Here is a 72,089-nt window from a genome sequence, read left to right on the forward strand (position 1 = left end):
ATGTTAGATAATGCATAATAAAATCTGCTCCAGTAGTTTTCTTGAATCTGTGTTTATCACCCTGCCCCAAATGTATTTCTTGTAAACAACATATAGTAGGATTCTTGTTTTTAGTCCATTCTGCTATCTGCCAGGTGAGTTCATACCATTCACATTCAATATTATTATTACTGTGTATTGTCCTCAATCCTATTATCTCCCTTACATTCTTCTGTATTTCCTTTTTCTTTGTTCTTCCTCACCATTATTTTGCTTTTTGTTACCCCTCCACACTTTCCCCTCCCTCCAATTACCTCCTTCTTCCCTTGTCTTATTTTCCTTCTACTTCTCTTTAGGGTAATATAGAATTCTGTACCTCACTGAATATACTTGTTTTATCCTCTCTAACAGGAGAGGTGGGGTGGGGGTGTGTGGCTTGCTCTTTCCTTGCTCTTTCTTCCTTGCTATAGCATCTTGCTAGCTCTGCTCTCCTCTTACCTCAGTGTCCCTGATGTTCTCTGCCTACCTTTTGGGTTTTCCTTTTCTTGATTGTTGTTTAAATCTGTCTCCTTTTTGGATCTTTTACTCCTGAATTTGTTTTGTGACGATATTTTAATCTTAGAGAAGATTCTTCTGGTAACTCAGCTTCTCTGGTTTATTCCTCTATCTTCTCTCTTCTGTAATAGAGGGTATTTTTCAGTTGGTAAATAAATAGAGATGGAGAACAGAGTTCTCTCCCCTTCAAGGCAAGGCAAATGAAGTATTTCTGTTGTTAAAGGTGACCCAGAAGGAGGATGGTGAGTCTGTTTGGTTTCCCCTTCAACCTTCCTTAAATATGGCCCCTCACCTAGCCTGCCAGATTATTACCCTCTATCACTTTGTTGCTGTTCAGCAAGCCCCTCTCTTAAGTGAAGAAAGGTCACTTCACTCCCAATGCAGTTTGAGATATCCCTCACTCAGACTTCAGGGCAGTTAATAATAAAATCATAAGTTTATTCTACTGAGGTGATAAACAAGGTAAAGTGAGGGAAAACGGGTGAATTGAGGTAAAGGAAAGAGAAAAAGAGGGGCCCCTAACTGTTTAAGCCACTTTATACCAAAGTTGAGATGACTTGAGCTCAAAAGCCTCTAGCCCCTGAGGGGTTCAAGGTGATGAACCCTAACTTCTTGTTCTGCCCAGCAGAAGCCTCAGTTCAGGAGAGGAGACTGTGATTCCTTCTTGTAGACTTTCCTTCTTTCTCAATCTCTGTCTATTTCTTGGAGTTTTGGAGTGATAGATATCAAAAGTGAGTGTAAAGAGATGTTCCTTGGAGTCTGGGCCCAGTCAAAGACTGTACCTTATCCTTAGCTGTTTCAAAGCCAAAGAGTCAGGTTCCCACTGTCTCTCTGAATTCCTTTCTCTCAGAATTCCAAGATCATTTTGCCCACTGTTGCAGCTGTGGTCTTTTCATCCATTCCAGGTTTTTTGCATGACCAAAAAAAGTCTCTGCATTTCCTCCTCTTCCACACTTCCAACTCTTAAGTTCTGTCATGTTCCAACTCTGTTACTATGAATAATTTTTATTATATCCTAAAAAAGGAAAGGGAAGCACAAAAATGTGTAAAGTGTGGTCTCAGCCCCTGTCTCCATGAAATTGGGAAGATTCTTCACTGCCACTTCTCTTCCTTCCCAATAGAGTAGAAAATAGTCTTTGTTACATTTCCCTGGGCCAAGAAAGGTTTGTTTTGTGGTCCCTATTATGTGGTCCTATATGTGGTCTCTTAAATGTTTGATGAGGGATGAGGATCTGTAAATAATACACTTCAACTTTAGTGAAGCCCTGCTGTCAAAAAGGGCACATGTACATTTATCTGCTATTGTTTGCAGGAGGGACACTTTTCTGTCACTCTCACAAGCTTTGCATATTTAACTTTGGTTAGGAGTAAGAGGAAGAAAAGACAACTTGCTTATTGTAATAGTATTATAGTTTTGTATGATTAATTGGGACTCAGATGTGCTCTCAATGATTAAAGATGGAAATCAAGGATACAAGGGAGGAACTATCCAGTCATTGATATTAATTATTCTGAGGCTCCTTCATGCAACAATAGTATCAACAGTTCTTCTAACCTAGCAAGGACAGTAGGTTTTAGATAAACTTGGATATGAGACTGTCTGGGAACAATCTTGGTCCTATCCATGCCTTATCAATATAGAAAACTTTTTTAGAACTGATTATGTGCAAAAAGCTCTGTGTTAATAGTTGAAGATAAAAAGAAGAAAATGACTTGACCCCGTTCTCAAGGAACCTAGTGGTGTTTTGGATTAAGTGAGATTCTATCAAATATATAAGCAGGTAAAACAAGTGAGGAGTGAGGGGTGCAAATAAAGACGATTTTTAAGGAATGTATGTTGATGGACAAAAAATATAAGCTTGAATGGAGACCCATTGGATATGGTAACTAGGCTGAATTGTCTAGTTTCTTCTTGTCTTAGAGACTAGAGATGGGTCCTTTGCATTTGATCTGTTAATGAAGGCGTAAGTATTGTTGAGAGATGATTAGATGAATTTTTTCAAAGTCCTATTCATAGAATTATTAATTTAATATTTTATAGGACTTCAGAGGCCACCAAGTTTAAACCTCTATTTTAGGCATAGCTATGTTCAAAGATTTATAGTCATTCAACTAAGTAAATATGTGAGACAGGACCTAATTCTGAGTTTTATAGTATTCATAGCCCACTGTTAGGAATTAGTAATTAATTCTGCTCAAATACTCTTTTGATCTATTTCTGAGCTCTTGTCATGGAGCTCTGTCCTGAATCCTTTTAAAAGGGAAAAGGGAAAGAAAAGAAAAAACAAAGCCACATTGTTACTATTATTTCCCAAAAAACCTCTCTCTGTCCATCTGTCTCTGTCTCTCACTCTCTCTCTCTCTCTCACTTTCTGAAACTCTCTTTCTCTGTCTCTTTGTCTCATCTCTCTATTTCTGTCTTTCTCTCTCTCTTTCACACACACACACACACACACACACACACACACACACACACACACACGCACACACGCACACACACAGAGCTTATGTGACTCCTTACTGTTTAAGAGGTTTTATCTGAACCCAGAGCTCATTGACTGTAAGGCAATAGTTTGATCTGGGAATAGCAGCTATATCCCTTAGTGGCCTATAACAATAACCGATATAACATTTGTTTGTCTGTACAAATTTTTTTTTTTGCCCACAGAGACAGAATGAAAGAGTCATCATCTATGCCTTGTCCTTCTAAGGCAAGTAGAGACTTTGCACTCCTTATTATGGTGCTAAAGCTCGAGCATCTCTATTAGTGAACATCAGTTCCTAGCTAAGCAAAAGAAGCTCTCCCTAACTTACTTCACCTTAATCCTTCTGCTGTAAATTTAGAATTTCTTGAGGTGTACCCAGAGTTGCTCTTTGTTCATTACAACTTGCTCACTGAAAATGAGCTTAGTAACTATGACATTGACTATAATGGAATGAATTCTCACACAGGAAGAAAATGGATAGTAAAAAGGACCTGACAATATAAGGTTTACAAGTAACACGTGGAAAATTAGAGACACACATAGTGTGAAGATGGGAGACTGGAGCAGAATATACTATACCTCAGCTGATCCAGAAAAGACAAAAGGGATTTGTCATGGTTTCTGACAGAGTTTTGACTTCCATGTATGTAATTGGAAGGGATGAACAAGGTACTCTGAATAATGAACCATTGTCAACTTTGGGCCAGTATGTACCAAGTTGTTAGAGGAAAAACTAAATAAGTTTCAGATGGAAATAGATAACAAGATAATAACAGCAAGGGACATTAATTTTCTTCCCTCAGAACTAGATAAATTTAACCCAAAAATAAATAAGAAAGATGTTAAGGAGATAAATAGAATATGAAATAAATTAAATGTGATAGCTATCCAGAGAGCTCCCACACATCTACATGAGGCTAGCAGTAGAACTAAGACTGATCATACACATAACCAAAACATTTCTGGTGAGACAATAATGTCTTAGAGAGCACATATATTCTTTAAAAGCCTTATTTTAGCACCCCCAAACCTATGGAGGTAGCTCTACACTTCTGAGGGATTGTGGCATTGGAACAAAAGTTCCATCTGGTAAGATGAAGCTGGAAACACTATGTTTTAGAAAGCATATGGTCCTCTCAACAGATTATGTCTGTTGCTTATGGACCAATCAAGTTAAATACAGTCCTGGTAATGTATATTAATTGAGAACCAGACTGGCTAAATTAATAAAATTAAATACTGACAGTAACATGGAGAAAGAGGTCAAATATTACATTACTAGAGTAGCTGTGAATTGTTTTTGAGAAAGTAAGACTGAAGAATATATTAAGATCAGTAAAGGTTGTTATGGTTCATTAACATAGGGATCCTATTAATAGAAATGGGCTCTAAGGCATTTATTAACAGGGTATAAAGCTTTGTATATATGAAGATGTTCATGAAATCTTTTTTTGTAATGACAAAATAATTTGAAATAAAAGAAATGCAATGTTTGAGAGAAATGAGATTATGATATTTGAATGTAATGGATTTCATCATGCAATTAAAATATTGGAAATATAAAGTAAAAAAGAGAAATATGAAGAAATTAAAAGAGAATAAGAATAGCACATATGATAAAAAATAATAGCCTCAAATTAAGAGAATAATGTATCCATGTAAAACACATCCAAAAGAAGAGGATTTTAATATAAGCATGCATATGCATATAAATATAAATTTACATAGTTTAGACAAATTGAAAACAATGTGGAGTTTTGATATTGACTTTTTTGCATTTATTGAAATATTTTATTGTTTTGTTGGTGGTTACTAAATATATAATAAAAAATAAAAAAAAATGACCAGTATGGAAATTTGTTTAGCAAGATTATACACATATAATCTGATCAAATTGCTTAACATCTCAGGGACGGAGAAGAGAGGAAAGAGGAAGACAATTTAGTTATAATTTTGTAAAACTTATTTAAGACTTTTATTACATGTAAAAATAAAATAGAATAATAAATAAATAAATATTATATTGGAAAAACAAACAGAGAATAGAGTAAAAGGAGAAAAATAGGAAATTCCTAACTCAGTGCTATGCAAAAGTACACACTTAATAAATGCTTAAAAAATGATTGCATTTTGATGCACCAACAGGGGCCTTAATTATTCCATATCCTTCCTGTTGGCCTTGCTTTTGCTCCTTTTCCCCAAGTATTAGCTGAGCATTGATCATTTTATTTACTAGTCAAAGGATTAGATGCAGTAACTTCTCCTTTCAAAACCTTTAATGGTGGATTTCAGGGAGCCCTAAGACCATGTCTGAAGGATAGGGCTCTCGGTAGCCATGTATCTTGGTGACCATTATGTTGTGTATCCTACTTTACTAAAGGTTCTGTTGCATAATTTCTAACTCTAGAAACACAAATAAGAGAAAAAAAGTCTCCATGATGGCCAATCTCACAATTAAGCTGGTCTCTGATCAAGACCAAAGACCTTGAGCCTTGTGAGATGGCCTCCTTTATATGGAAAAGATTAGCACAATGTATATAGTATTTAAAAAATAATCAGGATAAAAACAACTCAGGACACTAGTCATTAGATTTTGATAGGTTGGGAACATATCAAGTGATTGCCTAAAAACTCCTCCTTGTAAAGGTTAAATTTAATGGTTGCACTTAAATTATATGAAATAACATCTCAAGTGAGAAGTTTATTTACCAAAATAGAGGGGAAAAATAAAGTAGAGAAAAGTGAAAGAGGTTAGAGAAAATACCTATACTAATCCTCAGGCAGGAGGGCCAGGAGTGAGCAACCATGTGGCCTCCTCCAAGATGGAAGCTAGTCTCTTAGGAAACTAGGAAGATAGTCAGCCTTTTACTCACCCAACAAAGTAGTCCAGGAGTCAATCTAAGTTAAAGCCAACCTTTAAGCTGCAATCTCCAGTAAAGCTCCCTGGAAGACTCCCCAGTTAGAAGATTATCTCCAGAAGACAATCTCTTCAGACTATCTTCCCAGACAATCTTATCTGAGAGAATTCAGGCTTGCTTTTATGGTCACTTCTTGTCTCCTCCCCTCTTCACAGGGGCCAATCATAATTTCCAAATTGTCTAGTCCTGCCCAGGGGGAAGTGTCTTTGGTATCAATTTCTAACCTTCTGTAGGTCAATTTCTCATCAAAAAGGTTCACAATTTCCTGATTGAATAATTTCTGAGGGTGTGAACTCTAAAAAGAATTCACAAGTTTATGACTGATTGAGTTAAAAAAAGGATGGAGCTCTCCAAGTATCTTGCTGACTTCTCACCTAGCACTAAGTAGGGTGTTTAATCTTTTGTTGATTCAATTTAAAAGGTAAACAAAGGAGAGTTAATCCTGTCTTCAGTCTAGTGAGGTACTAAGTAGGGGTATTTAAGTTAATGTGGACCAAAGCATCAACTTCAACTAGGCAAAGAGAAAAAATGATTACCTTTTCACAAGTTTAAACTCAGAATAGACAAAGAGAACAAAGAGTTCCCTTTCACATCCTCCATATCACAGCAGAGGAGATGATTTGTATAGGGTAGTATAGGGGTGCTAAATCCTAGCATTGGAAAAGACCATCATAAGTCTAAGATATTGTATAGCAGGATGGAGGGGAGGTACTGAGCCTCAGTCCAAGTGAAAAGACAATCATGTGAGTAAGGCTGAATAATTCTCAGAAGGTTAGGTTACAAGTTCAAGACCATATTTACTAAATGCTGAGTAACAGTAATTAGCTAAAAACTGAGGCCTATGCTAACAATGATTCATTATATTAAAGATGTTATTTACTTAGTTCAAACCTTAAAACTTATGCTAAAATAATCATAAAACACTACTAAACTCATAAAGAATATTATAATATTAATTCACTGATGGTGATAGTATTTAATTATCCCCAAATCACAATTATGATTACTGCTAACATTAACATTAAAATCTAATCCTTATAAAAGGGGGTTAGGGGATTTCACACTCACAGTTTCTCAGATTGAATTGTCCCATGGGGAGAGAGACTTTATTGGAATGAAAGAGGACACTTCTCCTCTATGGACTAGAAGCTTCCTCTAGAATGTAGCAGAGAGGTAAAATTTAAAAATTTTTAATTAAAACACTATTGCATGTGAATATATAACAAATGCAAAAAATACTCCTAAATAGTCTGTTACTCACCAACTCACCAACTTAAACTTATTTCCATATTTCTGGGTCTTTCCTTTTCAAAACATCCTCTAAAGAATTGCCAAAGAAACATTCCTAATATACAGTTAAAACTCCTAGTCAAACTCCTTTTTTTTTTCTTTGCTAAAACTCCTTCCAAAGTTCTGCACTACAGAATGAATCAAATACAAATTCCTTTTCTTAACATTAAAGGTTTTCTATCATTGTGCTGTCATCTATGATTTTAATTTACTTCACTCCTCATCATTTCTATTGTTTCCCAACATTGGATTAAAATCTCTTTCCCCAAACTGGTTATCATCTTCCACTCCCATGCACTTAGAGAAGCTAGTTTCTACATTAAGAACAATCTCCATCGCAAGTATCATCTTCAACTCTTCTAATCTTTTTCTTTCTTTAGATCTTAGCTGAGGGCACCCAATGTAAGAAGTCTTCCTATTTTTCTGGACAAGCACTAAAATTGTCTCCCTCTTCAATTTTCCTTTTCCCCTCTTTTATTACATAAAGAACTGGCTGGTAAGTCCAGAATTGAAGTCTTTCTCTTGAGATAAACTTGCTTTATAATCCTAGGATAGTTTAGGAAACTCTCTAAGTCTAATTGCCTTTGTAGAAAAAAATTCTAACTAACAACTCTCAACACAGAAAGAAATCATAGGAATAATCCATGAACCATACCTAAATATACACTCATGCAATATCTATCTATCTATCTATCTATCCAATCATATATGTTTATATTGATTTATTTTCCCCTGTATTCAAAGATGATCAACATGACATCAATGGTGATATATTTTGACTCACACATAAAAATATTTAAATGAGACAAAGTTGCACCAAATTATCAGCTTCACTTTCTCTTCTAGATTCATTGAAGTCTAGTGGAAAGAGAAGAATCAAAATACTGATGATGCTCAGGATGCAGGGATTGATGACCTTGCCTTCCTTGATGTCTAACCAAGCTATATGTGCTTCATAATACCCATTTCTGCAATCTTCCTGGCTGTTGAAATAACTTTTTCTCATTTTTTCCTTCTCCTGGAAGTAATTTTCACATAATTGGGGTAAACATATAACTAACTCACTGGCATGTATGAGGCCTTTTGGTTATTCTCAACCTAGTTTAACCTGTTTGCTGAAATGAATTACCATGGCAGGACCTTTGCCCATGTTACAGCTTTTTGGAACTACAGGGGAGAACTGGGTGTCAAGTGGACACTAAAGAGGAAATTTTTATTTTAAAGTGAATTTATCTTCTTTTAAAGTGATAAGATTTCATTTATTTTTCTTTCTAGTAGAAAAAAAAGATGAAAAAGGAGACAGGGATTTGACCAGGAGACCAGAAATTCTTGTTCTTCCACCTTGAAGGAGGCAATGCAACAAACTGCAAGCTCTGAGGGACTCTGGGGGCCCTGAGATCTTCCTCCCCAATCCTGCCTCATTTCCCTGGGGACAACAAAGCAAATACTGCTTGGGGAAGAGTGGAGGGTTGCCCAGTGTCCCCAAGAATGCAATGGGGAATCTTCTAGGACCACATCCCTCTGGAGTAGACATTTGTTGACACAAAAGATAGAAAAATGATGAAAAGTGACATATTAATGAAAAGGGCTCTACCAAGCCTTATGCTTGTTATTCTTCTCTGAACACTCTATTCACCCCATGTTTCTATAGACATGTTTCTATAAACATAAGAAATATATGGATGCATATGCATGTCAGTATGTATCTATTTAGAGTTCATTTCACATAGAATTTAAGTTACTTCAATGTAGGAATAATTAATGTTTACTTTTATATTCTCAACAACTAAAAGACTGACTAGAACAACTGAGGCACTTAATAGGTATTTGTTGAATTAAATGGAACACAAATAAATGGGAATCTATGTGAAGTACCAATAGGGCCAGATGAATTCCAGAATCCAAAAAATGACTCCAATATCAATAATAATAATAGAAACTATATCCAAACTCCAAAGGGAAAATGAGATCTGAATGGGACTAAAAATAAAAATGAAAAATTTTTTATTATCTATCTATAGAATTATTGCCTTTCATAGATGAATATTTTATTGACAAATGAGATTGAAAAGGAATCTGCCTGTGATAAAAGCAACTTAGGTCTGACAACCTGAGAGAAAGAAGTCCTTCAGATAAATGTTCTGACCTATATGAAAGAGCTCAGAGATTCTGGTTAAAAGTGGGGATGGCTACAGGTAATGGTGTACATCATCTCATTTACACCTGGCCATTTTGAGAGTTTCTGTGGTTCATAATATCTGTGATAAAATAACTCAAATAATAGAGTGGGGACCCTGGGGAAATTGTCCATCTCTTATGTTGCAACTAATAGAGTTCTATATTGCAGTTATTTAACCTTACTTAGGTTTTAGATAGATTTAACCATAGTTAAGAACTTTGGCTTGGGAGTTTTGTAGGGATAGGAATTCAAATGGAGTGATGGGACATGGGGAAGAGGGTCTGGATGATATCCGACAGGGGAGACCAAGACATGGAGACTTTGAATCGATGCCCAATAATGGACTGTGTACCTGTGCCTGGGGATCAGTGTGGCTTTGGACAAGGAAGTTAACTGCTGAAGCACTAGCTCAGAAAAGTTGTGTTGTTTGGTCTGGAGCTGCTCTTAAAGATCATCATCCTCTGTGTGGAGGACCTATAACCGTGATGGCAAACCTATGGCACAGCACATGTGCCAAAAAGGGAACACAGAGTCCTCCCTGTGGGCTCTCCTGCAGTATCCTGAGAAAGTTCATTACTAGAAAGCCAGAGGGACTCAGGGTAGAGCTATTCCCCTCCCTGTGTGCATGTGCCTAAGGACATTCCTCATTTCACTGCTCCTCTGCCCAGCAGCCAATGGGAGTGCTTCCTCCCTCCTCTGTCAGTGTTTTGAGGGAGTATGGGTGCAGGGCATTTGGTCTCTGGGGGGGTGGGCTTTGGCACTTGGTCTGTGGGGTAGGGTGAAGTGGGGACAGGACCTGGCACTCCATCTCTAAAAGGTTTGCCATCTCTGACCTATAATCTCTCAGTAGAGGAAATATTCCCCATTGTAAAATTCAAAAATAGTTGAAGTGCTGAGTAAAACTGAAAGAGGACCAAAACGGAATTGTCATTAGGATAGGGAATTTTCAGGTGAGGAAACTCCCTCCACTGATGCAGATCTGAACTTTATCTGTAACTTAAAATCTTAAAAATTTTGCTAGAATGCAAAAAAGATGCATCTTATCCAGGTTCCCACAGCTGTACACATCAGAGGTGGGAGCTTAAATGATGTCTTCTTGGTTTCAGTATGACCTCTGTATCCAATACAAAACCCTTACTCTCCTATATGCAAAGGAATATGAATTCTAGATTATAGTTTAAGAAAGAGATACATCACTTCTTCAAATGAATAAAGGCTCACAAATCATTTCTGACTTAGAAAGCATTATATTCCACATGGGGCTTCCTTTATTTAAAAAAAAAATTCCATGCATTTCAACTTCTTCCATCTTCCATCCTCTTACCCTTCTCCTAAATAAGTCCAATATTGTGTGGGTTTTTCACGAATCTTTGAGAAATTCTTTTCTAATACATCCTTTAGGTATATACAAGAAGTTTTTATTGCTTGAAAACAGGTTCCTAGACTGGAATGGGGAGGTGTACAGGGTATATATGAACATAAGCCCCTGTTATTTGCACATTGGGTCGAGTCTTTTAGCATAGCATAACCTATGGAAAGAAAAGAAGGCCATTTCAGAATTTTTATTTATAACCACATTGAAAAAGTAATGTTCTGTTGTAGTCTGAGTCATAGATAAGACTGTCTAGTCCTACACATGATACTCATTTTGATTTAAAAAAAATTACACTTTCAGTTGTGTATTTAGAATTTTCTCCCCAGAACTCTCTTTCCCTGCTTCCCATTTTCCTTCTTACATTACAGACTAATGCAGGGAGGATATGTTTTAGTGTAGCCCCACCTCTCTCTCTTCTTCCCAGAATGTGGTTGTGGAGGTTGTATTAGAGCAAGGCAAGTGAATTTTACTCACATGGTTTTAGTCAGGTTTTATACTTTTTGTTCTTTATTTCTTCATTTCAAGTGATCACTAATAAATCTTATAAAATATAATACTTGGAGTTATTAATATTAATTTAAATCTTACATAATACATGTGGTAATATGGTATAATCAAAATAACCTACATCTGGGTAAATGGAGAATTCGATTCTAATCCTGGCATGCCAATTAATTAGCACTGTAACCTTGTGAAAATTATGTTCCCTCTTTGAGTCTGTTTAATTATCTATAAAATGGTAATCATCATATTCATAGTAACCTACCTTAGAAAATTATCAGGAGAATGAAATAGGAAGAGAGACTATATCTGAGCTTTCTTTGGAATAGCACATATCTCATTATGTCTCATTGGCACTTAGTACACTTCTGTGTCTCTTAGTACCTCTAGTTAGGGATGCCAGGGTTCAAATCCATTCTCAGAATTTACTTGCTATATGATCCTGGATAAATCCCTTAAATATGATTTTCCTCAGTTTCCTCTATAAAATGGAGTTAGTAAAGTAGTAAAACACATTGATAAACCTAAAGTACTATATAAATGATAGCTATGAAAGCTAGATATGAAGACAGACCCAGCTAGATTCCTGCTCGACAGAACTCAAGAGAATGAGATTCTTCACCTCTGGAATAGATTTTACAGAGGACATAAAAGAGGATTTCTATTAAAAAGGGACCTTATCATTTACTGAAATTAATTGCTTTTATTTTATATACAAGGAAACTGAGGATCAGAAAGAGAAGGTTGTTTTCTGCAGTCACTTAGGTAATAAATACTATATTCAGAATCTGAACCCAAGTCTTGTGACTCAAAACACAGTTTTAAAAACTAAAATATGGCACATCTTGGTGTCCATCCATAAGCAACCAGCTTTTAAAATTTTTAGGGTAAAAATGACCATTGGGGATCACATAATCCTGGGCACTGGGAAGATTCCCAATTTGGGAGACAGAGGCATAGGAAATGGAAGAAATATATTCTTCATACCTCTAGTTAAGAATAGGAAGCATAAAGTAACTCTTAGAAGTAGAATTTTGTAGATGATGGAGTGAAGGAAGCAAGAGATATTAGAAATTGTTCAATAACTTTTTCTTAAATATCTTCTATGTGTCAGGTATTGTGCAGGTTTCCAGGATTCCAAACACAAAAATGATACTGTCTATCATGGTACATTAGAAAAAAAGCTGAATTTACCACTCCACTTGAATTAATGTGGTATGAGATTCAATCTCCGTTCATTCACTCTGACAACCATTGTGGCCTTATACAAGTCAATGACCTCAGTTTTCTTATCTATAAATTGGTTTGGAATTGACTAGAGCATCTCTGAGCCTCTTTCCAGTTAAGGCTTTACAGATCTAGGTCTGATGCTGAAAAGACATTGAAGATACTGAATTGCAAACCAACCTGCCTTCTCAAACTGTTGAAGAATTCTTTTAAATACACAAACATTTCTCAGTGTTACACAGTCCCTTCTCCTCCCAAATCTTCCTCCTGAACATAAATAACTCATTTATCTAACTAAATGAACCCTATTGTCCTAATGAGATCTTTAGCCTAAGAAGCTCCAACTTTTCCCTTAATCTTCATTAGAGGTAGGAATTTCCAGACTTAGTGCTAGGGTCAGTTAGTTCAGACAACTGATGAAAGGCCAGACTGAAGGCATCCTCAGTATCCATTATCTGACCTCTCCATTGGTTAGATTAACCTTACCTGTGTTAGTGTAGTAGAAGATCACGAAGAACAGCAGAAAAGCCAGGTAGAATATCCTCATGGTGACTGGTTGTGTGGAATCTGGGAATTAGAGGAATCTGAGGGAGGCCAGCTGTGGAGATGCTAGAAGTAGACAAGAGAAGGGAGACTAGACCTGGCCAGGCCAGTTTTTGCTGTGCTTGATAGACTTCACATCAACATTTACACATTGAAGCTCACAGAGGGAACCTTCTCAGGAGCCTAGAGTGCCTGTGTATTTATATGGGAAGGAGATTACTGAATAGGAGGTATTGAGATTTCAAAAGGAAATATTGCTGTCCACCCTGAAATTCTAAACAAACAATTCCACTTATTATGTAATCAAAAAAGAGTCCAAGTCATGTGCATTATCTTCCCTTCCTTTGGCTACAAGTGGATCAAGTTGAATATTTTGATTCATGTTGCTTCTGTCACAGACAGCTTCTTCCTCAGGCCCATAATGTCCTCCCCAGGCAGTACTGGGGAATTGTGAACCTGTTTTTTTTAGAGATCTTGGGGACAATTGCAATTATCCTTTAGAAGGGAAGTTTAATATTTTGATGTTTGATGGAAATGAAAATCTTGTATTGATCCTAAGGTAATATTGGGAGGCACAGGTTGGACTGACTCCTCTTACAATGGATTGTTCTTAGTTTAAAAACAACTTTCACCAGGATATCCAGTTTTACCTCTGTGAAAATTACAGAACCAATAATCAGCATTCTGTGGTGACTTTAGGATAGATAAGTAATATCATTTATTAAATACTGTAGGAAACAATTTTAACCCTGGCACTATTTTATAGGGGATATAATTAACTTTTGAAAGTAACTATTCTTTAGTTAGTATTTAGTTAAGGCAGTTTATTCAATTAACCAAATGAATTAGCTAAGTTAAAAAGATGATCAGGCATTTTATGTTATAAATAACAGGTTTAAAACTATACTGAGAACCATAAGTATACTTGCTTAACCACAGAAATTTCCTTACTAGAACATTGATGAATGAGGGTCAGCACAAGGAAGGGGACTCCTGGACCTCCAGATATCTATTCTTTTACATTTTTTCCATTTATCAACTTGGGGAGAAAAGCATTCCATTGCTTACCTTCTAATCCTTTAGGTAATGATGAACTTACTTTCTGCTGATCCTGTAGGAGGAGATGATTCTTATTTGTTTCTCACATAACTATGCATGGAAAGTCCTTCAGTTATTTTAGGAGCCCCTTGGCTCTTTCTCCTTTTCCTTGTTTGCCCAACATTTGGTGGGATTCTGCCAGCTTGATGGTGTAACTTTGGAGGTGGGATCCTGGCCTCCAAACTGCCCAATTTTGGTTGGAATTTGGATTTGTCCACCTGTTGTCTAGTCTTGGGTTGAGATCTGATGCCCACTAAATTGAATCCACCAATATGAATATGTAAACACCAAGGAGAATTTTCTATTTTCTTCTATACTATTTATGAAGTTTGAGTTGTAAAAATCTGTGCTCTGGAAGGAAGGAAATCTAAGGTAATGAGAGAGATGTGGATCCTATTTAATAAGATGGGCCATGTCCCTTTAATAAATAGTGTCTGTTTTAGAGCTCAATCTAAGTTGTTTATCTGCAGATTAGGTTGATTTTATTTTTGGTGACATTATGGTTGCCAACATGGAGCAATGAGACATTGACCCACGCATTCTTTACCACCCTCTGCTGTAAGGAAACTAATCGAGAAGCATGTGCCCAGAAAAACTTTTTGCTGTTAGCACTCCTACAGTCACTGTCCTTGGGAAGCTAAACTTCCCCCTCCACTTTGTACCCAGATTCTCTAAGCCTGAAGCAAGTCTCTCCAAGCTGAATATTGGTGAGTCTGCCTGAATTCACACTTGATTCACCATCCCCACATTTGAAGAGCAAGTCCCCAATTGGACTGAAGGGGTAAGTCGAGGTTTATGAGTAACATTTTGTGGATTATATAGCTCTAGAGAACTTTATGCATTTTACTAAAATTATACACTCATTCTAAACTTAGATTGATTTTTTCACTCCAATTTTTTTTTACTTTCATTTTTGTCAAAGCCAGCAGTATTATTGGTACTTCTCATTTCAGCCAGTCACCCAAGGAAAATTTGCAATATTTAAAAACAGGTTTTTTTCTTTCATTCTGGTCATACTAAAGGAGATGATACAAAGTCTTTATTTCAAATTACTCTATCCCTTCAGAGAGGACTTTGGGACACCATTTGATTAATCCTAGGCTCCCAAAGATTTAATTAAGAAGTTAGGATTTGGTGGATTTACTAAAGCAGTTCCCTGACTCAGAAGAGTGTGAGCCCAAGATCAAATAAGGTGATACTTGCATAAACTTGAATCTCATCAGTCCTCTTATTAAGAGATATGACTGTCTTAAAGGTGGAACTTCTCAGAAAAGATACTATCTCTCCTTTCTGGAGAACTCAGTACTGACTCCATTGTAGACAGTAGATATGAAAAACAGATTCAAATTAATTAGAGACTAAATTTATTAGTAAAGGAAATCCCTACTAATGGTTTTCTCAGTATTGTAGTGAATTTGTGGGTTACCAACCTTTTAGAGATTTTCTATACATGAATATAAGTTTTAAAATTTTGATGAAAGACCATGAAAATTTTAAACTATCTTCAATTTTGCAAGAAATAAAAATAATTAAAATTAGAACCTATCATTGCTTCTGTTCTTTACTGCTTTGTGAATACACAGAGTAAAGATCTTGGGACTATCAGGCTCAAAATTAACCCAGAAAGGGAAAAAAAACTAATTCTGAAATGAGACAACAAAAAAGTAAATAAAATTTGACATTTTCTTGTGAAGGCTATAGTATATTAGGTCAAGAATACAAAGGAAATGAACTTAGTTCTAGAGTGATTTGAAATGCTAATAATCAAATCCTTCAGAAGATTTTCATCAGATATTGTGTTTTGAGTGATGTGAACCTAATTAGCATTAATCAACATTCATGTTGAAGATTTTAATAAGGGCGGGTACCATAATCAGACTACCAGTCAGAGGATATTCCTATTAATGATCATTTATCATTGATCCAAGCTATTAATGATCATTTGATATGAGGCAAATTTTTTATTGATCAAAAAGTACAGTAAATTTTTTTATAATTAATGAGTTAGGGAAAATGTTATTAGTTCAACAGGGAAGGCTACATCAACATAGACGTATAGTTAAAAGATGCTATTGTTTAATTTCATTTTTATTGAACCAATGTGTTATTCAAAATTATATCCAGAAGTTATATTTTCACCATCATTTTTTGATTTGATAACAGTGAGCCCTGAATTTGAGATTTTAAATTGACAATAGTAGTAATTCTAAATCCATATTTGATTTAATTGAATGTAAAAAAATTTGTAAGAATTTTTCATTTCAAATCATTATAAAATTAATTCCTCTTCCAGTTATAGGCAAACACAAATTTTTAAGTAGATATAATAATTCAACAACCTCCAGGATTGGGAAATATTAAAAATTTTATAAAACAAAAATGCAGTTAAGTATTTTTTTTGCAGTGAAGGGAAAAGTGCTAACAAGTTTCTTTACACTTTTAAATATCATCCCTACAAAAAAGTCCCATCATGTAATAAATTATAAACTGAGAAATCATTATTTGATTCTGGCTAATCCCACTAATTAGTGTCAAGTGAACTCCTCTTGTAAATGGTTCTCTGTAAATGGTTCTCTCATAAAAAGAGCTTAATTTAGAATGAGATAAATGATTTCTCCAAAAGGATCCTACTTACTGAAATGAAGAATTAGGTGGGACCTTGAATTATGCAGTTATGCTGCATTATTTCATTTTATTTGAATAAAACACATGCATTTGTTAGCTCTCCAGAATCTAAAAATGACAGTATTGCAATTAATTGGTTTTGTATAATAAAACGCTACAAATAATGAAAAAAGTCCAATCAAGTAAAGATTGTGGTAGTCAGTCTTAAAGGCTAGAAAAGGTAAGCAAGTAGAAGATAAGAGAAGCACTGGGTAAGAAAATAAGAAAGGTCCAAGACCACTTGGGAGGAATATAAAGGAAAAGAAGAAAGAGTTTAAGCAAGTAGGGATGGAAGATGAATAGAGAGAAGTAAATGGAAGGTTGGGGTCTCATTATAGTAGTACAATATGAATATAGGGTTTTAAAGTAAATAATTTTGAAGTTTTGAAAAGTAGATTTGAGAAAAAGTCTGATCTCTCTGAAATTAAAAAAAAAATTGAGGGATTTTGAGATAATTTCTTCTTTCACAAGTACTACATATTTCTCTTTACAAACTAATATGAGATTACAAAATGAAATTTGTTAGACTTTAAGGAAATACTGCTTTACTTATCAATCATTTAGTCTATTAGAATTCTTTGCCTGGTTGATTGATGGAGAGGGCAGTGTTTCTTTAAATAACTATCCTAATGCCTTTGCAAAAATTTGTAGCCTTTCTTTCCTGAGTTACACAAAAAGTTTTAGGATAAGAAGAGATGTTCCCTGCATTCATCCTCTTGAAGTAATGGTAAGTTAAGAAATATAAAGGAAAGTGATTGATTTTTGGGTGATTTTAGGAAATGAAGAATCATTCAGAGAGATGTAAGACAGCCACCACGTATTTTTTCAAAATGAACTACTTAAAAGTTGTTGACCCTAATGAAAATTGATATTTAAATATTATGATTAGTAAATTTAAATAAAAAATCAATTTGGTTGATTTTTTTGTTGTAATGTGGTGCCACTTATATTAGAATGAAATATTTATGCCTATGTCACAGGGTTATTTGGGGAAGCCCATAATGATGAAATGGTTTAGTGCCTGACTTGGATGAACAATGTAACTGGCAGACAGCATAAGAATTCAAAAGGACAAAATGTTCTGCTAATTGAGAAGATATTATTTAAAATTAATGTCAAAAGTTAACAAATTTGCTGATATAATTCAGAGATTCACATTACAATAGAAGAGTTCAACACTGTACATTTTATAGTACTGCAAAAAGCCCAAATCTGTAACCTTTACCAATGGAGGCCAGGCATGTGGTAAGCACTATGTAAAAATGCCAAAGGAAATTTAGAAATGCACTCTCTCTATTGATTATTGTCATCAAGCTAGCCATAATTTTCATGCTTCCAAAAGCTTAAGAAGGGTCGTTAAAATGAGTTAATTTCTCCTTTAATCTGAATCTGATTGGATTTTAAGTATATTTTATATAGAATTATTATGTATGAAATATTATTATTATTTGAAAAGATAGATTTTTCTAAATAAGAAGTTAATAATAATAATTCACTGTTGGGAGAGGAAAACAGCCACATCTTATTCAGAGATCTTTCTCTGTGAGAGATAGGATCTTACTAATGCTTCCGACAATGTGTTGTGAAACAAACTGTTTAGTGCAGTAGACTGAGAAATTGGCATGCCTCCCAACAAGTAGGAAAATTGAGTAGTTAACTTTGAATAAAGGATGAGTCTCACTTAAGGTCATTTGGAAATATCATGGAATTGTATCTCAAAGGGATACATTTTTAAGACAAAAGAAAAATAATAATAATCTAGCCCTATGCTATAAATAGTGAAATTTTGCTATATCGAAAAAGACAAAGATTTGAAAAATATATAAAGATTATGTTTCCTAAATAAGGTGCATGTAGTTTAGAAATTATTTCATTTGATCTCCAAGATAATAACCTGTAGGTTACACATATTGCTTTCTCAATTTTATAGATGAGTAAACTGACATTTTATTTGATTAGTTAACTTTCCAAAATCAGATAAAGAAGTTAGTGTGGGTGAGTCACATGCAAATATTGGTTTCCTCTTTCTAAGTCAAATTTTCTTTTCCATGTTTTTCACATTTGCAGTAAAGTGATCTTTTAACATCAAAACCCCAAGCATATCTCCATCAAACCCTGTGACCCATCATATGATTTTCTTCTTCATTTTGGTTTCCACAGTTCTTTATATGGATGTGGATAGCATTCTTTCTCAGACATTCCTCTGGATTGTCCTAGGTCATTGCATTGCTGCTGTTAGAAAAGTCTATTATGTTCAATCGTGTATTAATCTATCAATCTCTGTGTACAATGTTCTCCTGGTTCATCTCCTTTTTGCTCTGCATCAATTCCTGGAGGTCTTTCCAGTTTAAATAGAATTCCTCCCGTTCATCATTCCTTTCAACACAATTGTATTCCATCACCAACATATACCACAATTTGTTCAGTGATTCCCAATTGATAGACATCCCCTATTTTCCAAATTTTTTTTGCCATCACAAAGAACACAGCTATGAATATTTTTGTTTAAGTATGTTTCCTTATTATCTTTTTGTGGTACAAAGACAGCAGTGGTATGGCTGGATCAAAGGGCAAGAAATCTTTTAAAGCCCTTTGGGAATAATTCCAAATTGTCCTACAGAAAGATCAATTCACAATTCCACCAGCAGGGTGTTAGTGTCCTAATTTTGCCACCTCCCCTCCAACATTTATCACTTTCCTTTGTTGTCATATTGACCAGTCAGTTAGGTGTAAGGTGGTACCTCAGAGTTGTTTTGAATTGCATTCATCTAATCATGAGGGATTTAGAACACTTTTTCATGTACTTATTGATAGTTTTGATTTTTTCATCTGAGAACTGCCTGTTCATATCCCTTGACCATATGTAGATTGGGAAATGAGATGATTTTTTTGTAAATATGACTTATATTAATGTAAATGTAAATATGACTTACATATTTGGGGAATTAAACTTCCGTCAAAGAATTTCATTATAAAGATCTTTTCCCAGTTTGTTGCTTTCCTTTTAATTTTGGTTACATTGGGGCTTTATGTATGAAAACTTTTTAATTTTATATAATCAAAAGCATTCACTTTATATTTTTTAATGTTCTCTATCTCTTGCTTTGTATTATATTTCTTCCTTTCCCACAGATCTGACAGGTATACTATTCTGTGTTCTTCATAATTTCACTCTTTATATTTTGAATTTATCTTGGTATAGGGTATAAGATGTTAATCTAAATCTAATTTTTCCCATAACATTTTCCAATTTTCCTAGCAGTTTTTGTCAAAGAGCTAGTTCTTGTCCCTAAAGCTGAGATCTTTGGGTTCACTGAAGACTAACTTGCTGAGATCTTTTACCCTAAATCTATTCCACTGATCCACTCTTCTGTCTCTCAGTCAGTACTGTATTGTTTTGATGATCTCTGCTTGATAGCATAGTTTAAGATCTGGTACTGCTGGGCCCCTTCCTTCACATTTTACCATTATTTCCTTTGATATTCTTGATCTTTTGTTCTTCCAGGTGAACTTTGTTATAATTTTTTCTAATTCTATGAAAAAAGTTTTTTGGTAGTTTAATGGATATGACACTGAATAAGTTAATTAATTTGGGTAGCATTGTAATTTTTATTAAATTAGTTCATCTTACCAATGAGCAATTAATGTTTTTCCAATTAGATAGATCCAATTTTAATTGTGTGAAAAGCTTTTTGTTGTTGTGTGCATATATTTCCTGTGTTTCTCTTGGTAGATAGATTACTAAATATTTTATGCTGCATAGGGCAATTTTAAATGGAGTTTCTCTAAATTCTACTGCTGATTTTTGTTGGAAATATTTAAAAATGCTGTAGATTTATGTGGGTTTATCTTATACCCTGCAAATTTCTAAAGTTGTTAATTATTTTCACTGACCTTTTAGTTGACTTTCTGCTTTTCTAAAGTATATTATCATATCATCTACAGGGTTAATTTAGTTTCCTCTTTGCCTATTTTAAACCCTTTAATTTCTTTTTCTTCTCTAATTGCTACTGCTAGCATTTTCTTATATTATTTATATATTATTATATATTATATTAATATATTATATGTTTTTATATTAAATAATAGAGGTGATAATGGGCATCTTTGTTTCACTCCTGAACTTACTGGGAAGGTTTCTAACTTGTCCCCATTGCAAATGATTCTTGTTAATGGTTTTAAATATATGCTGTTCATTATTTTGAAGAATGACCCTTCTATTCTTATTCTTTCTAGTGTTCAATAGGAATGACTATTGTATTTTGTCAAAAGATTTTTCTGCATCTATTGAGATAATCATTATCTCTGTTGGTCTGATTATTGATATGATCAATTATGTGGATGGTTTTTCTAATATTAAATCATCCTTGCATTCCTGGAATAAATCCCATCTGGCCATAGTGCATAATGCCTATAAATTGCTATAGTCCTTTTGCTAGTATTTTATTTAATATTTTTGCCTCTATGTTCATTAAGGACATTGGTTCATAGTTTTCTTTCTGGTTTTGGTTTTCTTGGCTTTGGAATCAATACTATATTTGTGTTATAAAAAGAATTTGGTAAGACTTCTCCTTTGCTTATTTTTTCAAATGATATGTATAGTGTTGGAATTAGTTGTTCTTTAAATACTTTTTTTTAAAAATATATTTTATTTGATTATTTCCAAGCATTATTCGTTAAAGACATAGATAATTTTCTTTTCCTCCCCCCCCCACCCCCCATAGCCAACGCGTAAGTCCACTGGGCATTAGATGTTTTCTTGATTTGAACCCATTGCTTTGTTGATAGTATTTGCATTAGAGTGTTCATTTAGAGTCCATCCTCTGTCATGTCCCCTCAACCTCTGTATTCAGGCAGTTGCTTTTTCTCGGCGTTTCCACTCCCATAGTTTATCCTTTCCTTATGAATGGTGTTTTTTTCTCCTGGATCCCTGCAAGTTGTTCAGGGACATTACACCGCCACTAATGGAGAAGTCCATTACGTTCGATTATACCACAGTGTATTAGTCTCTGTGTACAATGTTCTCCTGGTTCTGCTCCTCTCGCTCTGCATCACTTCCTGGAGGTTGTTCCAGTCTCCATGGAACTTCTCCACTTTATTATTCCTTTTAGCACAATAGTATTCCATCACCAACATATACCACAGTTTGTTCAGCCATTCCCCAATTGATGGGCATCCCCTCGTTTTCCAGTTTTGGGCCACCACAAAGAGCGCAGCTATGAATATTTTTGTACAAGTCTTTGTGTCCATTATCTCTTTGGGGTACAGACCCAGCAGTGCTATGGCTGGGTCAAAGGGTAGATATTCTTTTGTTGCTCTTTGGGCATAGTTCCAAATTGCCCTCCAGAATGGTTGGATCATTTCACAGCTCCACCAGCAATGAATTAATGTCCCTATTTTGCCACATCCCCTCCAGCATTCATTACTTTCCTTTGCTGTTATGTTAGCCAATCTGCTAGGTGTGAGGTGATACCTCAGAGTTGTTTTGATTTGCATCTCTCTGATTATAAGAGATGTAGAACACTTCTTCATGTGCTTGTTAATAGTTTTGATTTCTTTATCTGAGAACTGCCTATCCATTTCCCTTGCCCATTTATCAATTGGAGAATGGCTTGATTTTTTGTACAATTGATTTAGCTCATTATAAATATGAGTAATTAAACCTTTGTCAGAGGTTTCTATGAAGATTTTTTCCCAATTTGTTGTTTCCCTTCTGATTTTAGTTATATTGGTTTTGTTTGTACAAAAGCTTTTTAGTTTGATGTAGTCAAAATTGTTTATTTTACATTTTGTGACTCTTTTTATGTCTTGCTTGGTTTTAAAGCCTTTCCCCTCCCAAAGGTCTGACATGTATACTATTCTATGTTTACCCAATTTACTTATGGTTTCCTTCTTTATGTTTAAGTCACTCACCCATTTTGAATTTATCTTGGTGTAGGGTGTGAGGTGTTGATCTATTCCTAGTCTCTCCCACACTGTCTTCCAATTTTCCCAGCAGTTTTTATCGAATAGTGGATTTTTGTCCCAAAAGCTGGGATCTTTGGGTTTATCGTATACTGTCTTGCTGAGGTCGCTTTCCCCCAGTCTATTCCACTGATCTTCCTTTCTGTTTCTTAGCCAGTACCAAATTGTTTTGATGACTGCTGCTTTGTAATATAGTTTTAGGTCAGGGACTGCAAGGCCCCCATCATGTGTGTTTTTTTTCATTATTTCCCTGGATATCCTTGATCTTTTGTTCTTCCAAATGAACTTTGTTATAGTTTTTTCTAAATCAGTGAAGAAGTATTTTGGTAGTTCAATGGGTATGGCACTAAATAGATAAATAAGTTTGGGTAGGATGGTCATTTTTGTTCTTTAAATACTTGACAGGATTCACTTGTGAATCCATCTGGCCCTGGGGATTTTTTCTTAGGAAGTCCTCTGATGTCTTGTTCAATTTCTATTTCTGAGATATGTGAAATTGAGATTAATTCCATCCTTCTTATTCTTTAGAATTTTAGCCACCAGGAATGTAGACATCCCCACTTAAAGATTAAGTGGGGAGAGGAAGGACTATGACCCATGTGTGCTAGCAAGTGACAAATCAGAAAAAAACAGACTGCTTCCTGGGCAGGTCAAAGTGAAGTTTAAGCCACCATTGGAAGACATAAGACACAGGAACTGCCGCAAAGAACTGCCTTTAAATTTCGTGGTCACTTCCTGTGAGGGGTTCTTCACCTTGGAACTTGACAGTGGAGGAGCTTGGCCTTGAGATCTCAGACTGCTTCCCTTTGGATTGCCACATGATGAGTGTAAAGGCTGACTCCCTTTCCTTGACTTTAGCCTCTCCCCCACCCATGCTTCTTGCCCTTCCCCCTCTGCCCTAGCCCCTCCCCATAGCCATGTTTCCTGGCCCACCCCCTCTACCCTAACCCCTTCCCCTGCCAATGCCTCCTGCCCTGCCCCTCTGCACAAATTTCTCCTTCTGCACATGCCTTCTGCCATTCCTCCTCTTTGCTAGCTCCCCATCTATTCAACCCACCCCTCCCCTTGACCATGCTGCCTCTTTCCCCCAGTCCCCTCACCTTCTTCCTTTGCCACGGTCCTTTCCCACCCTGCCCAATTGATTTACCATGCTGCTCTTACCTCTTATCCTTCTGACACCCTGCCCACAACCCCTCCCCCTCAACTTGCCCACCCCTAGCCCTCCCTTTACCTACCTCATTGAAAACAGAGCAAGGAACCTAGAGATGGGAACACAAGATAATTCAGATAAAAGCTTATTCCTTTTAAGAGAAGTACCCACCTTCAATAAACATGGAGACTTGGTGTCTATAAGATATCATACACGGTTCAATCCCAAAGATTTAAATAAATTCAAAGAAGATATCCCTTCTTTTGAGGAAGAACCAATGTTAATTATAAAAAATTGGAGAACATATCCAAAACTTTTGACCCAACTTGGATAGATGCTGAAAATTTATTGGAAAAATTTCTGACAAACAGAGAGAAAAATAAAATCATCCCTCTTGCTAATCAGAAGCAAGGTAGGGGAACAAATTATTGACCAATTGAAAATCCACATTGAAACCCCAATGTTGAACCAGATTACACAAAACTAAACCAGGTCAGAGAAGCAGTATTGACAGCCATGAGAGCTTGCTCTGATAGGCCTGATTCATGGTCAAAATTTGAAAGCACCCAACAAAAAATCAATGAAACCCCCTCCCAATTTATGGATAGAATTATTGATGTGGGAAACACATATATGGTCTTTGATTTTTCCAGGGAATGGGATATTTGACAAAAACGTAGACAATTCATTAAAAATTGTTGTTCAGTGGTAAAAGACTACTTTAAAACTAACTGCCCAAATTGCGACTCTATGGACCTCGAGGAATTGAGAAGAGTAGCAGTTTACATTTATAAGGGCCATGCAAAAAGACATTAGGAAAACAGTAAATCAATGGATGATTTAAAAAAAGAAATTGAAATGTAAAAGGAAAACTGAAAAATCAGGGAGAGACCATAGCCCCTTTGTAGGAGTCCACAAATAAATCAGTAACATGTCATTTATGTGGAGAGGTCATGTAATGATGGTCTATAGGAACTGACTACAGAAAAAAGAAATAATAACAGCTTTAGAAATAATAATTAAGGAATTTTAATGTCAATCAGAATGACAGTGCTCAAAATGAGACAAATGATAATACACAACAAAATGCCCAATGACAATACATAAAAAGGGGAGCTTGTCCATGCTCCGAGGGTGAAAATTCCCATCAGTGTGGGGGACCCCAGAAAATTTCCCAAGCATCTTTATGAAGGTGCAATGGCGGGGGGGGGGGGTAAGGGCCTTGGAATCAAAGAGTTAAGCCTTTGATTTTCTTTCCAGACCCTGATATTTTAATGCCAATTATTACTATACATTACCCTGCACATAGTAAGGACCCTCATATCACCTTAAAGGTGGGAAATTTATACTATGATTGCCTTTTGGACACTGGATCATATAGGTTAGTCTTGATGAGCAAATCAGATGCAAAATGTAACTCTGTTGGTTCTCTAAATGTAGTAGGTGTATCAGGAAAAATTCTAAATGTCCCCAAACTTTCTCCTTGCATGGTATGTGTGGGACCCCTAACTGTAGAACATTCTTTTCTGTTATTGCCTGGATACCCCACAAATTTGTGGGGAAGGGATCTACTATATAAACTACAGGCCATAATAATTTGCGCTCCATATGACTCGACGTCATTGGAGGTACCTGAGGAATCTTTAAATGTACTCCCTGTACTTCTCTAAGAGAGTCAGGAGGTGAAAGATCCTCCAACTTTTGCAATACCTGCTGATATACTAGAGTCTCTTTGGGCTACATCTTCTTTCCATGTTTGCCTACTTAAATCAGTTGTTCCTGTACAGATTAAAACTAAATCTTGCCCACCTCCTTCCATTCCTCAGTACCCTCTCTCAAAGAAGGCAATATAGGCCTTTACCCTGGTAATAAACTCATTAATCAATCAGGGCATTATAATTCCCTATAAATCTGAACACAATACTCCCATCCTGCCCATTAAAAAAGCAAAATTTGGGCCCAATGGCAAGCATCTCTATTGATTTGTACATGATTTGAGAGCTGTGAAAATCACATTATAAAGACACCCATTGGTTTGCAACATAAATACTATTAATCCTTCTATTCCTAGTACAGTGACATACTTTATAGTTTTTGATTTATGCTCAGCTTCCTTTTCTATACCTATACATGAGGATTCCAGGCATATCTTTGCTTTCACATGGAAGAGCTCCCAGTGGATATGGGTTCATTTGCTACAGGGGTATATGGAAAGTCATAGTCTGTTTGTACAAATCTTGAGTCAAGACACAGATAATATAAAATATATAAAAAATATAAAATTAATTAAATATGTAGATGATTTGCTTTTGGCATCACCAAATGCCATAGCATGTCAAAAAGAAACATATTCTTTTGGAATTGCATAAAAGAGGGCATAAGATATCAAAGTAAAAGGTTTAGTGGTGTCTCCCTAAAGTAGAATATTTGGGGTTCATTTTGATTGATGGTGCCTGATCTATTTCTCCCAAGTAAATTGAAAATGTTCAAAAATTGAGTGCTCCTACCACTGAGAAATAGTAAAAATAATTTTAGGAGCAACAGGGTTTTGTAGACAATTGATCCCATACTATGGGGAAATTACTAAGTTCCTTATAGCACTAACAAGAGATTCAGTCCCTGAACCATTTAAATTAGAGCCAGAATAGTTCTGTCAAATCTAAAACAGGCTATCCTCTCTGCCTCTGCTCTAGGCATCCTAGATTACAACAAGTTATTTACCATGTTGTACATGAATGGAGAGGAGTAGCTTCAGGTGTTTTAACTCAAACTTTTGGGCCTTCTCAGCACCCATTTGCTTATTATTCAGTGAAGTTGGACCCAGTAACTTTAGGATCACCACCATGTCTTAGAGGCATAGCTGCCACAGCTTTACTGTTGACAAACACTGTAGATCTAGTATTAGGATGCCCATTAACAATTATGTATCAGGTAGAAGCATTCTTGCTAAAATATAGAACACAGGCATTTTCTGATTAGAGAATTATAAGATATGAAATAACCTTGTTAAACAATAAAAATATGACTTTAAAATGTTGTAGAACTCTTAACCCTGCGTCTTTGCTTCCAGATTTACCAATTTCAGGAGAACCATTACATAGCTTTGAAATACTAGTGTCCATGGCTGAAAAGCTTCAAGATTATCTCTTGGACTCTCCCTTAGACAACCCAGATCTAATCTTATTTACTAATGGTAATTCTTTTTTGAGGGATGGCACACGCTGCAGATAGATTTCATAACAATGCCAAAAGTTGGACATTATAAATTTTGTCTAGTCATAGTAGATCAACTGGTTAGATGGCTGGAAGCATTTCCTACAACCTGAGCCACAGCGGCTTTTGTTGCCAAGGTGTTTTTAAAAGAGCTCATTCCTCATTTTAGCCTGCCAGCATGTATTGATTCAGGCAGGGAAAGTCATTTTACTGATTCTGTATTATCTCAGATATATTCTTGTTTGGGGATAACTCCCAAATATCATGTGCCGTATCATCCCCAGAGCTCAGGCCTAGTTGAAAGAATGAACAGAGAACTTAAAACAATGATTGGCAAATTATGCACTGAGACACACTTAAAATGAAATGAAATTCTCCCGCTGGCCCTATTTTATCTTAGAAACAGGCCCAGTGGAGACCTACACATCTTACCATTTGAGATGCTTTTTGGACATCCCTCTACACAGGTTAAGCCTTTCCCCCCTGCATATACATTACTATTAGGGTGAGATATTTCTATTGCTTTCTATATACAGGAATTGAATAACAAACTGCATGAACTCCATGGATTTGGAGCTGCAGTACAAGCAGGACCTATATACTTTTCACTTCATGACCTGAACCCAGGAGAAAGGTGTATATAAAAACTTATAGCTCACTGGAGCAATTCAGCTTTCCTGGGAAGGGCCATTTCAAACATTGCTAATCACTCCAACATCTATAAAAATTGGTGAGAAGGACTCTTGGATTCATTGCTCACATGAAAAGAGATCATCTTCTATTAAAACTGATGGACTGTATCCTATCACATGAGAAGATTGGATTTGGTTCTCCCCTGATTGTAACAATGATGTTACTTATCTCTTCCTTGATTATGAAGATTAAATTGTAATCCCTTGTTTATTTTTTAGATTTTAATCCCCCCAAATACAGAGCATTTAAAGTTGAGTGGGAAGATGTGCCCATTGTTATCTAAATCTAATCATCAAAGGTGTAAATATCCCACTTAATCATGAAGTGCTAGGTCTGTGACCCATCTGTCCGAGAGTGGGTAACAAATTATAATTGACTAACTGCCTTCTGGGCAGTTCTAGAGCAGAGCGTCAACTATGATTGTTAGAGGTGTAATTAGGGGAATTGACATAAGAAAATAGGTCTTTAAAAGAAAGAGACAAGGACCTGAATGAAGTGCTCTGGGAGTTTGAAAGAGACACTTGTAGTGGAGTCTCTTGTAAGAAGCAGTTCTACTGGAGTTGAGGCTGATAAAGAATCTACTGATTGAACTGATATGTAGTGAGTGTAAAGGCTGACTTCCTTTCCTTGGCCTTTCTGGAGGTGTCAGTCTCTGGAAAAGCCCATCATCTTGAGACTCCTTTCTCCTGGCTGGAGCCTTAAAATTCCTACTTGGTTCAAAGAAAGTTGGAGCTCTGTCTCTCTCTTTTTTGTCTCTTTCTCTATTCCTTAATGTTTTCCCTCTATTGTAAAATAAACTACCATGAATTCCATTCTGACTTTAGTAATTCATTTTTGGGATTTAGTAATTAAATCCCTAGTGGCCAATTAAATATATTCAGTTCAACCATAAATTTAACACTCATGCATTGGAGATAATAGTCCATAGACAAGTGGATACTATTTTTGGGAACTCATTAAATTCCTGAATTTTTATTTTATTATTGCCATTCTTTTATTTTAATTAGGATATATTATTTTCCCCATTTTCTCATTTTTTGTACTTAAAGTACATACAATCAGTATTAATTTTTTATTGTGCTGCAATATAAGTTAATATATATGTATATATACATATACATATATATTTGCTATAATATTAATGCATACCCAAAAGCTTTAGACTATGGAAACCTGCCATTTATTGATAAATGTTATGGAACTGTGATTAATGATTGTGTCTGATTCCAAGAGAAGGGAACAAAAGAACCAATATACAGTGCCAAGATGCATAAGGTCAAAGAGACCAGCCAATTCCAATGGGGTGGACAGAAATCTGCATAGTGCCAAGGAGCACAAGATCAAAAAGGACCAAACCAATCCAGGTAAGATTGATGGACTTCTAAGCCAATATGAAAGGACTCGTACCTAGTGTGAGACTTGAGGTTGTGACACTTGACATATGTTAAGATGCAGGATGCCTTGTATCCACACTCTTTTTTTAATTACTCACAGACAAGTACCAAAGTTTGGCTATCATCCTGGCTCTCCCTATCCATGAGAGTGACGGTAAAACTCAGAACAGGGAATGATACTTCCCTACCAGACAAAATCTAGTCCTTTTTTCTCTCTTATAGTATGGCAACTTCCTGTAGTCTTGGCTGCAAATGGGTACATGAAATATTACTGCACTTTTTTCTACAGACTTGTGGGATAGAAATTACTTTAGTGAGGGAGAGGTGAAGGTGGCAGTAATGGCGATGACAGAGGAGGTGGCAGTGGGAGCAGCCATGATGTTGACTAAGAACTTCCGAGTAAGCTACTGCGACTGGATCTCCCCTGACAAGAAATGTGGAAATGTAAAATTTGCAAGAAGAACCAGTTGTAACCGGTGTGGTCGAGAAAAAACAACTGAAGCTAAGATGATGAAAGCTGGTGGGACTGAAATAGGAAAGACGCTCGCTGAGAAGAGCTGAGGTCTATTTAGTGCTAATGATTGGCAGTGTAAAACTAATGTGAATTGGGCCAGGAGATCTGAATATAATGTGCAATACTCCCAAGTATGCTAAAACTAGAGGAAAGGACTGGATACCGTGGAGGTTTTAATGAAAGAGAAAATGTGGAGTATATTGAATGAGAGGAGTCTGACAGAGAATATGATGAGTTTGGTCAGAAAAAGAAAAAGTATAGAGGGAAAGCAGTAGTACCTGCCTCTATCTTAAAGGAAATTGAGGATAAAGAGTCCAAGGGAGAAGAAGAGGATGAGGATGAAGATCTATCCAAATACAAATTGAATGAGGATGAGGATGAAGATGATACAGACCTATCAAAATATAATCTTGATGCCAGTGAAGAGGAAGATGGCAATAAAAAGAAATCCCACTGAAGAAGTCACTCCAAGTCTCAATCTTCCCACTCCTGATCTTCATCTCGCTCATCTTCCCACTCAAGCTCAAGATCTAGGTCCAGGTCCCACTCAGGAAGCTCCTCCAGCTCCTGGTAAAGGTCTCGGTCCAGTTCCAGAGAACTCTTGAGATCTCGTGGGTCGAAATCCAGATCCAGCTCCAGGTCCCACAGAGGGTCTTCCTCCCCATGAAAAAGATCTTATTCAAGTTCCTTATCATCTCCCAAGAGAGGCAGCAAACGAAGCCATTCTAGATCTTCTTCACTTGGTGATCACAAAAAAAAAGACATACCAGATCACGGTCACCCAAAAGGCGCCGCAGGTCATCATCCAGATCGTCTCATATGGGTTCCTGTTCAAGCTCTAAAAATAAATAATGTATTCAAATTTACACCTAAAAAAGTCCAGTAGAATGCGTGAAGCCTATTTGTAAGAAGTTTGGTGTCTTATTTGGTCAGAAGTGCTTAATTTGCTAGTTGAGGTACATGCTTGTCTTTGCTTTCTAGAAAACTTCAGCTGTGTCCATTCCTGAAATTACAAGTCCATGAGCATTTTAAGTCATAATAGCCCCCCAATATTTGTCATTTGTTTGTGGTTCTCTAACTATTTAATGTGTGTTTTCTCTAATCACCAGAGAACTGGGTATGACCATGTTGTTCTTCATTTTCAAATATTTCCTGATGGTAGATGAATCTGCTGACTTTTACAGTTTGGGTCAACAGAAGTCCTCAAGGCTTCCTGGGCTTTGGGCACTCTGCCAGTGACTGTGGAGAGCTAGGTGGAAGAAGCCATTTCTTCAGGCATCATCCCTTGGCAACGGGACACTCTGTTTACGATTATGCTTTACAACAGTAAATTGTAGAGATCCCGGATGGGGCTTCTCTGTTGTGAAGCTCACCATGATGTCTGGAGATCAGGGTGCCTTGGGTTTTCCCTTTTTTACTTGTCCTCAATGCTGCATCCTGAGACAATGTTCAAACCCTGTTCTCAGTTACCAGAGGAAGTGGCTTGTTTCTCCCTAAATTAATTTTTGGGCTAGGCACTCTCCAATAGTTTCTCTCTTTTGTGTTCCTATCTTTGGCACAGCTCTGAAAGAAACAAACTTTCTTAGATGGCCTTCTGGCACCGTTAACATTTCCAGTACTGGTTTATAAAGGTGAATGTGTACACTCATGGGGGTTTTGTGTTTTGTTTTGTTTTTTCTTCTTTTTTATTTTACTTTTCAATTTTTAAAGAGGTTGAATGTGACATGTTCCTGAAAGCCCATACCTAAGTGGTCAAACAAGGCTAAAAATCTGAGACTCCTTAAGGAAGAGGAAATTGAGAAACTAGCTGGCAAGTCTTAACTTCTCCCGTGTTGTAAGCCAGTCAGGCACTGATGTCTGTGCACTTGGGTGGGATGAGCCATGGACTCTGCCCTATTTCGCCTTTCTTAAACACTGCATGAAGTTTCCTTCTGAAGCACAAACGAATGTTCTCTATATGTAACTGGGAATTGTCATTGCCCCCATTCACTTGAAATGGCTTATGGCTTAAAATGCTTTCAGGAATTTGTTTGATTTCTGTGTCAAAATCTGGTGTCTGGAAAACAGTTTCGTCAGTGGTATTGCAAGGTAAGTATACAAAAGAGGATTAACAGTTAAGTCTGGTGCCTTTGTGTCATTAAGAAAAGATGAAGGAATAGTTTGGTCATTTGAATATGAGAATCTGAAAAAGTGAGCAGTAGATGATAAATTAACATTTGTAGGCAAATGGAGCAAAATTATAATGAAAAGAAACTAGTTTTAGTTTTCTATTGGACTGATCTTAAAAACAAAAGCAAAATGTTTTAGGTAGAAATATTTTGATAATCTTTTTTGCAGAGAATTGAACTTCCCCACAATTTTCATACTTCTACATATGAATCTATACATACACACACATACATATGTGTGTGTATCTATACACATGTGTCTGTGTGTATACACACACTTCTTTGCTAAATGTAGTTGTAGGTCACACAAGAACACTTAGTCTCTTGTCATTGTGCGTCTGACTTCTTGGAAGTCTCTTCCCTTCTCAATTGAGAAGATCGAATGATCTGCTAGAAGCTACATGTTATGTACCATTGGTTTACTCTTGTGTTCTGAACCCTTCCTTCTCTTTGCTGTACAAAGTAAGTAAGTGCAAGTTCTGAATTTAAGTGCAAGTTCTGAATTTAGCAAATGGTAGATTTCAGAGAATTCTGATGATTATGATTTCATTTAGTTTCACTAAATTGTACTAGTTCCTTTCATTAAGAAATGATGCTGTAGACAAATGTAAATAAAGCTTATGAATCAAGCAAAAAAAATTACTTTAATTGAACCCAAAATACAAGGTTCTATTATGAATTCATTCTTGTTTACTCAAAATTTTACATACATATATTTTTGATATATTGATTCTGTTTTGTATTTTTCTTTCTCCCCAAAAGTTTAATTTTTCTTCCATTTGTTTTTCTTTTATGTTTTTGGTTTTTTTCTTTTGATAATTGATTCATACACACATATAACTCAATCATGCATCCTGAACTGAAATGGATGTTTCTCAATACCCTCTTCTTGGGGAATTGTATTTTCAGAAAAACCAAAATTTAAATTTTTGTTTGAAAAAAAATTGTCAAGGAAAGAAGCTTGAAAACTCCTAAAATCCAGAGATCGAATTATTTGCAGAAAGATGCTTGCAAAATCTACAATACATCAAGAAGATTCAGAATGAAATTTTGGTGTGGTTGGTTGAACTGAAGTTTGATTGAACATTTATTTTGAATGTACAACCTTATGCCAAAGGAGACTGCCCCCTAATTGTATTTTTTTGTCAATGCACCCAGCAAAGCATTGTTTTTGGTTTCTCTCTCTCCTATTTCCCTCTTATCTCTAACTATTGTAGTTTCTTCTTTAAAGGTGAAATTATTATATAGAAGATTTAGAGTTACAAGATGATTATGTTAAGTGATTTGTTGGGGAGACTAGTCTCCCAATTATCATCAGGGGGATTGCAAAATTGAGATTAACTCCTCCCAATTTATTCTTTATAATTTTAGCCACCAGGAATATACACACCTCAACTTCAGGATTAAGTGTGGGGGAGGAAGGTCTATGACCCACGTGTGCTAGCAAGTAACAAATCAGAAAAAAACTGACTGCCTCCGAGGCAGGCGAAAGCAAAGTTTAAGCCATCATTGGTATACGTAAGACACAGGAAATGACACAAAGAACTGCCTTTAAATATCATGGTCACTTCCTATGAGGTGGTCTTTGCCTTGTAACTTGACTGTGGAGGAGCTTGGGCTTGAGATCTGAGACTGCTTCCTTTTGGTGTGCCATGTGGTCAGTGAAAAGGCTGAATCCCTTTCCTTTGTTTTTTTTCTGGAGGCACCAGTCTCTGGAGAGGTCCATCATCTTGGGACTTCTTTCCCCTTGGCTTTCTGGAGTCACTAGCCTCTGGAGAGGCCCCTCATCTTGGAGGAAGCCTTGAGAATGGAAGCTGTGTTAAATTTAATCCTCTGGGCTACCCCTTGCTGGGGCCTTTGAATTCCTTCCTGGTTTATACCAGGCCAGAGCAGTGCTCTCTCTCTCTCTCTCTCTCTCTCTCTCTCTCTCTCTCTCTCTCTCTCTCTCTCTTCTCTCTCTCTCTCTCTCTCTCTCTCTCTCTCTCTCTCTCTCTCTCTCTCTCTCTCTCTCTCTCTCTCTCTCTCTCTCTCTCTCTCTCTCTCTCTCTCTTTCTTTCATTTCCTTAATTTCTTCTCTCTATTTGTAAATAAATTACCATAAAAGCCATTCTGACTTGAATAATTAATTGGGATTTAGTAATTAAATCTCTGGTGACAAAGTTGAAATATATCCAGTCCACCAATAAATTTTACCCCAACAGTCAGGATTACATAAGTAAGCTATTTCTTCTTTTGTTAATCCAGGCAATTTATATTTTTGTAAATATTAACTCATTCAAGTTCCTAGTCTTATTTACTAGTTTAATTGTTCTTTTATTTTCAATTTCACTAATTTCTCCTTTACTTTTTAGGATTTCCAGTTTAATTCTTAGCTGATGATTTTTAATTTGTTGTTTTTCTAATTTTTTAATTTGCAAGCCCAATTCATTGAAATCTTCCTTCTCAATTTTGTTGATATAGGCTCTCAGAGATATAAATTTTCCCCTTAGAAATGTTTGGCTGTATTCCACAGGTTTTGATATGTTCTTTCCTCATTGTCATTCTATTTAATGAAGAAAGTTACGTTTCTATGATTTCTTTTGTGAAACACCAGTTTTGAAGAATTAGATTATTTATTTTCCAATTAATTTTAAATTTGCCTTTCCATGGACCCTTGTTAAGTATAATTTTTATCTCATTATGATCTGAAAAAGGTGCATTTATTTTTTCTACTTTTCTGTATTTGTTTGCAATATTTCTATTCCCTAGTACATGGTTGATCCTTGTATATGTGCTATGTACTATTGAGAAGAAGGTATTTTCCTTTTTATTCCTATTCAGTTTTTCCAGATATCTATTAATTGTAATATTTCTAGCATTCCATTCACTTCCCTCATTTTTTCTTAGTTATTTTTCTGATCAATATATCTAGTTCTATAAGGGAAAGGTTGAGCTTGTCAACTAATATAGTCTTAGAATCTATTTCCTCTTTGAGCTGCTTTAATTTTTCCTTTAGAAATCTAGATGTTATACCATTTGATGCTTAAATGTTTAGTAATGATATTATTTCATTGTGTATAGTACCCTTAGGAAAATGTAATTTCCTTCCTTGACTCTTTTAATCAGATCAATTTCTACTTTGGTTTTACCTGGCATCATGATTTTTACTCCTATTTTTTTTACTTTAGATGATGCATGAAATCTGTTCCAGCCTTTTACTTTGTATCTGTGTGTGTCACTCCGCTTCATATGTGTTTCTTGTACATAATATATAGTGGGATTATGGTTTTAAATTCACTCTGCTATCCATTTCCATTTAACAGGTGAGTTTACCTGTTCACATTCAGGTTTGGAATTACTGTAAAAATTAAATTTAGTTTCTAATAACAAAAGTATTATATTTTATGAGCTTTATTAAGGATTATTCAGAATCCCCATGCTTAGCATACTCACTGCATCTTGCAATCTCCAAGTACAGGAAGACAGCTAATTGTGATCTTGCCCAGGTGGAGACTCAGGTGAGATTATAGGGAATTCTGGGAAGTACTAAGAACTTCTGGGGATTGAAGTCTGGGGTTCAAATCTCCATTTTTACATACCCTCTGTGATCATATTGGGAAACCAATTTCCACAAAAGGATCATGGAAACATAATCAACTTAAAGATTACACTAATTTGTGGGTAAAAGGGAAAGAGAACAAAACCAATGATTGTTATGTGCATTGACAAAAAGGCAATTAGGGGGCAGTCCCCTTTGGCATAAGAGTATGCATACAAGTAAATGTTCAATCAACCACACCCAAAGTTCATTCTTGATCTCATGCACAGCTTGTGTCTGTGGAGGCATCTTCATGGTGTCTTCTCCAAACAGTTCAGTTTCTGGATTTGGAGGGGTAGCATGTTTCTTAACCTAAATTACTCTCTAAAGGAATTTAAACTTTGCAATTTAAAATAATAATAATTTATAAATTTTACAAACCCCACTGAAGAGAGTGATTGAAAAACACAAGGATCACTTAGGGATGTATGACTGAGTTATGAGGTATATGAATCAATTGTCAAGAGAAATAAAAAAAATCAGAAAAATCCAAATAAAAAAGATAATTTCTGGATGAAATATAGATTATCAAAGTCTTATGTGTAAAAATTCCAAGTAAAGGAAAAAAATAATCTATAACAGATCCTTGAATCAGAGCCTAATTAAAATTATATAAACAATTAAGCATTTAACCAGTCAGTAGCAGGACTATAGAAAGTTGCCACATTATGAAACACAGAAAAGGGACTAGATTATAGGAGCCAGGTAGCCAAATTAGGGATACTCGTCTGTAAGTATTTTCACTAGAGTGTGGATACAAGGAAGGCCTATGTCTTAATGTATGTTAAGCATCACAACCTTGAGCCTTCATACTAGGTTCAAGTCCTTTGTATTGGCTTAGAATTTTCATCAACCCCATTGGGACTGGTTGGTCTTTGAATTTGTGCTCGATTGGCACTGTGCAGGTTAACTTTCTGCTTCTTTGACCCTGTACAATGGCTCTTTTTGTATTATCTTGTCTTGGAATCAGACAGAATCATTAAGCAAAGTCCCATAATTTTTTTTAAACAATCGGTGGCATCATTTTTACAGTCTCAAGCTTTGGGGTATGCTTTGACATTATAGCAAATGTATTTTAAAGTTATATTACTGCAAATCAAAAAAGTTAAAAAAATCTCAATACTGGTGATACGTGCTTCAAATAAAAAAGGAGAGCAAAAATAAAAACCTGAAATAGTATATTACACATGCAAGAAAAATACAATAATAAAAGACTTTTAAAATTCAAAAATATAACTTATAAACATTGACACTGTGTCAGCTAAGGAAATATAGAATACATGCTTTCTCACCAAAAATGAGATCCATTTCCTCTTCATACCTGGCCATGATCCACTGTGAGTACAAGCAAATGAATTTCAGAACATAGCAATTTTTTTTATAATGGACAGTAGTACAGATATGTAGGTATCAATATCCCCAAAATTCTCAATAGCCCAATTAATTACAATAGCAAACAAAACCACTATCATATTTCACATAAATTGCTGTATGACATTTAAAGAAAATGAATACTTGTCACAAGTTTCTTCAGGTGTAGAATTGTTTCAACCTTGGCAAACATATTTTTAAACAAAGTAAAACTTATTTGGGTCTAAAACATCATCAAGAAATCTAGATATCATTAAAAAATGTGGCAGAGGAGTCTAGGAAAAACTCAAACCTCTGTACTGTTGATGTTGGGTAAAGTGAGCTGAAGAGTTATAAATGAGAGATGCTCCTCTTTGGGGAGTCATCTAGAGGGGATAAAATGCCCTGGGATTAACTTCCCAGCTCCTTTGGTATGATACTGTGATGCCCCATCCATTCACATTTTTATAAATGTGGGAGGTGGGGATTATAATTTTATTTCACTTCAGATACTAAAATGAACCTTATCTCATGTTAGAGGCAGGCAAAATGACCAGAGTTGTTGGAAAAAAATATAAAAATAATGTCTAAAAGACCCTCTAAAATCAATTTGAGATATTTAGCTCATTAAAATTTTCAAAGGTTGTTATACAATTGTAACTAGTTTTGATGAAATCCATCCATCCTTTCGGTAATAATTTACAAAGTCAAAAATAGAAAAAGCTGTTTTTTATATGGGCTTATTCAACAATATTTGTTCAGTATAGTTATAGGGGAAAAGCAACAGAATATAACAGTCGTTAAAACCCAGTACATTAAAATGATCCAGTGTAACAAAATAGTACTGAATTAATTAATATATGAACTTAAAACCAACAAAATTAAATCTTAAAACAATCAGCAAAATGCAATAAAATACAGAGATTTTTATAAAACATTGGAGTCTGAAAAGCCTTAAAATACAACCCCCAGTCTCTTTAAAGTTCACTGGGGTTTTATCCATTTAGATGCCTATTGTCAGAAGGCAGAAGATTGGTAAGGGGTAGGCAATGGGGGTCAAGTGACCCACCCAGGGCCACACAGCTAGGAAGTGTCTGAGGCCAGATTTTAACCCAGGATCTCCCATCTCCAGGCCTGGCTCTCAATCCACTGAGCCAGTGAACTTCCTCCCATGGTGAGGATGGGTTTTTGGAATCTCAAATTAGGCCAAAGAGTTGCAGGGAGATGAATTTGCCCCTTGAATCTCAGGTGAGATAAATAACAGAATCAGTGCACTCAAAAGATACCCTTTCAAATAAGCCACGCTTATAACTTCCCATTTGGAAAAGTCTCTTCCTCTCCTCTTTCTCCCCCCCTGAGAGAAGTAACACCCAAAATGTAGGCAGGCAGGGGAGGGCAGACCTTGGGCTTCCCTGGAAGATAGCCCAGTTATGGAGAATTGAGAGCTGCTCTGAGGCAAAAAGCCTTGATCATTAGATGCATACACAGAAAGCTAGCCCTCCTCACTCAGATTTCTGACTGGAAAGGGAAGGGAAAACCATAGAGATGGCAAATAGTGCCCAGGAACAACTTCCCAAAACCAAGAAAAGCAAGAAGAAGGGGTGGACTTTGGATAGTTTTTAAGGAGGAAAAATACAGACTACAGAGGAAATAGCAGAAGAGGAAACACAAATAAATGCTCCAAAATCTTCCAAAAGAAATGATATAATGCAAAGAGAATTTAACAATCTGAAGGTTAAGAACTCCCAATTGTAGAAACAGCTGCAAGCCTCAAAAAGCAGAATAGACCAAACTGAAAAGGAAAACCAGTCTTTAAAGACCAGAATTAGGCAACTGGAAGACAATGATCTTGAAAAACAGCAAGAATTTATAAAGCAAAGGCAAAAATTAACAAATTAGAAGAAAACATAAAATATCTCACTGACAAGGTGACAGATCAGGAAAACAGAGGAAGGAGAGACAATCTGAGAATCATTGGTTTACCTGAAAAGCCAGAAATAAACAGGAATCTTGACATCATAATACAAAATATTATCCAATAAAACTGCCCTGAGTTTCTAGAACAAGGGGACAAAACAGACATTGAAATAATTCATAGAACACCCTCTACACCAAATCCCCAAAAGACAACTCCCAGGAATGTAATTGCCAAATTCCAAAGCTTTCAAGCTAAGGAGAGAATCCTACAAGAAGCCAGAAAGAAACAATTCAGATACCAAGGAGCTCCAATAAGGATCACACAAGACCTGGCAGCTTCCACACTAAATGACCACAAGGCCTACAACATAATATTCAGAAAGGCAAGAGAAATGGGTCTTCAACCAAGAATCACCTATCCATCAAAACTGATTATATACTTCCAGGGGAAAGTATGGGAAATCAACAAAATAGAAGATTTGCAAGTATTTGTAAAGAAAAGGCCAGAAATCAATGGAAACTTTGATATACAAACACAAAGAGCAAGAGAAACATGAAAAGGTAAATATGAAAGAAAAGGGAAAAGGAAAATTTTTTTTTCTTTTCTTCAAACTCTCTTCGATAAGATCTACATTTAGATCAAATTATATACACTAATATGTGGGGAAAGTGTTATGTGTAATTCTCAAAAATTGTATGCATTATTAGAGTAATTAGAAGAATCACTCATAGGGAAAGATTGGGGAATTAAGATGATATGGAGAAATGGGGGGAAGAGAAAGAAAAAGGGAAGGAGGGAGAGGGGGAGGGAAATAAACAGACTTTAAAAAAAGAAGGGAACAAAAAGGGAGGGGATAGAAAGGGAAGCATATCAAGGGAGGGGACTAGGGGGACTGATTTAAAGTAAACCACTGGTTTAAAAGGTTATAACAATAGAAGAAAGGTCAGAATTAGGGGAGGAGATCAAAATGCCAGGGAAGTCACAAGTGACAATCATAACTTTGAATGTGAATGGGATGAACTCACACATAAAACTTATATAAATAGCAGAGTGGATTAGAATCCAAAACCCTTCCATATGTTGTCTTCAAGAAACAAACATGAGGTGGGTAGATACTCACAAGGTCAGAATTAAAGGTTGGAATAAGACCTATTGGGCCTCAACTGATAGAAAGAAGGCAGGAGTTGCAATCATATTTGACAAAGACAAAGCAAAAATTGACCTGATCAAAAGGGATAGGAAAGGTAAATACATCCCGATAAAAGGGAGTATAGACAATGAGGAAATATCACTAATCAACATGTATGCACCAAATGGTAGCACACCCAAATTTCTAAAGGAGAAACTAGGAGAACTGAAGGAGGAAATAGAGAGTAAAACTATATTAGTGGGAGACCTGAACCAATCACTATCAAATTTAGATAAATCAAATAAAAAATAAATAAGAAAGAGGTAAAAGATGTGAATGAAATATTAGAAAAATTAGAGTTAACAGATATATGGAGAAAAATAAATAGGGACAAAAAGGAATACACCTTCTTTTCAGCAGTACATGGCACATTCACAAAGATTGACCACATATTAGGTCAGAAAAACATGGCAAACAAATGAAGAAAAGCAGAAATAATAAATGCACCCTTTTCAGATGAAAAGGCAATAAAAATAATGATCAATAAGGGTACATGGAGAGCAAAATTAAAAATCAATTGGAATTTAAATAACATGATATTCCAAAATTGGTTAGAGAATAAATCATAGAAACAATTAATAATTTCCTTGAAAAAAATGACAATGGTGAGACATCCTTTCAATCCTTATGGGATGCAGCCAAAGCAGTACTCAGAGGAAAATTCATATCCCTGAGTGCATATATTAACAAATTAAGGAGGGCAGAGATCAATGAATTGGATATGCAAATCAAAAAACTTGAAAGCTAACAAATTAAAACCCCCCAGAAGAAAACCAAATTAGAGATCCTAAAAATTAAGGAAGAAATTAATTAAATTGAACAAGATAGAACTATTGAACTAATTAATAATACTAGAAGCTGGTACATTGAAAAAAAAACAAAATAGACAAAGTACTGGTCAATCTAATTTAAAAAAGGAAAGAAGAAAAGCAAATTAACAGCATCAAAGATGAAAAGTGGGACATCCCCTCCAATGAAGAGGAAATTAAGGCAATCATTTAAAACTTCTTTGCCCAATTATATGACAATAAATATGCCAATCTAGGCAATATGGACAAATATTTGCAAAAATATAAATTGCATAGACTAAAAGAAGAAGAAACAGAATTCTTAAAATAATCCCATATCAGAAAAAGAAATCCATTAGGCCATCAAAGAACTCCCTAAGAAAAAATCCCCAGGGCTTGATGGATCCACAAGTGAATTCTATCAGACATTCAAAGAACAGCTATTCCCAATACTATACAAACTATTTGACATAGTAAGCAAAGAGGGAGTGCTACCAAATTCCTTCTATGACACAAATATGGTACTGATTCCAAAGCCAGGCAGATCAAAAATGGAGAAAGAAAACTGCAGACCAATGTTCCTAATGAACATAGATGCAGAAATCTTAAAAAGGATACTAGCAAAAAGACTCCAGCAAGTGATCAAAAGGGTCATTCACTATGATCAAGTAGTATTTATACCAGGAATGCAAGGATTGTTCAATATTAGGAAAACCATCTACATAATTGACCATATCAACAAGCAATCCAACAAAAACCACATGATTATCTTAATAGACGCAGAAAAAGCCTTTGATAAAATACAACACCCATTCATTTTAAAAACACCAGAAATCATAGGAATAGAAAGGACTTTCCTAATAATAATAAACAGTATCTATCTAAAACCATCAGTAAATATCATCTGCAATGGGAATAAACTAGATGCATTCCCAATAAGATCAGGAGTGAAACAAGGATGCCTATTATCACCTCTACTATTTGACATTGTACTAGAAACTCTAGCAGTAGCAATTAGAGAAGAAAAAGAAATTGAAGGCGTTAAAATTGGCAATGAGGAAACAAAGCTGTCACTCTTTGTGGATGATATGATGGTCTACTCAATGAATCCTAGAGAATCAACAAAAAAGCTAGTGGAAATAATCAACAACTTTAGCAAAGTTGCAGGATACAAAATAAAGCCACACAAATCATCAGCATTTCTATATATCTCCAACCCATCTCAGCAGCAAAAATTAGAAAGAAAAATTCCATTCAAAATCACCTTAGACAATATAAAATACTTAGGAATCTATCTGCTGAGACAAACACAGGAACTATATGAACACAACTACAAAACACTCTCCACACAACTAAAACTAGACTTGAGCAATTGGAAAAACAGTAACTGCTCATGGGTAGGACGAGCTAATATAATAAAAATGACCATCCTACCCAAACTAATCTATCTATTTAGTATCATGCCCATTGAACTTCCAAAAACATTTTTTACTGAATTAGAAAAAAATAGCTATCAATTAGATACTCACAAGGTCAGAATTAAAGGTTGGAATAAGACCTATTGGGCCTCAACTGATAGAAAGAAGGCAGGAGTTGCAATCATATTTGACAAAGACAAAGCAAAAATTAACCTGATCAAAAGGGATAGGAAAGGTAAATACATCCTGATAAAAGGGAGTATAGACAATGAGGAAATATCACTAATCAACATGTATGCACCAAATGGTAGCACACCCAAATTTCTAAAGGAGAAACTAGGAGAACTGAAGGAGGAAATAGAGAGTAAAACTATATTAGTGGGAGACCTGAACCAATCACTATCCAATTTAGATAAATAAAATAAAATAAAATAAATAAATAAGAAAGAGGTAAAAGATGTGAATGAAATATTAGAAAAATTAGAGTTAACAGATGTATGGAGAAAAATAAATCGGGACAAAAAGGAATACATCTTTTCAGTAGCACATGGCACATTCTATTTAGTGTCATACCCATTGAACTTCCAAAAAACTTTTTTACTGAATTAGAAAAAAACCATAACAAAGTTCATTTGGAAGAACAAAGGATCAAGGATATCCAGGGAAATAATGACAAAAAAAATACAAAGGAAGGTGGCCTCACAGTCCCAGATCTCAAACTGTATTATAAAGCAGTGGTCATCAAAACAATTTGGTACTGGCTAAGAGACAGAATGGAGGATCAGTGGAATAGATTTGGGGTAAGTGATATCTGCAAGATAGTCTATGACAAAACCAAAGACCCCAGCTTTTGGGACAAAAATCCAGTATTTGATAAAAACTACTGGGAAAATTGGAAGACAGTGTGAGAGAGATTAGGTTTGGATCAACACCTCACACCCTACACCAAGATAAACTCAGAATGGGTGAATGACTTGAACATAATTAAGGAAACTATAAGTAAATTAGGTGAACACAGAATAGCATACATGTCAGACCTTTGAGAAGGGAAAGATTTTAAAATCAAGCACGACTTAGAAAGAGTCACAAAATGCAAAATACATAATTTGGGCTACATCAAATTTAAAAAAAATTTGTATAAACAAAACCAATGTAACTAAAATCAGAAGGGAAGCAACAAATTGGGAAAAATCTTCATGACAAAAACCTCTGAAAATGTTTAATTATTCAAATTTATAAAGAGCTAAATCAATTGTACAAAAAATCAAGCCATTCTCCAATTGATAAATGGGCCAGGGACATGGAATAGGCAGTTTTCAGTTAAAGAAATAAAAACAATTAATAAACACATAAAAAAAGTGTTCTAAATCTCTTATAATCAGAGAGATGCAAATCAAAACAACCCTGAGATATCACCTCACACCTAGCAGATTGGCTAACCTGATAGCAAAGGAAAGTAATGAATGCTGGAGGGGATGTGGCAAAGTAGGGACATTAATTCATTGCTGGTGGAGTTGTGAACTGATCCAACCATTCTGGAGGGCAATTTGGAACTATGCCCAAAGGGCGACAAAAGAATGTCTGCCCTTTGATCCAGCCATAGCACTGCTGGGTCTGTACCCCAAAGAGAAAATGGAGGAAAAGACTTGTACAAGAATATCCATAGCTGCACTCTTTGTGGTGGCCAAAAATTGGAAAACGAGGGGATGCCCATCAATTGGGGAATGGCTGAACAAATTGTGGTATATGTTGGTGATGGAATACTATTGTGCTAAAAGGAATAATAAAGTGGAGGAATTCCATGGGGACTGGAATGACCTCCAGGAAGTGATGCAGAACGAAAGGAGCAGAGCCAGGAGAACATTGTACACAGAGACTGATACACTTTGGTACAATCGAACAAAATAGATTTCTTCATTAGTGTCAATGCAATGTCCCTGAACAATCTGCAGGGATATAGGAGAAAAAACACTACCAGCAAGAGTAGGACAAAAGGTGGGAGTAAAAACAAGGAGGAATGGCAACTGCTTGACTACAGGGGTTGAGGGGATATGACTGAGGAGAGATTTTAAATGAATACCCCAATGCAAATACCAACAACATGGAAATGTGTTCAGATGGAGGACACATGTGATGCCCAGTGGAATCGAGCGTCAGCTACAGGGGGGAGGTGGGGGAGAAAAAAATGATCTTTGCTTCCAATGAATAATGTTTGAAAATGACCAAATAAAATACTGTTTAAAAGGGGAAAAAATAATTAAAAAAAGAGAATATGTATGCATATGCATGTTTATATATATGTATATAGTTTATTTGTCATAGAATGTAAGATCTTCATATGTAGAAATAATTAACAGTTACTTTTACATCCTCAATAGCTAAAAGGCTGTCTAGAACAATTGAGGCAACTAATAGGTGTTTTTTCAATTAAATAAAACACAAATAAATGTGAAACCATGTGAAGTACCACTAGGGCCAGAAAAAACCCAGAATTCAAAATAAATAATAATAACAGAAACTATATCCTAAGGCAAACAGGGAGTGAAATCAGAATTGGACTAAAAATAAAAATTATATTTTTAATTTCTATCTAAAAGACTTTCTCCTTTCAAAATGAATATTGTATTGACAAATGAGACAGAAAAAGTATCTACCAGTGATAAAAGCAACTTAGTTCTGATGACTTAAGACAGAGTTGGTAAAGAAGTGGCACATGTGCCCAAGCAAATAGGAAGGGACTCCTCTGTTCCCCATCCCCACCATGCCTGAGGGCATTTTTTGCATACTCCACTACTGACTCCAGCAGCCTAATGTGAGCGCTTCCCATCTCTGCTCTCTGGGGTAATCCATGGGCTCACAGGTGGCTCAATGGTGCAGTGTGGTCACACAGTCTCTAAAGGTTCTCCAACGCTGACTAAAAGAAAAAATTCCTTCAGATAAATATGCTCACCTATTTTTAAGAGTTCAAAGTCAAAGGCTTTGATAAAAAGTCGGGATGGCTAGATCAGTTCATTTACATGTGTCAATTTTGAGAGTTTCTGTGGTCCATAATATTTAGGATAAAATAACTCAAATAATATCATGGGGACTTGGGGAAAACTGTACATTTTTTATGTTAGAAGGGATAGAGGTATCTATATGTAGTAATTTGACCTTAGTTATGTTTAGATATAGTTTAACGAAGGAACTTTGGCCTGGGAGGATTGAAGGGATAGGAATAAGAATGGAGAGGTGGAACATGAGAAAGAGTATCTGGATGATACCCAGCAGGGGACATCAAGCCACAAACACTCTGAATGAACTCTGGGGATCAGTGTGGCTTTGGATTAGAAGGTTCAGTGCTAAAGCACTAGCTAAGGAAAGGTGGATTGTTTGGTTTAGAATAGCTCTTAAAAACCATGTATGTAGGTGTGGAAGACCTATAGTGTATCAGTACAGGAAATATTCCCAATAGTAAAATTCTGAATATCATTGAATTGCTGAGTAAAAAAGGGAAAGGATGTATAATTTAGTGGTCTTCAGGATAGGAAACTTCCAAGTGAGTAAATTCTCTCTACCAAGACAGATTTGAACTTTATCTCTAACTTAAAATCCCAGAATTTTGTTAGAATACTAAAAGACACATTTTATTGAGGGTCCATATTTGTATATATCAGGGTTAGAACTTGAACCATGTCTTCTTGGTTTCAATATGACCTCTATTTCTACTAAGAAACCCTTATTCTCCTATATGAAAGGGAATATAAATTCTAGATAATAGTTTAAGTAACAGATATATCACTTCTTCATAAGGGCTTGGGAATCATTTCAGACTTAGGAAACAATATTTTCAAAATGAGGTTTCTTTTAATTAAAAAATTCCATGAATTTCATCTTCTCCCATTTATCCTCTTATCCTTCTGTTGTCCAACCCAAAACTGGAATGGGCTAATAACTGACAGAGAGAAACCAAGTTTGGGGTCTCAGAAATTAGGCAAAGTTCCAAACTTTGTAAATAATATTCTTGATCTAAGGACAAAGATTGGAATGTGAATATCTCCCCTATTCAGTAGACTAAATATCTTAGGAAGTGACATAGCTGGCTAGAAAAAAACAATTTTGAGAAAAAAATGTTTTTGTACCCATTTAACCATGAACTTGCTGAATCCCACACATACCCACGCTCCTTCTGCTCCTTCATTCCTGTGGTTTTTTTCCTTTATAAACCCTTCCCCTATTCAATAAGCTTTGCTGGCAGTAGTTATTAGCTATGCAGCCCTTCTGACCCTAAAGATTCTAATTTCTCTAGTCTTTTTTATTTCTCTCTCCTACCTAGGGGAACCTTTAACCTTGGTCTGAGCCTTTGGGGTTCCTTTCCTCCCATTTAGGCTCTAAAATTAATCATTATCCACTGTTAAATTTTCTAGTCTAAACATTGGGTTCTCACAACAAAGTTTTAGCCTATGAGCACATTTTCATATAACAATATGAGGAGGTACACAGGCTGTATATGCACATATTCCCCATGACACCCCACATTTCTTCAGGAAGCGTAGATTGCCATAACCTAGAGAAAGAAAAGAAAACTCTTTCAGAATCTTTGCTTTTAACCACATTGGAAAAGTAATGATCTATTGTTATCTGAATCATAAATAAGAAAAATAAGTATGTTTAGTCCTAAACACAATACTTATTTTGAGTTTTTTATTTTAAATTAGTCTTTTAATAAATGAGGTAATATCGTACAATGAAAAGAACCTACATCTGGGTAACAGGAGAACTGGATTTCAATCCTGGCATGCCAACTAATTAGCACTGCATGCTTGTGAAAATCATCTCCCTCTTTGAGTCTTTGTTTAATTATCTATTAAATGGCAATCATCATATTCAGAGTAATCTATCTTACATGATTGCCATGAGAATAAGATAGGAACAGAGACTAGACTTGAGCTTTCTTTGGAATAGCACATATCTTATAACATCTTCCTGGTACTTAGTAAATTTCTGTGGCTCTTATTAAATTTAGTTAGAGATCAGGACTTTAAACCGTGAATGTCAGAGTTCAAATCTATTCTCAGAATTTACTCATGGTATGATCCTGGATAAGTTGCTTAACTTTGATTTGCTTCAGTTTCCTCATCTGTAAAATGGATCTAATAATGTTGTAAAATACCTTGATAAAACTAAAGTGCTATATAAATGATAGGTATGACTGCTAGATATCAAAACAGACCAACTAGATTCCTGTTTGATAGAATTCAAGATAATAAGATTCTTCACCTCTGGAGTGGATTTTACACAGAAGACATAAACCAAGTGATTTCTATTTAAAAGATCGTTCAACTAAATGAATCACTTTTATTTTATACACAAGGAAACAGTCTCAGAAAGAGAAGTTTGTTGCCTACAGTCACTTAGGTAATAAATATTATAGCCAGCATCTGGCCCCAGTCTTGTAACTCCAAACACAAACAGTTTTTAAACTTAAATATGGCATATCTTGGTGCCCATCCATGAGCAACCAGTTTTTAAAGTTGTTAGTACAAAAATGACCATTTGGGATCTCATTACTGGGGCAGTGGGAAAATTTTCAATTAAGAGGCAGAGGCAATAGGATATGGAAACAATACTGTTTTTGTTGTCTCTAGTCAAGAATAAGAAAAATATGAAATTTCTTGAAGAAGAATGTTGTACATGATGGAGTGAAGGAAGGAAGAGGCATTATAAATTGTTCATTAACTATGTCTTAAATAGCTATTATGCGAGTTGTAGGGAACCAAATACACAATTGATACTATCAAGGTACATCAGAAAAAAGTTCATTTTTTACTCTACACTTGAATTAATGTTGTATGAGTTTGAATCTGATTTCAACCACTCTCACTATCATTGTGGCTGATCTCAATTTTCTTATCTATAAGTTGGATTAGAATTGACTAGAGCATCTCTGAGCCTCTTTCCAGTTAGAGCCTTACAGATCTTGGTCTCATGCTGAAAAGACATTGAAGATACTGTATTACAACCCATCCTGCCTTCTCAAGCTGTTGAAGAGTTCTTTTAAATACATAAACATTTCTCAGGGCTACACAGTTCCCTCTCCTCCCAGCTCTTTCTTCTCTTGGACATAAATAGCTCATTTGTCTACCTAAATGAACCCTATTGTCCTAATGGGCTTTTTAGGATAAGAATATCTATCTTTTCCTTTTAATCTTCATTAGAGGTAGGGATTTCCAGACTTAGTGCTGGGGTCAGTTATTTCAGGCAACTAATGAAAGCCCAGACTGAAGGCATCCTCAATATTCATAATTCTCCACTGGTTAACTTAACCTTACCTGTGTTAGTGTAGTAGAAGATCATGAAGAACAGCAGAAAAGCCAAGTAGAAGATTCTCATGGTGACTGGCTGTGTGGAACCTAGGAATTAGAGGAAAGCTGAGGGAAGGCCAGCTCTGCAGATGCTAGAAGTAGACAAGAGGAGCGAGATTAGACCTGAACAGACAAGTTTTTGCTGTGCTTGATAGACTTCACATCAGCATCAACATATTGAAGCTGACAGAGGGAACTTTCTCAGGTATTTATATGGATAGGAGATTACCCCACAGGAGGTACTGAGTTTTCAAAAGGAAGTGTTGCTGAACACAATTAAATCTGAACAATCCCACATATTATGTAATCAGAAGTGTCCAAGTCATGTTCATTCTTTCCCTTCCTTTGGTTACAAGTGGACTCGGGGAGGAACAAGTTAAATGTTTTGATTCAGGTTGCTTCTGTCACAGGCAGCTTCTTCCTCATGCCTAGAATGTCCTCCCCAGGAGGCACTGGGGAATTTTGAACCTGTTTTTCTAGAGATCCTGGGGACAATTTCAAACATCCTTTAGAAGGAAAGTCTAATATTTTAAAGTTTAATGGAAATTAAAATCTTATTTTGATCCTAAGGTAATTTTGGGAGGCACAGGTTTCAGTGGCTCCTCTCACAATGTATTGGTCTTAGTTTAAAAAGAACTTTCACTTGGATATCCAGTTTTACCTCTGCGAAGGTTAGAGAACCAATAATTAGCATCATGTGTTGATTTTGGATATATAAATAATATCTTTTACTAAAGATTGTGGGAAATTTTTTTGACCCTTATCCTATTTCTAAGCAGTATTATTCTATCCAGTGTGATTTTCATGGAGGATATGAAAAAAAAATAAAAATAATTGTTTGTGTTTATATATATATGTATATATATATATACATATATATATTTATGCAAAGAGATGCAGACACAGAGACAGAGAGAGAGAGAGAGATGTAGAGACAGAGATAGAGAGAGAGAGAGACTGTTGATGAAATTTAACCAGTTAATGATTTGTATTCCTTTCCCTTCCTTTGGCTACATTTTTTTGTGAAAGCTAACAGTATTATTGGTACTTCTTATTTCAGCCAGTCACCCAAGGTTCATTTTCCTATATGTAAAAACACTTCCCCCCCCCCCCATCAGTTTAGTAATATTAAGAGAAGACAGTATAAACTGTGTTGGTCCTAGAGCACAAAAGATTTAATTAAGAAGTTAGGATTTGGTGGATTTAGTAAAATAGATCCCTGATTCTTAAGAATGTGAGCCTAGGACTTCATAAAGTGACACTCAGGAGAACTTGACTTCCATCAGTCCTCTTAGTGAGAGAAAGGACTTAAAAGACAAACCCCTCAGAAAAAGATATCTTTCTTTTCTTCCTGGAGATGTCAGTGATTGTCCCATTGTAGATAGTAGATAGGAAAGACAGATACAAATGAATAAGAGCCTAAATTTGTAAGTAAAGGCAATTACTACTGGTTTTCTTGGTATATTGGCGAGTTTCTGGGTTACTAGTCTTTAGAGGTTTTCTATACCTAAATATAACTTTGTAAAGTCTGATGAGAGACAATGGAACTTTGAGAATACCTTCAGTTTTAGAGGATATAAAAACTATTAAAATCAGAACCCATCATTCCTTCTGTTCCTTACTGCTTTGTGAAGACACTAAGGGACTATCAAGCTGAATTGTGAAAATTTATTTTGAAATAATGAGACAACTGAAAAGTAAATAAAATTTAATATTTTCCTGTGGAAGTTATAACAAATTATTTCAAGACTATAAAGGAAATGCACTAAGTCCTAGAGTTATTTGAAATATTAATAATCAAATCCTTAAAAATTTGCATCAGATATTGGTTTTCCAGTGATGTAAATATTTTTAATTCTAATCAATATTTATGTTAGTTTTTTTTTAATGAGGGCAAGTACCATAATTAGGCTACCAGTCAGAGGATGCTTGTAATGCAAACTATTAATGGTAATTTTACAATGAGGCAATTTTTTAAATTGATCATAAAGGACAATAATTTATTTTATTGGTAATGAGTTAGGGAAAATGCTATTAGATCATTGGGGTAGGCTACATCAATATAAGTATACAGTCAAAAGGTGCTATTGTTTTTTTTTATTTTATAATATTTTATTTGATCATTTCCAAGCATTATTCATTAAAGACAAAGATCATTTTCTTTTCCTCCTCCCCAACCCCTATAGCCGACTCGTGATTCCACTGGGTATCACATGTGTTATTGATTCGAACCCATTGCCATGTTGTTAATATTTGCATCAGAGTGTTCGTTTAGAGTCTCTCCTCTGTCATGTCCCGTCAACCACTGTAGTTAGAAAGTTGATTTTCCTCGGTGTTTCTACTCCCACAGTTTATCCTCTGCTTATGAAAAGTGTTTTTTCTCCTAGATCCCTTCAGATTGTTCAGGGACATTGCATTGACACTAATGGAGAAATCTATTTTGTTCGATTGTACCACAGTGTATCAGTCTCTGTGTACAATGTTCTCCTGGCTCTGCTCCTTTCGTTCTGCATCACTTCCTGGAGGTCATTCCAGTCCCCATGGAATTCCTCCACTTTATTATTCCTTTTAGCACAATAGTATTCCATCACCAACATACACCACAATTTGTTCAGTCATTCCCCAATTGATGGGCATCCCCTCGTTTTCCAATTTTTGGCCACCACAAAGAGTGCAGCTATGAATATTCTTGTACAAGTATTTTTCTCCATTTTCTCTTTGGGGTACAGACCCAGCAGTGCTATGGCTGGATCAAAGGGTAGACATTCTTTTGTCGCCCTTTGGGCATAGTTCCAAATTGCCCTCCAGAATGGTTGGATCAGTTCACAACTGAACCAGCAATGAATTAATGTCCCTACTTTGCCACATCCCCTTCAGCATTCATTACTTTCCTTTGCTATCATGTTAGCCAATCTGCTAGGTGTGAGGTGATACCTCAGAGTAGTTTTGATTTGCATTTCTCTGATTATTAGAGATTTAGAACACTTCTTCATGTGCTTATTAATAGTTTTGATTTCTTTATCTGAGAACTGCCAATCCATGTCCCTTACCCATTTATCAATTGGAGAATGGCTTGATGTTTTGTACAATTGATTTAGCTCTTTATAAATTTGAGTAATTAAACCTTTGTCAGAGGTTTCTATGAAGATTTTTTTCCCAATTTGTTGTTTCACTTCTGATTTTAGTAACATTGGTTTTGTTTGTACACAAGCTTTTCAATTTGAAGTAGTCAAAATTATTTATTTTACATTTTGTGATTCTTTCTATGTCTTGCTTGGTTTTAAAGTCTTTCCCCTCCCAAAGGTCTGACATGTATACTATTCTGTGTTTACCCAATTTACTTATGGTTTATTTCTTTATGTTTAAGTCATTCACCCATTTTGAATTTATCTTGGTGTAGGGTGTGAGGTGTTGATCCAAACCTAATCTCTCCCACACTGTCTTCAAATTTTCCCAGCAGTTTTTATAGAATAGTGGATTTTTGTCCCGAAAGCTGGGATCTTTGGGTTTATCGTATACTGTCTTGCTGAGGTCTCTTGCCCCCAGTCTATTCCACTGATCCTCCTTTCTATCTCTTAGCCAGTACCAAATTGTTTTGATGACTGCTGCTTTGTAATATAGTTTAAGGTCTGGGACTGCAAGGCCCCCATCATTTGTGTTTGTTTTTTTTTTTCATGATGTCCCTGGATATCCTTGATCTTTTGTTATTCCAAATGAACTTTGTCATGTTTTTTTCTAAATCAGTAAAGAATTTTTTTGGGAGTTCAATGGGTATCGCACTAAATAGATAGATAAGTTTGGGTAGGATGGTCATTTTTATTACATTGGCTCATCCTATCCATGAGCAGTTACTGTTTTTCCAATTGCTCAAGTCTAGTTTTAGTTGTGTGGAGAGTGTTTTGTAGTTGTGTTCATATAGTTCCTGTGTTTGTCTCCGGAGGTAGATTCCTAGGTATTTTATTTTGTCTAAGGTGATTTTGAATGGGATTTCTCTTTCTAGTTTTTGCTGCTGAGCTGTGTTGGAGATATATTGAAATGCTGATGACTTATGCAGGTTTATTTTGTATCCTGCAACTTTGCTAAAGTTGTTGATTATTTCAATTAGCTCTCTGGTTGAGTCTCTAGGATTCTTTAGGTAGACCATCATGTCATCTGCAAAGAGTGGTAACTTGGTCTCCTCTTTGCCTATTTTGATGTCTTCAATTTCTTTTTCTTTTCTAATTGCTACTACTGTTAGTGTTTCTAGTACAATGTCAAATAGTAGAGGTGATAATGGGCATCCTTGTTTCAATCCTGATCTTATTGGGAATGCACCTAGTTTATCCCCATTGCAGATGATATTAGCTGATGGTTTTAGATATATACTGTTTATTATTTTTAGGAACAACCCTTCTATTCCTATGCTTTCTAGTGTTTTTAATAGGAATGGGTGTTGTATTTTTTCAAAGGATTTTTCTGCGTCTATTGAGATAATCATGTGGTTCTTGTTGGTTTGCTTGTTGATGTGGTCAATTATGTGGATGGTTTTCCTAATATTGAACCAGCCCTGCATCCCTGGTATAAATCCTACTTGATCATGGTGGATGACCTTTCTGATCACTTTCTGGGGTCTTTTTGCTAGTATCTTATTTAAGATTTTGGCATCTATATTCATTAGGGAGATTTGTCTATAGTTTTCTTTCTCGTTTTTGACCTGCCTGGTTTTGGAGACAGTACCATGTTTGTGTCATAAAAGGAGTTTGGTAGAACTCCCTCTTTGCTTATTATGTCAAATAGTTTGTATAGTATTGGGGTTAGTTGTTCTTTGAAGGTTTGATAGGATTCACTGGTGAATCCATGAGGCCCTGGGGATTTTTTCTTAGGAAGTTCTTTGATAGCTTGTTGGATTTCATTTTCTGATATGGGATTATTTAAGAATTCTATTTCTTCTTCTGTTATTCTAGGCAGTTTGTATTTTTGTATATATTCATCCATATCACCTAAATTGGTGTATTTATTGCCACATAATTGGGCAAAGTAATTTTTAATGATTGCCTTAATTTCCTCTTCATTGGAAGTGATGTCCCCCTTTTCATCTTTCATGCTGTTAATTTGTTTTTCTTCATTCCTTTTTTAAATTAGATTGACCAGTACTTTGTCTATTTTGTTTGTTTTTTCAAAGTACCAGCTTCTTTTCTTATTTATTAAATCAATTGTTGTGACAAGGGAATCACTTTAAAAGACTGATATATATTAATTTAAGGTCGCCAAGGAATTCAGCTATGTAATTCCTAAATGAAACTCAAGTTGCAGTCAATCTTTTATGGAGTTTAATTACAATAGGAGGAAGAAAGGAATTAGAGATAGAGAGAGAGAAAAAGGGAGAGAAAGGAATAGGGCTTAAATACCCCTTCTGTTTAGGCTGGGCCAAAAGGCTCAAGCCCTTAGATAGCTGGGGCAAAGAAAGGAGATCAGTCCCTATTACTCACGTGACCAAAATGGAGAAACAGTCTCAGAGGCCCCCACCTTCTGCTTCCTTCAGAGCAAGCTTCTCAGAGTACACTGCCACCACTCCGATCAACTCCTCAACCACCTCGAGTCTTCCGACCCCCCTGATCTTTAAGGAAACTATCCAAGTTGCCTCCCCTCAGTTCTCACATCTACGAATCACTGTCCATCAATTTCCCTGTGCCAATGGAGGCTCTAGCTTAACCCAGGACCACCCAGAGGCTTTTGCCCATGTCTGTTGAAGGTCATATTTTCAAATGATTAAATCTTTGCTCCTTTGCTACAGCCCTTTCTAAATCCTGTTAACCTGAGTAGGGTAGAGATTGGAATAATTAAATTTTGATCTAGGCTGCAGCCCTTACTCAATCCTGTTAGGACTGAATAGGGTGGAGATTTATTCCAAGTATCTCCATTGTATCAATTCTAAAATCAATCATAACTCAAAGAAATTCCTGTTCTATGCTTAAGCATAGGTCAAAGTCCTTTCCATTGTTCAGCAAAAGGTTTCTGTCCTAAAGTAATCTTAAGAAGGGAAGAGAAGGAACCTCCCATGCCAATGGGGTTCCCATTCCAATAGACTATCAGTAAGAAATTTTCCAAGTATGAAATATCCCAATGGTGAAATTTCCAACATTTATAAGTCTAAGAAATTTTGAGGTTTACATTGTTCTATCACTTTCGATTTTATTAATTTCTCCCTTAATTTTTAGGATTTCTAGTTTGGTTTTCTGCTGGAGTTTTTTAATTTGATCACTTTTGAGTTTTTTTATTTGCATTTCCAATTGATTGATCTTTGCTCTCCCTAGTTTGTTAATATATGCACTCAGGGATATGAATTTACCTCTGATTACCACTTTGGCTGCATCCCAAATGGTTTGAAAGGATGTCTCGCCATTGTCATTTTCCTCGGTGAAATTATTAATTGTTTCTATGATTTCTTCTCTAACTAAATGATTATGGAGTATCATATTGTTTAATTTCCAATTACTTTTTGATTTGGTTTTATATGTACCATTACTGATCATTATTTTTATTGCCTTGTGATCTGAAAAGGCTGCATTTATTATTTCTGCTTTTCTGCATTTGTGTGTCATGTTTCTGTGACCTAATGTATGGTCAATCTTTGTGAATGTGCCATGTGGTGCTGAGAAGAAGGTGTATTCCTTTTTATCCCGATTTATTTTTCTCCATATGTCTATTAATTTTAATTTTTCTAAGATTTCATTCACTTCTTTTACCTCTTTCTTATTTATTTTTTGATTTGATTTATCTAAATTTGATGATGGTTGGTTTAAGTCTCCCACTAATGTGGTTTTACTGTCTATTTATTCCTTCAATTCTCCTAGTTTCTTCATTAGAAATTTGGGTGCTATATTTTTTGGTGCATACATGTTGATTAGTGATATTTCCTCATTATCTAAAGTTCCTTTTAACAATATAATTACCTTCCCTATCCCTTTTGACCAGGTCTATTTTTGCTTTGGCTTTATCAGATATCATGATTGCAACTCCTGCCTTCTTTCTGTCAGTTGAGGCCCAGAATGTCTTACTCCATTCTTTAATTCTGACCTTGTGGGTATCAAATTGCCTCATGTGTGTTTCTTGAAGACAACATATGGTAGGGTTTTGGATTCTAATCCATTCTGCTTTTCATCTACGTTTTATGGGTGAGTTCATCCAATTCACATTTAAAGTAATGACTGTGACTGGTGGACTCCCTGGAATTTTGATATCCTTCCCTAATTCTAACCTTTCTTCTTCAGCTCTACCTTTTAGTCCAGTGATTTACTTTAAATCAGTCCCCCTTGTCCCCTCCCTTGATATGTTCCCCTTTCTAGTCCCTCCCTTTTTGTTCCCTCCCCCACCCCTCTCTTATTCCCTCCCTTTTTTATGTTCCCTCCCCCTATCCCCCTTGGTTTTCCCTTCTCCCTTCCCTTGTTGGGTAAGATAGAATTCAAAATTCCAATGGATCTGGACGTTCTTCCCTCTCAGAGTTGATTTCCCTGAGAGTAAGGTTTAAGTCAAAACCCTCTTCCTCTTCTTCTTATAGGAGTTTTCTTCCCCTCCACTTCCTGTGTGAATCTTTGTGTGAGAAAGATTATTCTATTTGGTCTTTCTTTTCCCCCTATTTACATATTACATTTTCCCCACATGTTAGTATACACAGATGGATATAAATGTAGTCCTTATAGAAGAGGGTTTGATTAGAAGAAGAAGATGACATTTTTCTCCTTTTCCCTTTCCTTCATATTTACCTTTTCAGGTACTCCATGTTCTTTGTTTTTCGAATATTGAACTTTCCATAGAGCTCTGATCTTTTCTTTGCAAAAACTTGGAAATCTTCTATTTTGTTGAATGCCCATACTTTCCCTTGGAAGTATATAGTCAGTTTTGCTGGATAGCTGATTCTTGGTTGAAGACCCAGCTGTCTTGCCTTTCTGAAAATCATGTTCTATGCCTTAGGATCATTCAGAGTGGAACTTGAAAGGTCTTGTGTGACCCTGATTGGCATTCTTTTATATCTAAATTGTCTTTTTCTGGCTTCTTGTAGGATTTTTTCTTTTGTTTGAAAGCTTTGGAATTTCATTTGGAAAATGAAAGCAATTACATTCCTGTGTGCTGTCTTTTGGGGATTTAGTGTAGAGGGTGTTCTGTGAGCTCTGTCAGTGGTTGTATTTCCCCCTTGTTCTAGAATCTCTGGTCAATTTTCTTTGATTATATCTTGTATTTCAATGTCGAGTTTGCTGTTTATTTCTGGCTTTTCTGGAAGACCAATTATTCTTAAATTATCTCTTCTTCCTCTATTTTCAAAATCTGTCACCTTGTCAGTGAGATATTTTATGTTCTCTTCAAATTTCTTGGTCTTTTGGCTTTGCTTTATTAATTCTTGCTTGTTGTCTTCGAGTTGCCTGATTCTGACTTTTAAAGCCTGGTTTTCCTTTTCACTTTGGTCAAACTGGTTTTGTAGATGCATGAATTTCTTTTTGCATTATTTCCCACTTTTCCTCCCAGAGGGCTTCCATCTTTTTGATCCTTTCTGATTCAAATTCTTCATGGGTTTGTGGAGAGTTTCCATTTCCTTTGGAACGTTTCAGAGCATTTGCTTGTGTTTCTTCTTCTATTTCCTCTGTATTTTGTATTTTTGCTCCATAAAATGTGTCCAAAGTTGCCCCCTTCTTCTTGTTTTTCTTGGAATTTTGGGGCTTTTGTGCTTCTGTGGGGTTTGCCATCTCTATCTGAGTGGGGAGGACTAGCTTTTCTTATCTCTGTCTGGTGTTCAGAGGTTTAGGCCCTAGGCAGATTGTCTGTTCTATGCAGTTGTTGTTCTGTCTTCCCAGGGAAGCCAGGAATTACTGGTATTTCCATGTTATTGCCCTCCTCGTTTCCCTCCCGGTGTTTCTCCATTGCCTTACTTCCAAGCTCTGAGCCTGGCTTGGCCCTTTCCGTGGGGTGTTTGTTTCTGTGCCTTAGCCTGCCAGGAGAGCCAGCACTCTGAGTGGGGAGGGGCCGAGGCTTCCCCGAGGGCTCCTGATGGGATTAACTTTCCCTGGATTGAACTGAGTATGCCCTGAGGCAGGGACCTTCGTGAAACTTGGATGGAAGGATCCAGCCAGGGGGTTACAAGCTCCCCCCCCCGTCTCTCTCTGTTTCCCTGCTGTCTGTGTTGGGTGCCCCCTCATCTGAATAAGGTTGTTTTCAGGAAGGGGCCTTCAGAATAGCCGGCCCTGGGGCTATGAGGTTTCCTTTGCTGCCTTGGACTCAGCGCTCTGGGTTGGGGGGAGATGGGTCCTGGGACCTTCCTTCTGCCTATCCCTTAGGTCCGAGTGTTCTAGGGTTCTGGCTTTTGGGGGGGCTGTACCTTTTGATCTAGGACCAGGAGGAAGATTCCTGGGGTCCATGCTGTTGATCTTTTTGAATTTCGGTGCCCTAGGAGCATATAGTTTGAGTTCGGTAGGGAAGGGTTTCCAGAGATCTGAACTTTATTTTTCTCTAAGCCCCCATATTGACCAGAAGTCTCAAAAGGTGCTATTGTTAATTTAAATTTCATTGAATCAATGTGGTATTCAAAATTACATCCTACCAGCTATATTTTCACCATCACTTTCCCAATTTGATATGTGAGAAATAAAATGTGGTATTTCATTTGATAACAATAGTAGTTCTATAGCCATATTTGTTTTAATCGAATGCAAAAAATATTTCATCAGGATTTTTTAATTTTAAATCATCATAAAATTAATTCTTCTTCCTATGAGAGGGAAACAAATTTCTGATTGGATATAATAATTCAGCAACCTCTGGAATTAGGAAATATTACATATGTTATAAAACAAAAGATAGTTAAACACTAAATTTTTTGTAATGAAGAGAAAAGTGCTCACAAATTTCTTTACACTTTCAAATATCACTACCAAAATGAATGTTCCATAATATTTTGTCAAGGAAGTTCATTCCATCCCCCTCCTAAGTAGCCTGACAATAATTATAATAAATGCATATTATTAATCATTAACAATATCATCAATAATTATAATAAATACACATTATTTTTAATTATTAACAACAATTATTACACTAAATACACATTCATTATTGATACTATTGCTATGCAACAATTACTGTTTCCTTACATTAGCTTGTTTTAAACCTCTTCTTACTGCCTTCCACAAAAACATTGAAGAACTTTGAGTCTCCATTTAATTATGTTTTAGGAACTTTTCATTGTTTAAGCTGACTGTTTAGCAATACTCAAATTAGCTTAAATAGGTAGAATAAGACAGACAGACTTAACAATATGGGAAATACTGCAACAAATCAAGGGAAATTAGGAAATATTCCTCCTGATTCAGCCCTGTATAAACTTTTAAATAACTGGAGTGATCCAGATTTGCCTAAGGAGAATTAGATGACAAAGAAAGAAGCTAGAAAGCTTTGTAAGGCATGAATGGACCTATCTTTTACCTGGTCAAAATATGGCCCTTTTGATTTTAAGATCTTAAAAGATTTGAAGTTAGCCATTAAAATAAAAGATTTCAAAGATTATAAATACTGGTTCTAATGGACATATCATGTTGATATATTGACCATTTCCTCCAGGGAGGAAATCATTCTTTCTTTGGAACCAAACCATTCTAGCTTAACTCCTTCAGTGAAATCTAGCAAGAAAAACACTCTATCATCTCACCTGTCCTAAGAGGCGGTTTCTCCTCCTATTGATCCAAACTAGGACTTGAACCCCTCAGCTCCTCTCCCTCTCAGACCTTGCTCATGCCCTACTCCTCCCATCCCCTTTCCCTCAATCTACCTCTCCACCATCCCTCAACATTCCACCACTCATACCCTCCTTATAACTACCCAGTGCTCACCCATCTCCCCTATTCCCACCTATACCATCCCTACTTCTATCCTTTTCTGTACCCTCCTTCTCATCCATCTTACTATGACTCCTCTAGACCTCACCCTTCCTACTCCTTTATACCCCATACCTGGTTCCACTCCCCTCCTCTTCACTCCATCCCCAGCCTCACCCTAGTTCCTCTCCAACCCACCCCCAACCCAACCCATTCCTCTCCACCCTACTCCTATTCCTCTCCACTATTCTCCTTCCTCACCCCTGATCTTTTTGCCCTGCCTCCCTACCCCTTGACCAGCTTCTCCCTCACCATTCAACCACCCCACCTCTTTCCCTACTAGCCTCACTACAACCCACTCCATTGAACTCTAGAACACAGGTCAAACAGCAGTTACCACAGATGATTCAAATAAAGGTCTTTTCCCTCTAAGAGATACCCCTACATATAACAGATGTGGAGGTTTAGTAAACATTAGACATCATACACGCTTTTCTCCACAGGACATTGAGAGACTCAAAGAAAAATTTCCCTCATTTGAAACTGAGCCTATACTGTGAAAAAATAGGATGGAGAATATTTTTCATACATATAAGCCCACATGGGTTGATGTGGAAGATTTGCTCCAGGCCTTACCAATGGAAAGGGAAATGAAGAAGATTCTTTCTCTTGTTAATCAGACTCAGGGAGAGGGAACAACTCATTGGCCAACTGAAGATCCCAAATGGGACCCAAATTCAGAGAAAAATTACTTACAACTATGCCAGGCTACAAATGCATTGCTAAAAGCTATGAAAGCCTGTTCTGATGGGCTTGGCACATGGACTAAATTTGAAAATATTAAGCAAGAAAACATGGTAAACCCATCCCAGTTTATGGATAAACTTATTGTGCTGGGAGGAAAGTATATAAAACTTGATCTTGATAGGGAACAGGACATTAGACAAATCAGAATACAATTTGTGAAAAACAGTTGTAAGGTCATTAGGAATTATTTTTTGACTAGCTGTGGAAACTGGCCTACTATGAACCTTGAAGAATTAAACATTGGCAGATCATGCTTTTGAGGGACATAAGGAAAAGGAGAAGGAGAATACTGATTTAGTGGAAGCATTAAGGAAGGAAATAAAGGAATTGACGGCTAAACAGGGTGGGAAGGATAAAGAGAATGCTACTTTTGTAGAGAAATTGAGGAAGGAAATAAAAGAATGAACCAAAATAGTTGGAAAAGTAAAGCAAGGAGAGATCATAGCTCCCTTGCAAGAATCCACAAAACAACTACTAACGTTATTTTTGTGGAAAAGTGGATAATGTAATTATGAGTAGTAAGAAGAGAAATCAGAAAAGTAGGAATAGAAGTGTTAGGAATAGTAATATTGATAAGAGGAATAGTTATTCAAATGAGGCAAATCAAGACTCATGCCCAAACATCTGTACTCAGTGTGGGGACTCCCCTCAGTATGGGGGGACTCCAGAGGTGTAGACAAAGGGATTGTGATGAATGATGGTACTTGGGAGGGGAAGGAAGCTCAAAGTGTCTGGAGATAAATTTTTAAGCCTTTTCATACTCCATTGCCTTATTGATGTTAACTATTTCATTTTGTTGTCCTCCCCAGAATGAAGTCTCTGTAACACAATTCTAAATACACGATATTTGTAATTTACTATCAACTACTTCATAAGTTACCAAAATGGAAATATTCTGTTACATTGTCTTTATTTGTACCTTCCCTATGATTGTACTGAAGAATACCATTGTAAAAAGCCCATAAACAGCATTTTGCTCCTTTTTTGCCTTTCTTATATGTCACACAGAGATGACGGATGGACTTCATCACATTGGTTTCAACTTGTAAACAAGTTTTGGGAATTTAATTGTCTAATAACTTAAATTGATTTTAATGAGTCTTCAAAAGTGATTTTCAGATATCTCGTGTGTGACAGAATTCCTACCTCTGGCTGATCATTTATTTGTTTACCTCTGAGTTGTTTGTAACAAGAGATAAGGTGAGGTAGAGTGCAATGGCATTGTTGTATTTTCCCATCTCTTCATTTATTGTAAATGTAATGGATGACATATCTGCAGTAATTTTCACTTTTTAGTCCTTGACTCCACATATAAATGGGTGGGGCATATTGGATACAGTTCTGTTACATTGTTATAGTCTCATAGCAAGAGGGAGGGATGTGCCCAAGGGGCTTAGTTACCTTGTGATGTGTTATAATCTCCTCCAGGAGGTGGGAATGATTTTTCCTGTGAACTCATGTAGCTTCAAAATGGATTTCTTATATTTCTAACTCTTCATCAACCATATAGAGGTTTCTATGGGTTTCTCTCCTACCAAATTTTGGAATGATGGTAATAATAGGCCTTATTAAAAATATCTTTGCCAATGTTGAAAGATTGGTTAAATCTGTAGAACTTGTGACAAGTATTCATGTGTTCATAGTGTTTTTGGATGTCACACAGCAACTCATATGAATCCTAATGATAGTTGGTATGTTTGCAGTTATCCTTAAATGGACTCATAATTTTGGGGATTTGGGTACTTTTTAGAATCTGGTTTAGTTGTTGTACTACTGTTTTTAAAAGGCTTTTTCCTGATGAAAAAATTATGTACACTCACACTGTGGATCCTAGCCAAGTTAAGAGGGATATAAATCTCATTTTTGAGTGAATATCTTTTGTGTTGTGCCTCTGCTTAGCTAACACATTGTCACATGGAATGTGAACTGTGAAATTATAATTTTTTTAAAATAATTTTTTCTCTCTTTATGTTTGTAATAGTATATTTTATTTTTTCTTTCTTTTTTTCCTAACCTTGCTGATACTTGAAGTATATGAAATCAGTATTAATATTTTTTTACTTGAAGGATAAAGTTTACAGTATAAATTCTCAGTATCTATTAGCCCTAGTAATATGCATACCCCAAAGCTTTAGAATATGGAAACCTGCCATTTATTGATAAATGTATGGGACTTTGTTTACTGATTGTGTTTGATTCCAGGGGAACGGAACAAAAGAGTCACTATGCAGTGCCAAATAGTACAAGGTCAAAAAGAAACAAAGCAAATCCAGGGAGAATTATTGTACTTCTATGCCAATATAAAAGGACTTAAACCTAGTGTGAGAATTGAGGTTGCAACGCTTGACATATATTAAGATGCAGGACTCCCTTGTACCATACTCCATGTGCAATATTCTGAGTCAAGTATCTCAGTTTGGCTATCATCCTGGCTCCCTTTATCTCTGACATTGAAGGTAAAATCAGACCAGGAAATGATTTTTCCCATTTTCTGCTGTCATTTCTCTTATAGTGGGCAATTTTCTGTAGTCCTGGCTGCAAATGGGTAAAGTGCTTTATTGCTGCTATTGTCCTACAGGTTTATGGGACATAAGTCACTTTAATAGAACCTTGCTGTGATTAAAAAAACTGTTACAGGTTTATTTTTTACTCAGAATTTTATACACATAAGATTTTTATTTTATTTTTTTTTATCATTTCTGTATTTCTTATTATTTTTATGTAAAATTTACTTTTTACTTTTTTATTTGTGATTTTTGGGTGTTTTTTTTTTCTTTTGACAGTTGTTTCACATACCTCATAACTCAGTCATGTATCTCAGTGTGATTATGGTGTTGGTCAAACACTCTACTCAGGGTGTGTGTGTGTGTGTGTGTGTGTGCGTGTGTGTGTGTGTGTGTGTGTGTGTAATTATCCTAAAAATCCAAAATTTAAAATTTTTTGGAGAAATTTCAGGAAAAGAAACTTGCCAACATCCTGAATCAAGAAAGTGGATCCTTTTGGAGAAGGTGCTGAAAAGATGACTGAAGAATCCACAATACATCAAAAGATCCAGAATGAACTTTGGGATATAATGAACTGAATCGAAGGGAGTTGAACATATTTATTCTAAATGCAAACTCTTATGCCAAAGGGAACTGCCCTCTAATTGGTATTTTGTCAATGAGTCTATCAATCAGTTTTTATATTTTACTCTCATCTAAATATTGTAACTTCCTTTTAGAAAAATGCAATATTGTATGTACTTTTAGCTAGAAAGTATTTAGAGTTATAAGATAGTTATATTTAAATGATCCATTTGATCCAGAGGATCAAAAGGGGGATTGTGTCAAAGAAATTCATTCCCTCCCCCTCCTGAGTAGCCTGACCTGTCCATCAACATTCCTCACATAACACACTTATACTAGCTTTTGTGTCCATGTACATGTTGTACCTCAATAAAAGTGAGGGGTCAGTGACAGATCTGAGCTTTTGGGCTTGAGGCTTGGAAGGAGTGTGGGAACAGAGCAGGCAGGGAAGCGGGAAGGAGGAAAGGACTGGAGGCTAGGTAACTCATGGTCAGGTTACTTAGAGGAATGATGAGATTTAAAACTACCATTGTCTACCCTTTATAATAAACTTTATAAAACATATATCTGGGTAGAAATATTAATTCAATTCTTACAACATATTAGATTATGAATTGAGAATCTGGTTCTGGATAATTCCTCTAGTTATTTCCAAGTAAACTCCTTTTTCCAATGAATTTTAAAAAGTTTCTCTTTCCTATAAAGGGATTAATTCAGAGTGAGATGAATGATTGCTTTAAGAGATCCTACTTACTAAAATAAAAAACAAGGTGGTACCTTAAATTCTCCAGTCATGCTGAGTGAGCATTATTTCAGTTTATTTGAATGAGAAAGCCCTTAAGAATTTCAGAATGTGACACCACTATGTTAATTGGTTTTGTGTAATAAAACCATAAAGTATGAAAAAAGTCCAATCTAATAAAGATTATGTTTATAGTCAGTCTTAAAGACTAGATGAATTTGGGGTCAAATTAAGATGGTAGCTTAGAAGCAGCAAAAATTGGTTTCTCTGTGAAAACTCTTCCACACTAATAAAAAAGTGCTTCAAAGGGAACAAAAAACCAAATCATACAAAAAAACCCAGAGCTGTGGGACCCTCATGTTTGATTCAAATTAAAAGGTTACACAGAGAAAGTTGAATTCTTGGGTTTAAGGAAAAGAAAGAGGGAAGGTCCCAGTCCCTTGCTTAGACTCAGCCAGTAAGTTTGATTTCAGGGAGAGCATTCCAACCAGGACTAGAGTTGATGAGGCGTCAGCTGGAGGAGAGAAGCAGAGAGTAGGCCTTTTTCAGCCTTCAGCCACCATACCTCCAATTTAGAGCTCTGAAACTGGAAGTTTTGGCCTCAGAATACATTCAGTTCTGCAGATCTGCTCAACTGTCTTGATCCAGCTTATCAAAAGGGCAGAGAAGAAGCTTCTGGAGGGCAGAAAAGTTCAAACTCATAGAGTTAGCAAACAACCAGAAGAGCAATTGTACAAAATAGACAGGAAACCAAACTCAATAAGACAGAGCCACATGCCTCTCCTACTTGATTCAGCCTGAAAGGTACACAGATAAAGTTGAATTTTTGAGTATAAGGAAAAGATTCAAATACCCCTTACCCATCTACTGCTCTCAGACCTGTGGTAGGACTATGATTGGCTTAAAGCAAGAAACCATGATAGAGTATGTTGGTACTACCTCAGAAAGTTCAGGGCTTTGACCAGGCAGCTGTCAGGGAGGCATCTGCCAGAAAGGATGAGAGAGGAGAACAGAAGTTACTTTCAGCCTCCACACCTTCACTTTCACTTTGAGCTTCCACTGGCAGCTGAGGAACATCTGGTTTTGGAGCACATAATACAACAGGTCAGCTCCATCAGCCTACTCCAGTTAATCACATTGCACAGAAGAAAAACCCAAACTCACAGATCCAGCAAATAAACAGAGGAGCCAGAATAAGGACAAGAAGGAAGGGAAAAGAAGGAAAAAAAATACTAGTAAACAATATAAAAAGGAAAAAAAGAAATTAAAATCAACAACTTCTATATAGGTAATGAACAAAGAACAAATGGAACAGAGGAAGACCAATGAACACCAAGCAAAAATTCAGAAACTCAAGTGAATTGGACACAGGCTATAGAAGAACTCAAAATACAATTCAAAAAACAATCAAGAGAGGTTGGAGAAAATTGGAAAAAGAATTTTAAAAGCAAAATAGGTCATCTGGAAACAAAGGCACATAATTTAAAACAGGAAAATAGTGTTTTAAAATTCAGAATTGATCAGCTCAAAAACAAGGCAAAAAAGTAAAACATAAAAAAATGACCTGCAAAGAAAACTAGATCAAAAAGAAAAGTTGGTTCAAAAAGTCAGGGGTGTAATTCAGTCTTTAAAAATTAGAATAGGACAATTAGAAGTGAATGACTTCACAAAGCAGCAGGAATCCATAAAACAAAAATCAAAAGAATGAAAAAATTGAAAAAAAACAGGAAATAACTCATTGATAAAACAACAGAACTGGAAAACAGATCGAGGAGAGACAATTTAAGAATTATTGACTACCTGAAAATCATGACAAAAGAAAAAGCCTAGACATCATTTTACAGGAAATTATTCAAGAAAAGTGCCATGATATTTTTGAACAAAAGGGTAAAGTAGAGATTGAAAGAATTCACAGATCACCTCCTGCATTAAATAGCCAATTCACAACACCCAGGATTGTTATAGCAAAGTTCAAGAACTTCCAGAAAAAGGAAATGATACTACAAACTGCTAAAAAGAAACAATTCAGATATCATGGAGCTACAGTCAGGAATACACAGGACCTGGCTGCATCCAATCTGAATGACCAAAAGGCTTGGAATATGATATTGTGGAGACCAAGGGAACTAGGTCTATAACCATGAATCAAATACCCAGCCAAATTGACTGTATTCTTGCAGGGGAAAGTATGTTGATTTCATGAAGATTTTTAAGCATTCCTGAGGAAAAGGCCAGATGTAGAAATAAAATTTGATGACCAAATACAGAATTCAAGAGAATCACCAGAAGATTATTAAGAAAGGAAAAAAAAATAAGGTACCCAATAAGTTAAAATGATTTGTATTCCAAAATAAAAAGATGGTATTAAAGGTTCTTAAAAAGGGCTTTTATCATCAGAGTAGCTATAAGAAGTATACTCAGAAGTTAGAGTGGTCAACTCTATAGGAAATATATAAAAAAATAAAACTAGGGTTAAAAAGAGCATAATGGGAAATGGAAAAAGAGATAAAATGGGGTAAATATATATTTCATGAAGAAGAGCATGGGGGAAATCAGAGAGACAACTAATACAATGGAAAGGAGGAAAGGGTTGGCAGCAGGTAATACTTAAATCTTGAGCTCATTGGGATTGGTTCAGAGAGGGAGGAACAGTCAGATTTATTGGGGAAGAAAATTGTATTGTGCCCTGTAGAGAAGAAGAGGGATAATAAATGGTTTGGTGGGTAGGGGATCAATACAAAGGAGAGAGAGTTTGGGGGGTGGTGATTTAAAAGGCTAAGAATGGAATAATAAGAAGGGAGAGAGAGAGAAGGGGAATAATGTTAGGGAGGGGAAAGGGGGAAACTGACTAAAAGGGAAAAGTTGGAGGGGAAGGTAAGAGGGATAAGAGAAAAGGTAGAAACAAAGGAGCAATTAAAAATGGAGGGGAACACACAGACAGTAATCATAACTGTGAATGTGAATGTGTTGAACTCATCCATAAAAAGGAAGTGGATAGCAGAATGGATTAAAAACCAGAATCCTACCATATGTTGTCTACAAGAAACACACGTGGGGCAGGTAGACATACACAGGGAAAATGTAAAGGAGTGGAGCATAATTTACTGGGCTGCAACTGAGACAAAGAAGACCAGAATAACAATTATGATCTTAGATAAAGATAAAGCAAAAAGAGGTCTCACTTAAAGAAATAAGGTAGGTAATTACATCTTAATCAAAGGTAGTATGAATAATGAAGAAATATCAGTATTAAACATTTATACAACAAAAAATATAGCATTCAGTTTTCTAAAGAAGAAACTAAAGGAGCTTAAGTAGGAAATAGATAGTAAAACCACATTGGTGGGGGACATCAACCTTCCCTTAAGCAAATTTGAACAAGCCATCAAGGAACCCCATAAGATAAAATTCCCAGGGCCAGATGGATTCACAAGCCAATTCTATCAAAGATTTAAAGAAAAACTAATCCCAATACTAAGCAAACTATTTGACAAAATAAGCAAAAAAAGAGTTTAAGAATTTCTTTTTATGACATAAATATGGTACTGATTCTAAAGCCAGGCAGACTAAAAATAGAGAAGGAAAACTGAAGACCAATCTTCTTAGTGAAGATAGATGCAACACTCTTTTATAAAATACTAGTAAAAAGACTATAGCAAATTACTAGGATTATCCACTATGACCAGGTAGGATTTATATCAGAAATATAAGGATGTTTTTTTTTTTTAATATTATTTTATTTGGTCATTTTCATACATTATTCACTGGAAACAAAGATTGTTTTCTTTTCCTCCCCTCCCCTCCCCCCCCTTTCCCTCTCCCATAGCCGACGCATGATTCCACTGGTTGTCACATGTGTTCTTGACTCGAACCCATTTCCCTGTTGTTGGAGTTTGCATTATAGTGTTCATTTAGAGTCTCTCCTCAGTCTTATCTCCTCCAACCCTGTAGTCAAGCAGTTGCTTTTCAGCGGTGTTTTTACTCCCACAGTTTATCCTCTGCTTGTGGGTAGTATTTTTTTTTTAGATCCCTGCAGATTGTTCAGGGATTGCATTGATACTAATGGAGAAGTCCATCACCTTCGATTGTACCACAATGTATCAGTCTCTGTGTACAGTGTTTTCCTGGTTCTGCTCCTCTCGCTCTGCATTACTTCCTGGAGGTTGTTCCAGTCTCCATGGAACTTCTCCACTTTATTATTCCTTTTAGCACAATAGTATTCCATCACCAACATATACCACAATTTGTTCAGCCATTCCCCAATCGAAGGGCATCCCCTCATTTTCCAATTTTTGGCCACCACAAAGAGCGCAGCTATGAATATTTTTGTACAAGTCTTTTTGTCCATTATCTCTTTGGGGTACAAGCCCAGCAGTGCTATGGCTGGATCAAAGGGCAGACAGTCTTTTATCGCCCTTTGGACATAGTTCCAAATTGCCCTCCAGAATGGTTGGATCAATTCACAACTCCACCAGCAATGAATCAATGTCCCCACTTTGCCACATCCCCTCCAGCATTCATTACTTTCCTTTGCTGTCATGTTGGCCAATCTGCTAGATGTGAGATGATACCTCAGAGTTGTTTTGATTTGCATCTCTCTGATTATAAGAGATGTAGAGCACTTTTTCATGTGCTTATTAATAGTTTTGATTTCTTTGGCTGAGAATTGCCTGTTCATGTCCCTTGCCCATTTGTCAATTGGAGAATGGCTTGATTTTTTGTACAATTGATTTAGTTCTTTATAAATTTTAGTAATTAAACCCTTGTCAGAGGTTTTTATGAAGATTGTTTCCCAATATGTTGCTACCCTTCTGATTTTGGTTACATTGGTTTTGTTTGTACAAAAACTTTTTAATTTGATGTAATCCAGATTATTTATTTTGCATTTTGTAACTCTTTCTAATTCTTGCTTGGTTTTGAAGTATTTCCCTTCCCAAAGGTCTGACATGTATACTATTCTGTGTTCGCCTAATTTTCTTATAGTTTCCTTCTTTATGTTCAAGTCATTCATCCATTTTGAATTTATCTTGGTGTAGGGTGTGAGGTGTTGGTCTAAGCCTAATCTTTCCCACACTGTCCTCCAATTTTCCCAACAGTTTTTATGAAATAGTGGATTTTTGTCCCAAAAGCTGGGATCTTTGGGTTTGTCATATACTGTCTTGCTGAGGTTGCTTGCCCCCAGTCTATTCCACTGATCCTCCTTTCTGTCTCTTAGCCAGTACCAAATTGTTTTGATGACCGCTGCTTTATAATATAGTCTGAGATCTGGGACTGCAAGACCCCCTTCCTTTGTGTTTTTTTTTCATTAATTCCCTGGATATCCTTGATCTTTTGTTCTTCCAAATGAACTTTGTTATGTTTTTTTCTAAATCAGTAAAAAAAAATTTTGGAAGTTCCATGGGTATGGCACTAAATAGATAGATGAGTTTGGGTAGGATGGTCATTTTTATTATATTGGCTCGTCCTACCCATGAGCAGTTAATGTTCTTCCAATTGTTCAAGTCTAGTTTTAGTTGTGTGGAAAGTGTTTTGTAGTTGTGTTCATATAGATCCTGTGTTTGTCTCGGGAGATAGATTCCTAAGTATTTTATTTTGTCTTGGGTAATTTTGAATGGGATTTCTCTTTCTAGTTCTTGCTGCTGAGCTGTGTTGGAATTATATAGAAATGCTGATGACTTATGTGGGTTTATTTTATATCCTGCAACTTTGCTAAAGTTGTTGATTATTTCAATTAGCTTTTTGGTTGAGTCTCTAGGATTCTTTAAGTAGACCATCATGTCATCTGCAAAGAGTGATAATTTGGTCTCCTCCTTGCCTATTTTGATGCCTTCAATTTCTTTTTCTTCTCTAATTGCTACTGCTAGTGTTTCTAATACAATGTCAAATAATAGAGGTGATAATGGGCATCCTTGTTTCACTCCTGATCTTAATGGGAATGGGTTTAGTTTATCCCCATTGCAGATGATATTAGCTGATGGTTTTAGATATGTACTGTTTATTATTTTTAGGAATGACCCTTCTATTCCTATGCTTTCTAGTGTTTTTAGTAGGAATGGGTGTTGTATTTTATCAAAGGCTTTTTCTGCATCTATTGAGATAATCATGTGATTCTTGTTGGTTTGCTTGTTGATGTGGTCAATTATGTGGATAGTTTTCCTAATGTTGAACCAGCCCTGCATCCCTGGTATGAATCCTACTTGATCATGGTGGATGACCCTTCTAATCACTTGCTGGAGTCTTTTTGCTAGTATCCTATTTAAGATTTTTGCATCTATATTCATTAGGGAGATTGGCCTATAGTTTTCTTTCTCTGTTTTTGGCCTGCCTGGCTTTGGAATTAGTACCATGCTTGTGTCATAAAAGGAGTTTGGTAGGACTCCCTCTTTGCTTATTATGTCAAATAGTTTGTGTAATATTGGGGTTAACTGTTCTCTGAATGTTTGATAGAATTCACTGGTGAATCCATCAGGCCCTGGGGATTTTTTCTTAGGCAGTTCTTTGATGGCTTGATGGATTTCAATTTCTGATATGGGATTATTTAAGAAAACTATTTCTTCTTCTGTTAGTCTAGGCAATTTATATTTTTGTAAATATTCATCCATATCACCTAGGTCGGTATATTTATTGCCATATAGTTGGGCAAAGTAGTTTTTAATGATTGCCTTAATTTCCTCTTCATTTGAGGTGAGATCCCCCTTTTCATCCTTGATGCTATTAATTTGCCTTTCTTCTTTCCTTTTTTTAATTAAATTAACCAGTACTTTGTCTATTTTGTCTGTTTTTTCAAAGTACCAGCTTCTAGTCTTGTTTATTAGCTCAATAGTTTTGTCACTTTCTATTTTATTAATTTCTCCCTTAATTTTTAGGATCTCTAGTATGGTTTTCTTCTGGGGGTTTTTAATTTGTTCATTCTCAAGTTTTTTTATTTGCATTTCCAATTCCTTGGTCTCTGTCCTCCCTAATTTGTTAATATATGCACTCAGGGATATGAATTTTCCTCTAAGTACTGCCTTGGCTGCATCCCATAAGGTTTGAAAGGATGTTTCGCCGTTGTCATTTTCTTCAACGAAATTGTTAATTGTTTCTATGATTTCTTCTCTAACTATCCGATTTTGGAGTATCATGTTATTTAATTTCCAATTAATTTTTGATTTGGGTCTCCATGTACCCTTGCCGATCAATATTTTAATTGCCTTGTGATCTGAAAAGGCTGCAGTTAATATTTCTGCTTTTCTGCATTTAAGTGCCATGTTTCTATGACCTAGTGTATGATCTATTTTTGTGAATGTGCCATGTGGTGCTGAAAAGAAGGTGTATTCTTTTTTGTCCCTATTTATTTTTCTCCATATGTCTATTAATTCTAATTTTTCTAAGATTTCATTCACCTCTTTTACCTCATTCTTATTTATTTTTTGATTTGATTTATCTAAATTTGATAGTGGTTGGTTCAAGTCTCCCACTAATATGGTTTTACTGTCTAATTCCTCCTTCAATTCTCCTAGTTTCTCTATTAAAAATTTGGATGCTATACCATTTGGTGCATACATGTTGATTAGTGATATTTCCTCATTGTCTATATTTCCTTTTAGCAGAATATATTTACCTTCCCTGTCCCTTTTGATCAGGTCTATTTGTACTTTGGCTTTGTCAGATATCATGATTGCAACTCCTGCCTTCTTTCTATCGGTTGAGGCCCAAAAGGTCTTACTCCAACCTTTAATTCTAACCTTGTGAGTGTCAACCCGTCTCATATGTGTTTCTTGAAGACAACATATGGTAGGGTTTTGTGTTCTAATCCAATCTGCTATTTGTCTGCGTTTTATGGGTGAGTTCATCCCATTCACGTTCAAAGTTATGATTGTTATTTGTGGATTCGCTGGCATTTTGATGTCTTCCCCTAGTTCTGACCTTTCTTCTTTAGCTTTCTCCTTTTGAACCAGTGATTTACTTTAGGTAAGTCCCCCTAGTCCCCTCCCTTGAGATGCTTCCCTTTCTAGCCCCTCCCTTTTTATGTTCCCTTCCCCTCCCCCCTCTCCTTCCCTCCCTTTTTGTACTCCCTCCCCCCCCCTCCTTGATTTTCCTTTCTTTCTTGCCCTAATGGATAAGATAGAATTCAGGATCCCACTGGATCTAGATGTT

At 35.9% G+C, this 72,089-nt stretch overlaps 1 pseudogene; it reads left to right on the forward strand.

Annotated features, from left to right (window-relative positions):
• The first annotated feature begins 28,942 nt into the window (after positions 1–28,942).
• Positions 28,943–32,511, forward strand: LOC100032626 (zinc finger Ran-binding domain-containing protein 2-like; annotated as a pseudogene).
• Positions 32,512–72,089: the final 39,578 nt, after the last annotated feature.

Source organism: Monodelphis domestica, chromosome 1 (genome assembly GCF_027887165.1).
Source record: "Monodelphis domestica isolate mMonDom1 chromosome 1, mMonDom1.pri, whole genome shotgun sequence".
Lineage (NCBI taxonomy): Eukaryota > Metazoa > Chordata > Mammalia > Didelphimorphia > Didelphidae > Monodelphis > Monodelphis domestica.